Source organism: Dendrobates tinctorius, unplaced genomic scaffold (genome assembly GCF_039654945.1).
Source record: "Dendrobates tinctorius isolate UK_male_01 unplaced genomic scaffold, ASM3965494v1 ptg000035l, whole genome shotgun sequence".
NCBI lineage: Eukaryota > Metazoa > Chordata > Amphibia > Anura > Dendrobatidae > Dendrobates > Dendrobates tinctorius.
The window spans coordinates 13,377,295-13,449,383 of NW_027361703.1; the positions used below are offsets into that span (position 1 = coordinate 13,377,295).

The window sequence follows — 72,089 nt, forward strand, 5'->3', positions numbered from 1 at the left end:
TACAGAAACAGCTGCAGAGTACACAAAGGATTTTTTGAAAGGGGAGGTAACAGAGTACACACAGTCTTAAAGGCACAGTACTCCCACAGGCAGGGTTGAAGAGTACACACAGAAGCTTTTTGGCACAGTATCCCCATAGATTTAGTTGCAGAGTACACACAGCAGCTTATTGGCACACAGACATGGGTGCATAAGAGTAGGAAAATATATTTTGATGCACATGATTCCCACCAACATGGCTGCAGATTAAAAAAAAAAACTTTTGGGTACCCACAGCACTATCGCGGACACGGGTGCAAAGTACACAGAGAATGTTTTAGGAAAACTGCACACATATAAAACCTAATACTGTCCCTCAATACAGCTGCATCCTGTGCCAATGCTAAGCAGAGCAGAAATAAAAAATAATAATCTTGAACTGGGAGAAACAGGTCCGAGTGTAGGAGGAGGTGGACGTGACGGTAAAGGTAGAACAGGCAAGGGAAGAGTAATTCAACACTGTTTTATTTGTATTGTTTTTGATTCTTTTTTTCTGTTTTTTATGGAACAGTCTAGAATTAACAAAATTAAAAAGAGCAATCTAGAACCAGGAGGTGTGGATCCTGGTGGAGGAGGAGATGGGTGGGGTGGTATAGGTGGAAGAGGCAAGAGAGGAGTAATTCAACACTTTTTTTGCTTTCTTTTGCATTGTTTGTATTTTCTTTCTTTGTGTTTTTTTATTTTATTTTTTGTATATTCAGTTTTTTGTGAAATTGATTTAAAATAACCTAGAAATAACAAAACTAAAACTAGCAATCTAGAAGCAGGAGGCGTAGTACCAAATGGAGGTAGGGATGGACGTGGCGGTATAGCTGGAAGAAGAAAGGGAGGCGTAATTCAACACTTTTTTGTATTGTTTGTGTTTTCTTTTTTTCTTTTCATTGTTTTTTTTTTTTTTTTTTTTTTTTCTTATGGAATGGACATAAAAGAACCTAGAACTAATAGAAACTAGCTAAAAATCTAGTGTGAGGAGGTTGCCGGGTGCAGTGACAGGCAGGAGACAGAGCAAGGGTTAACTGGGTTTTAGTCAACAGTGGGATACTCCACGCAGGGAGGTAAAGGGTTAAACAGGGAATAAAACAATTCAATGGTGAAATTGTGGGTACGGTTAAAGAACAGTGAAGACAGTAGGGACAGTTCTTGTGACAGTTCTTATCCTATCTGCTGATCCTCTGGCCGTGGGTGTTGTGAAGCGGTGATGGAGCCAACAATGGATGACACGACACTTGTCCACGTAGGTCCTGGAAATAATGGTGGTCATTATTCTGGTGGCAGCGGTTCATCTCCGGTACCTTCCGCTAAGCCCCTAGTCCATGTACCAGTGTGGCTGGAAGGATGGAAGCCACCGCACGGTCTGGGCCCAACGTGGTCCGGCAAAAGTATACTGGGGAAGCAAAGTACTGATAGCAGTTCGACTCTTGATCTGTCTCAAGCGGATCCCACGCGGTACTCACGGGCATGGAGTGCTCAGTTTCTTGCCTACTCACGATCAGCGGGTGCACCGCACATCTTTTCTTACAAGTTCTGCGGGCAGTAGAGGGGATGCTCTGGCACGGGCCTGCGTCGTGCCGGTGCTTGGGGGAAGGAGAGCTCACCTCTGTCTGCTGCGCCCTGTCCCTTTCCACCAAGTTTCTCTGTTCCCAAGCATGCTGTTGCCTCAGAGCCTTAACCACGCCCCCTGCTGCTTAGTGCAAAGGTTGAGAGAAGTCTGCAAAGGCTAGTACGGGTGCTTCGGTGAGAGCCATCTTCAGGGATCAGAAAGCTTCTTCATGACTATCTCCCCACTATCTGGTCCAGTTTATCGCACCAGACGGCACTCCTTTCAACAACTCTAACAGCGGGTTAGCAATGCGGGTGAAGTTTTTCACGAACCGTCGATAATACCCGGTGAGTCCCAGGAAAGCCCAAACATCCTTCACAGTCTTCAGGGTGGGCCATTCCTGTACTGCTGTGATTTTCTCACATGGCAGTCTTACCCCTTCAGCAGAGACAACATGTCCCAGGTATTCAATCTGTGTGTGAAAGAGAAGACACTTCCGAGGCTTCACTTTCAGGCCATGCTTCTATAAATGACTTAAAACTTGCTACAGCCTTTGCAGGTGTTCCTCAAAAGTGGCTGCATAAACAATGATGTCATCCAAATAGATGAGAGTTGCCTCGAAGTTTAAGTCTCCCAGACATCTTTGCATCAGTCACTGGAAGGTCCCAGGTGCGTTAGACAGGCCAAAAGGCATCCTGTTGAACTCAACCCCATAGGCAGTATGAAGGCTGTCTTCGCCCGGTCATGCTCGGCACTTGCCAATATCCACTGGCCAGGTCCAATGACAAGAAGTACTTTGCTTTTCAAAGAGCAGACAGTGATTCTTCAGTCCCCGGCAGCGGGTATGAATCGCACACGGTGCAAGCATTCAGCTTCAGAGAGTCTACACAAAAGCCAGGGTTCCGTCTTTTTTTCAGACTAGGATAATGAGTGTGACCCAAGGACTTTGGCTCTCTCGGATGACTCCACTCTGCAGCATATATGCCAACATCTCTTTCACCTCCTGGTACATTTGTGGTGGGATCTCTCAATATCATTCCCTAATGGGTGCAGCATTTCCCATTGGAATCTCATGGGTGATAGCTGTGGTATGCCCAAAGTCATCATCATGTTGAGCAAAGACATCCTGACACCGCTCTAGCACCGCTTCTATTTGTTGCACCTGTTGTGGTAAGGGTTCTGTGAGTTCAGCCCGCATCTGCTCCAGGATTTGGCACCCCTCCTTTAGGTGATTAGATTCTGACTCTGAGGACACCGATATGGTCTCTGTCCAGGGATCTCCCTGCTTTACTGCCAACTGAATGGCCTCTGGAAATATCAGCTCTTCTGGCATTCCCATAACCTGTGCTACCTCACTCTTGAGTGGAAGCATGAGCGTGCTTTCTCCGAGGTTGACACTCCGAACTGGTACACTGCCGTCGTGAACAATGGCTAATGTTCGTGCAGCGAGAAGCCCTGGATGTAATTGACCCATGCAAGTGGGCTCTATCTGCACTTCAACTCCTTCAAGAGGGGTACAGGATCGGATAGGCAGGGTGAGCACAGTCTGACCTGGTGGTAAGACAAGGTTGGCAGCAGCCGGGATGATTACTTTGCCCAAGGTTTTCCCTTCACTCAATGTCTCTTGGGCCTAGGCTGCTCGTATCAGCTGTTGGAACATTTTTCTCTGAGGGGTGCGAGGGCTCCATCGATTCAAGAATGCATTTGCTGACTCATTAACCAGGATGCTCCCGAGTTCTTTTAGTACGTTCATTCCTAAAGTCACAGTGGGGCCATTGCCGGGATTCCCAGTGGTCAGCACGACTCCTTTCCAGCCCACATCTTTACGGCACACTGTGACTTGCATTCAGACCACCCCTGCGACTGGGATGGGCAAATGATTGACTTGTGTCAACTTGATCACTGGACCCCATTAAGGCCACATCGCTTCAGGGAAATGTCATCTGAAATAAGTCTCAGGCATAGCTGTCACTTTGGAGCCGTTATCAACTAAACAGCGGATAGCCTGACCATCCATTTTGGCCCATATGAGAGGACTCAGGGAAACTAAGCTTGTGGGACTTTTCTCTTTCCTTCTTGGCTGCTCAGGCTCTGGGCGGTGGTAGAGGGATCTCCCCCGATGCGGGCATCCTCGAGCATAATGTCCGGGGCTCCCACAGTTAAAACAGGTCGGCTGCTTTTCCATGCAGGCTGGCCTCTTTTCCTGTCTGGACCCAGGACTAGAGTTGAGCGACTTTTGTTTTTTTAGGGTCGAGTTTCGTTTCGTGAAACCCGACTTTTCCAAAAGTCGGGTCGAGCAAGATCGGCCGATTATAGGGAAAAGTCGGGGTCGTCCCGAAACACGAAACCCAATGTAAGTCAATGGGGAATAAAAGTCGGCAGTGAGAGGAGGACAGGAAACACACCTACAGTGCCCATTTGAATGCCAAAAGCATCAATTCTTCTTACTTAAGCTTGTCAACCTTAATTAACTTCATAATTAGTGTTGAGCGATACCGTTCGATACCCAAAAATATCGTATTGGATGGTATCGCCGAAAAAACGAAAAAAATATCGGGTATCGCCGATTCCGATACCAGAAGTCCCATTCAAGTCAATGGGACTTCCGGTATCGGAATTAAAAAAAGGCCTTTATTTCCTTGTTGGCTAATTCTACATAATTGAAAACAAATAAGAATCATGTAGAATGTATTGTGGGAGGTGGAGGAGACATTAAAAGCATAGTGGTTTATTCAAATCACATGGCATAGCATTAATTCCAATTTTTTTTTTCAAGACGTTCGGAGTTAAAAAGATATTGACTATGTTAACTTTTTTATATTTAGTCAGATATGTATGTTTCGCAACTTCCATGCTCTTCACCTTCTTTTGTACTTCTCCCACACTTTCTCCTTCATGATCCGCAGCAGTAGCATTTTTTTCATCAACTTTTTCTTCACCTTATTCATCTTCTTCTTCTTCACCTTCTTCCCATTAATTTTTTTTTTCCATTCTTCATATTCTTCTTATTCAGCTATTATTAATTTTCATATGCTATTTCTTCATCTTCTTCCTATTCTTCTTTTTTATCATTTTCATATGGTGACAGGCATTTCTGTAGTACTTATCTATAAAAGTTATAAGATTTCACCTTACGTTCTGCCTGTCACAAAAGATTTACAACAGGATTTGTCCGCGTTCAGTTTGGCCTGCAGCAGCAGGCATTTTCCAGGGGCACCACGAGGAGGAACGGACTCACCCCCATTTACTGCTTAGTCTTCTTCTGCTTATAATTTTGATTTCTTCTATGCTGATTTTTTGTCTTATGCTTAATGTTCTTCTGCTTTCTGTTCTTCTGCTTTTGCTTCTTCTGCTTCTTGTTCTTCTGTCTTTTGTTCTGTATCTTGGTGGTTGTCGTCATGTTCTTTGTCCTCTTGGTCTTATTATTTAGGGTCATATTTCTGGTCTTCTTTGGTGTGGTCTTCAGGGTCATCATCATCAGGGTCATCGTCATGGAGATCAATAAGGATTACCAAAGACAATTTCAAAAAGCTTGATCTTGGAAATGTAGCAGAAGGTACAAGAAGGCTGAGAAACTGGCGAGAACCAGCAGACAGTGCTGGCACCCGGATGGATAGCAGAAGGAACAAGAGCCAATGGCACTACCAAGGACCAACTGACGGTGCTGGACCACGGTTACTAAGCAGAAGGTACCTGTGCTAAAAAGCACTACCAAGGACCAGCTGACAGTGCTGGACCTCGGATACCGAGATGGAGGCACCTAGGCCAAAGGCTGTGGCGAGAACCAGTAGACAGTGCTGGCACCCGGATGGGTAGCAGAAGGAACAAGAGCCAATGGCACTACCGAGGACCAACTGACGGTGCTGGACCATGGTTACTAAGCAGAAAGTACCTGTGCTAAAAAGCACTACCAAGGACCAGCTGACGGTGCTGGACTTCGGATACCGAGATGGAGGCACCTAGGCCAAAGGCTCTGGCGAGAACCAGCAGACAGTGCTGGAAACCGGGTGGGTAGCAGAAGGTACCCATTGAAAGCAAAGTAGCCAGGCCGCAAGCCGGCCGCAGTTACCGAAACCCACAGTCCTACAGGGGGTCCAAGTCCCATTGGCACTACGGATCCAGCCTTCAGTGCCAGTTCCCACAGCCCACATAGGAGTCACCTAAACTGCAGGCAACGTAGAGTCGGCTAACTCGGCCGCAAGACGACAGGACAATGGATTGGTGGCATAGTGACCTTGACACTACCCGGAAACAGCAGGCGTGCTGGAACCAGGCTGGGCAACAGGGAGTCCCCGTGCCAAAGACACTGCCGAGAACCAGGTGACGGTGCTGGAACCCAGATGGGTAGCAAAAGCTACAAGAGCCAATGGCACTACCGAGGAACAGCTGACGGTGCTGGACCACGGATACTAGGCAGGAGGTACCTGTGCTAGAAAGCACTACCAAGGACCAGCTGACGGTGCTGGACCTCGGATAACGAGATGGAGGCACCTAGGCCAAAGGCTCTGGCGAGAACCAGCAGACAGTGCTGGAACCCGGGTGGGTAACAGAAGGTACCCATTGAAAGCAAAGTAGCCAGGCTGCAAGCCGGCCGCAGTTACCGAAACCCACAGTCCTACAGGGGGTCCATGTCCCATTGGCACTACGGATCCAGCCTTCAGTGCCAGTTCCCGCAGCCCACATAGGAGTCACCTAAACTGCAGGCACCGTAGAGTCGGCTAACCCGGCCGCCAAACGACAGGACAACGGATTGGTGGCATAGTGACCTTGACACTACACGGAAACAGCAGGCGTGCTGGAACCAGGCTGGGCAACAGGGAGTCCCCGTGCCAAAGACACTGCCGAGAACCAGGTGACGGTGCTGGAACCCAGATGGGTAGCAAAAGCTACAAGAGCCAATGGCACTACCGAGGAACCGCTGACGGTGCTGGACCACGGTTACTAGGCAGGAGGTACCTGTGCTAGAAAGCACTACCAAGGACCAGCTGACGGTGCTGGACCTCGGATAACGAGATGGAGGCACCTAGGCCAAAGGCTCTGGCGAGAACCAGCAGACAGTGCTGGAACCCGGGTGGGTAGCAGAAGGTACCCATTGAAAGCAAAGTAGCCAGGCCGCAAGCCGGCCGCAGTTACCGAAACCCACAGTCCTACAGGGGGTCCATGTCCCATTGGCACTACGGATCCAGCCTTCAGTGCCAGTTCCCGCAGCCCACATAGGAGTCACCTAAACTGCAGGCACCGTAGAGTCAGCTAACCCGGCCGCAAGACGACAGGACAACGGATTGGTGGCATAGTGACCTTGACACTACCCGGAAACAGCAGGCGTGCTGGAACCAGGCTGGGCAACAGGGAGTCCCCGTGCCAAAGACACTGCCGAGCACCAACTGGCGTTGTTGGAGCCCAGGGACAATCATGGTGTAGGCCAAGGCCTACTTGGTGGTAGTTTTAGATTGTTTGTAGGCTACAACAGACTGTCAACGTGCTCCAATTAGGCATCTGTCTCCACTCTGTTTCCAGGATTTCACGTGACCACCAACACCGCCAGTTTATGCATACAGCAGCCGTCTGCCCAATCCACACGTGTTGCTGTGTTACTGGGATTCTGTAATGTCAGCAGATCCCCTGATGTGTGTCTGCCACTGTCACCTGCTCTGTCCACATTCCCACCGCTTGCAGTGGGAAGGTGGACAGCACAGGAGACAGTGGCGGACACATATTGGGGGATCTGCTGACGTTACAGAACCCCAGTAACACAGGAACACGTGTGGAATGCGTGGACGGCAACTGTGAGCAGGAACTGGCGGTGTTGGAGGTCAGGGGAAATACTAGAGACAGAGTGGAGACAGAGGCCAAATCAGAGAATGTTTAAATCTGAAGTAGTTACAATTTGGAGGCAGCAGCAGTTTGCCCTCCACACAGCAGGGGATCAGCTGACGTTACTGAACCCCACTTTCACATGAACGAGTGTGTTTTTCTGTGTGGACAGCACTTCCAAGCACCAACTGGCGGTGTTGGAGCCCAGGGACAATCATGGTGCAGGCCGAGGCCTACTAGGAGCCAGGTGTAAAGCTGAGGTATTTTGACTTTGGAGGGAGCAGGACACTTTGCCCTCCACACAGCAGGGGATCAGCTGACGTTACTGACCCCCACTTTCACATGAACGAGTGTGTTTTTCTGTGTGGACAGCACTTCTGAGCACCAACTAGCGTTGTTGGAGCCCAGGGAGAACCAGGGTGCAGGCCGAGGCCTACTTGGTGGTAGTTTTAGATTGTTTGTAGGCTACAACAGACTGTCAACGTGCTCCAATTAGGCATCTGTCTCCACTCTGTTTCCAGGATTTCACGTGACTACCAACACCACCAGTTTATGCATACAGTAGCCGTCTGCCCAATCCACACGTGTTCCTGTGTTACTGGTGTTCTGTAATGTCAGCAGATCCCCTGATGTTTGTCTGCCAATGTCTCCTGCTCTGTCCACATTCCCACCACTTGCAGTGGGAAGGTGGACAGCGCAGGAGACAGTGCCGGACACACATTGGGGGATCAGCTCATGTTACAGAACTCCAGGAACACAGGAACAAGTGTGGAATGCGTGGACGGCAACTGTGAGCAGGAACTGGTGGTGTTGGAGGTCAGGGGAAATACTAGAGACAGAGTGGAGACAGAGGCCAAATCAGAGAATGTTTAAATCTGAAGTAGTTACAATTTGGAGGCAGCAGCAGTTTGCCCTCCACACAGCAGGGGATCAGCTGACGTTACTGATCCCCACTTTCACATGAACGAGTGTGTTTTTCTGTGTGGACAGCACTTCCGAGCACCAACTGGCGGTGTTGGAGGCCAGGGACAATCATGGTGCAGGCCGAGGCCTACTAGGAGCCAGGTGTAAAGCTGAGGTATTTTGACTTTGGAGGGAGCAGGACACTTTGCCCTCCACACAGCAGGGGATCAGCTGACGTTACCGAACCCCACTTTCACATGAACGAGTGTGTTTTTCTGTGTGGACAGCACTTCCGAGCAACAACTGGCGGTGTCGGAGCCCAGGGAAAATCAGGTAGTAGGCCGAGGCCTACTTGGAGCCAGGTGTAAATCTGAGGTTGTTTGACTGTGGAGGGAGCAGGACACTTTGCCATACACACAGCAGGGGATCAGCTGACGTTACCGAACCCCACTTACACATGAGCGAGTGTTTTGTCTGTGCGGACAGCACTTCTGAGCACCAACTGGCGGTGTCTGAGCCCAGGGAAAATCAGGTAGTAGGCCGAGGCCTACTTGGTGGCAGTTTGCGATTGTTTCTAGACTACTACTAACTGTCAACGTACTCCAATTAGGCCTCTGTCTTCACTCTGTTTCGAGTATTTCCTCTGGCTTCCAACCACGCCAGTTGCTGCTCTGAAATGCCGTCTGCACAACCCACACTTGTTCCTGTGTTACTGGGGTTCTGTAACAGCAGCTTCTCCCTAGAGGTGAGTCAGGCAATGTCTCCTGCTCTGTCCACATTTCCACTACAAGTAGTGGGAATGTAGACAAAGCAGGAGACATTGCCGTGCTCAACTCTGGAGATGAGCAGATGTTACAGGACCCAGGTACCACAGGAACAAGTGTGGATTGTGCAGACGGCACTTGAGAGCAGAAACAGGCAGTGTTGTAGGCCGGAGGAAATACTCAAAACAGAGTGGAGACAGAGGGCAAATCAGAGAACATATTAAATCAGAGGTAGTCAGAAGTTGTAGGCAGCAGGAGAGTTTGCCGTACACACAGCAGGGGATCAGCTGACGTTACCGAACCCCACTTACACATGAACGAGTGTTTTGTCTGTGCGAACAGCACTTCTGAGCAACAACTGGCATTGTCGGAGCCCAGGGAAAATCAGGTAGTAGGCCGAGGCCTACTTGGAGCCAGGTGTAAATCTGAGGTTGTTTGACTGTGGAGGGAGCAGGACACTTTGCCATACACACAGCAGGGGATCAGCTGACGTTACCGAACCCCACTTACACATGAGCGAGTGTTTTGTCTGTACGGACAGCACTTCTGAGCACCAACTGGCGGTGTCGGAGCCCAGGGAAAATCAGCTAGTAGGCCGAGGCCTACTTGGTGGCAGTTTGCGATTGTTTCTAGACTACTACTAACTGTCAACGTACTCCAATTAGGCCTCTGTCTTCACTCTGTTTCGAGTATTTCCTCTGGCTTCCAACCTCGCCAGTTGCTGCTCTGAAATGCCGTCTGCACAACCCACACTTGTTCCTGTGTTACTGGGGTTCTGTAACAGCAGCTTCTCCCTAGAGGTGAGTCAGGCAATGTCTCCTGCTCTGTCCACATTTCCACTACAAGTAGTGGGAATGTAAACAAAGCAGGAGACATTGCCGTGCTCAACTCTGGAGATGAGCAGATGTTACAGGACCCAGGTACCACAGGAACAAGTGTAGATTGTGCAGACGGCACTTGAGAGCAGAAACAGGCAGTGTTGTAGGCCGGAGGAAATACTCAAAACAGAGTGGAGACAGAGGGCAAATCAGAGAACATATTAAATCTGAGGTAGTCAGAAGTTGTAGGCAGCAGGAGAGTTTGCCGTACACACAGCAGGGGATCAGCTGACGTTACCGAACCTCACTTACACATGAGCGAGTGTTTTGTCTGTGTGGACAGCACTTCTGAGCAACAACGGGCGTTGCTGTAGCCCAGGAAATAAAGTTCAGGTCATAGAAACATGAACACAACAGGAGACCTGGATCCTGTTGCCAGCCAATTATTTATTCTGGAAGAGGACTGGCAAATTCAGGTGAGATCCAGGCCTTGTTCATTTTCACAAAAGTAAGCCGGTCAACATTATCGGCGGACAGTCGCGTGCGACGGTCTGTTACCACACCACCTGCAGCACTAAAGACACGTTCCGATAATACACTGGCAGCAGGGCAAGCCAGCACCTCCAATGCATACTGGCTAAGCTCTGGCCATGTATCCAGCTTAGAGACCCAATAGTTGAACGGGGAAGAGCCATCTGGGAGAACACTAACAGGGCACGAGAAGTAGTCTGTCACCATCTGACAGAAACGTTGCCTCCTGCTGACTGGAGCCGTCTGTGATGGTGTAGCCGTTTGTGGCGGTCCCACAAAACTTTTCCACATTTGGGCCATACTGGCCTTGCCTTGTCCTGTGGCACTGCCTCTGCTACCTCTTTGTGCAGAGCTTCCTCCACTGCCTCTACCCACATGGCTGCTTTGAAAAGCACTACCAGCAACACTTGTGGGGGGAATGGAGAACATGATGGCCTGCACAAGTGTTTCTTGGTACTCCCGCATTTTTCGCTCCCGGTTCAACTGTGGTATGAGGCTTTGTAAGTTGTCCCAGTAGCGAGGATCTAGGAGGGTGTACACCCAATAATCAGCCGTGTGGAGAATGTTGGCGATGCGGCGGTCATTTAACAAGCACTGCAGCATGAAATCAACCATGTGCTGCAGACTGCCAACTGGACCGGAAACGCTGTCCCCAGCTTGAGGCAGCATCTCTACCTGCTCAGCATCACCCCACCCTCGCTGTACACACTGACTACTAGAGCCTTGTGTACCTCCCTCCTCTGGAGAGATGTGTTCCTCTTCCTCCATTGACTCCTCGTCATCCTCCTCACTAAGTGTCCCCTGCCTGGGCCTTTGTGTGGAAGCACGTTGCGCAGACTTGCCAGAAGCAGATGGCATTTCTGACTCCTCATCCTCAACCTCTTCAAAAACCTCCTCACTTAGTGCTTGTAAGGTTTTTTGAAGCAGACAGATGAGGGGGACAGTCATGCTGATTAGTGCATCATCTGCACTGGCCATCCGCGTGGAGTCATCGAAGGCACGCAAAACTTGGCAGATGACCCTCATAGTGGCCCACTCAGTGGTGGTGAAGTGTGTCCGGCGCACAGTGCGACTTGTTTGCGCCTGATGCAGCTGGTACTCCATTACTGCTGCCTGCTGCTCACACAACCGCTCGAACATATGTAACGTTGAATTCCACCTGGTGGGGAGGTCACATATGATGCGATGTTCTGGCAGGCGGAATCGGCGTTGCAGAGATGCAATGCGCGATCTTGCCATGCTGGAACGCCGCAAGTGAGCACACTGTAGGCGAACCTTGTGCAGCAGTGCATCAAGATCCGGATAATCCCTCAGAAAGCTCTGCACGACCAAATTGAGCACGTGTGCCAGACATGGTATGTGAGTGAGGTTGCCTAGGCCCAGAGCTGCCACTAGATTTCGGCCATTGTCACTCATTACCAAACCTGGCTGGAGATTCGCTGGCACAAACCACACATCGCTCTCCTGCTTGATGGCATTCGAGAGCTCCTGTGCTGTGTGGCTCCGATTCCCCAAAGAAATTAATTTAAGGACGGCCTGTTGACGTTTGGCCACACCTGTGCTCATATCTGGCCTAACAGGCTCACGCAGTGCTGATTCCGAGGAACTAGAGTAGGAGGAGGACTCAATATGTACAGACTGCATTCCTGCAATCCTTGGAGTTGGCAGAATACGTACAGAGCCACTCTCCAGATCTGTACCCGGCTCCACAACATTGACCCAATGGGCAGTGAGGGAAAGGTATCATCCCTGTCCATGGCTACTGGTCCACGCATCGGTGGTCAGGTGGACCTTGCTACTGACGGCATTTAGTAGCGCATTTTTAATTTTTCCCTCCACATGCTTTTGCAGGGCAGGGACAGCTTGCCTGCTGAAATACAAGCGGCTGGGCACATTGTATTGTGGAACTGCCAATGACATAAAGTTCCGGAAGGTGTCAGTCTCCACCAGCCTGAATGACAGCATCTCAAGGGCCAGTAGTTTGGCAATGCCGGCATTCAGAGCCAGTGCTCGGGGATGGTTTGCCGAGTATGGCCGCTTTTTCTCCCATGCCTGTGCTACCGATTGCTGGTGAGTGGCCTGGGAGTGTGCTGATGACTGCGAACGTGGTTCAGTGGGTGGAATTTCACTGGGTCTCTGGACAACAGTGGCAGTGGTTCTTCCATGGCGTTCCAGTGAGGAAGCCGAACCAGCTGTGTGTGAGCTGGAGGAAGAGGCCCCAACACGAGCTGAAGAGGTGGTAGGTGCTGCTGAAGGTTGGCCTACATCTTCAGTGTGTCTGTGTAACTCCACCTCGTGCTTGGTACGCACATGTTTCCACATATTTGTGGTATTGAGGTTGGTCACATTTTTCCCTCGTTTCACTTTCTGATGACACAGCTTGCATTTGACAAAGCAAATGTCATCTGCAACTGTGTCAAAAAAAGACCACGCACTGCAAGTCCTGGGAGCGCCCGTTTTGTGTTTTGGAAGAGGATTGCTCCTCACGGGTGCCAAAGTGGAGGCTACAGGCAACCAAGTCTGCCCCCGCCCTCTCCCTCCTCTTTTGGCTGTTCGGGGAATCTTTTCCTCAGAGCTGCTCCCACCACCTTCCTGTGGCTGACGCCATGATGGGTCAAGGACCTCATCATCTTCACTCCCCTCTTCAAGCACCGGCTGGTCCTGGGTTGTCTCGCCAGCACCGTACGCACCAGAAATTGGCAACTGAGTCTCATCATCATCTGATGCATACTGAGGTGTGCTGACCATAGGCACTGGCCCACCCGCCTCTTCAGATTCAGAGGGACAAAGCAGTTGCGCATCATTGCATACTCCCTCTTCTTCACGCTCTAGAATGCTGCTTGGCTGGCCACCTCTTTCCAAGCCAACAGATTCTGAGAACAGAAGTAAAGATTGAGATGGCTCCTGTCCAGGGCTCTCAGACTGCCTGGGCAATTTGGCAGATGGTGAAGAGACAGATGGTTGCTCTTCAGTGCTCTGGCCTTGGGAGGATGCGGAAGTCATTGAAGTGGATGCGTTAGCTGCCATCCATCCGACAACGGCTTCAATTTGTTCGTCACGCAGCAGTGGGGTACGGCGAGGTCCTACAAAGCTGCGCATGAAGGACTGTTGCCTGGTAAAAGTGGGGGATGCCGGGTCACTGGTGGCCGCAGCAGATACCGAATCCCCACGTCCTCTCCCTGCTGAATCCCCCCGTCCTCTCCCTGCTGAAACTCCACGGCCACGACCACGTGCCTTACTCCCTGCCTTCTTCATCTTAGTAGACTGATAAAGATAGGCAGAAAAGTAAAAAAGGGGTGGCTTAGTGTTCTTATTCCTGAACACCTGCTAACCAGTATAAGAAACACTAATTTGGCTAAGAGTGTGTACTACACTTTAATATGATCTAATGTGGCCTAGACAACTGTAAAGTGGAGTGTTTGGTGAACTTTATTTCCTTTTTTTTGGGTGGGGGGAAAGGAAAGGATGTGACCAAAGTTTGAAAGCTATAGTATCACAAACTTTTTGGAGCGATTACCATGCAGGAAGCTAACTAGAGTTGAGCGACTTTTGGTTTTTTAGGGTCGCGTTTCGTTTCATGAAACCCAACTTTTCCAAAAGTCGGGTCGAGCAAGATCGTCCGATTATAGGGAAAAGTCGGGGTCGTCCCGAAACACGAAACCCAATGTAAGTCAATGGGGAATAAAAGTCGGCAGTGAGAGGAGGACAGGAAACACACCTACAGTGCCCATTTGAATGCCAAAAGCATCAATTCTTCTTACTTAAGCTTGTCAACCTTAATTAACTTCATAATACAAGTTACGCACTGAAAAATGGGGGTTATTTGGCTAAAGTTGTGGGGGGGGGGAGGGCTGGCTGCAGGTTTTCATGTGCCCTGGGTGAAAGAGCGCCCCTTTAACACATACCACAACTCATCATGCTCCGATACGGCAGAGAAATAGCGGTATAGTACAATGAAAAATACCTCACTTTTTACATCTCATGACGAGGCCCATCTATTTCTCCATACAGAATCATTGGTCCCATATAATGTTTGAAACAGTATATGATGAGCTCCACATAATGCTACAGTATAAGTTGGTCCCCATGGATGAAGCTCCACTGTCTTATGGGCCCAAATAATGCTCCAAACATAATGGGCCCCATTTCTAATGCTCTAGTGTATAATGGGCCCTGTAAATGCTGCTCCAGTGTCTGATGTCCACCTTGGGAATGTTCCAGTGTATGGTGGGCCCCATCTATCATTCTCCAGAGTATAGTGCTCCCCAAAAATTGCTGTCCCAACATTGAAAACAATCAAATAAGTCTCCTCTCTAGGGAATCCCTGTACTTGTCTGGACAGGTGCTGTAGCTTGCTTAACAGCTCGCCAGCCGTTCTCACGCCCAGTATGGATTGCACGTGATTGCACAAAGGTTAGAAAGGGTACCGTTTCCCTGGATAACATGTATGGATAGCGTACACATTCAAAATATATGTCTATACAGCATGAGGCAGGCTCAGACGGTGTTAGGCCCAGTATGGATTGCACGTCATTGCACAAAGGTTAGAAAGGGTACCGTATCCCCGGATAACATGTATGGATAGCGTACACATTCAAAATATATGTCTATACAGCATGAGGCAGGCTCAGACGGTGTTAGCCCCAGTATGGATTGCACGTGATTGCACAAAGGTTAGAAAGGGTACCGTATCCCTGGATAACATGTATGGATAGCGTACACATTCAAAATATATGTCTATACAGCATGAGGCAGGCTCAGACGGTGTTAGGCCCAGTATGGATTGCACGTCATTGCACAAAGGTTAGAAAGGGTACCGTATCCCTGGATAACATGTATGGATAGCATACACATTCAAAATATATGTCTATACAGCATGAGGCAGGCTCAGACGGTGTTAGGCCCAGTATGGATTGCACGTGATTGCACAAAGGTTAGAAAGGGTACCGTATCCCTGGATAACATTATGGATAGCGTACACATTAAAAAAATATATGTCTATACAGCATGAGGCAGGCTCAGATGGTGTTAGGCCCAGTATGGATTGCACGTCATTGCACAAAGGTTAGAAAGGGTACCGTATCCCTGGATAACATGTATGGATAGAGTACAAATTCAAAATATATGTCTATACAGCATGAGGCAGGCTCAGACGGTGTTAGGCCCAGTATGGATTGCACGTCATTGCACAAAGGTTAGAAAGGGTACCGTATCCCCGGATAACATGTATGGATAGCGTACACATTCAAAATATATGTCTATACAGCATGAGGCAGGCTCAGACGGTGTTAGGCCCAGTATGGATTGCACGTGATTGCACAAAGGTTAGAAAGGGTACCGTATCCCTGGATAACATGTATGGATAGCGTACACATTCAAAATATATGTCTATACAGCATGAGGCAGGCTCAGACGGTGTTAGGCCCAGTATGGATTGCACGTGATTGCACAAAGGTTAGAAAGGGTACCGTATCCCTGGATAACATGTATGGATAGCGTACACATTCAAAATATATGTCTATACAGCATGAGGCAGGCTCAGACGGTGTTAGGCCCAGTATGGATTGCACGTGATTGCACAAAGGTTAGAAAGGGTACTGTATCCCCGGATAACATGTATGGATAGCGTACACATTCAAAATATATGTCTATACAGCATGAGGCAGGCTCAGACGGTGTTAGGCCCAGTATGGATTGCACGTGATTGCACAAAGGTTAGAAAGGGTACCGTATCCCTGGATAACATGTATGGATAGCGTACACATTCAAAATATATGTCTATACAGCATGAGGCAGGCTCAGACGGTGTTAGGCCCAGTATGGATTGCACGTCATTGCACAAAGGTTAGAAAGGGTACCGTATCCCTGGATAACATGTATGGATAGCGTACACATTCAAAATATATGTCTATACAGCATGAGGCAGGCTCAGACGGTGTTAGGCCCAGTATGGATTGCACGTCATTGCACAAAGGTTAGAATGGGTACCGTATCCCTGGATAACATGTATGGATAGCGTACACATTCAAAATATATGTCTATACAGCATGAGGCAGGCTCAGACGGTGTTAGGCCCAGTATGGATTGCACGTGATTGCACAAAGGTTAGAAAGGGTACCGTATCCCCGGATAACATGTATGGATAGCGTACACATTCAAAATATATGTCTATACAGCATGAGGCAGGCTCAGACGGTGTTAGGCCCAGTATGGATTGCACGTCATTGCACAAAGGTTAGAAAGGGTACCGTATCCCTGGATAACATGTATGGATAGCGTACACATTCAAAATATATGTCTATACAGCATGAGGCAGGCTCAGACGGTGTTAGGCCCAGTATGGATTGCACGTCATTGCACAAAGGTTAGAAAGGGTACCATATCCCTGGATAACATGTATGGATAGCGTACACATTCAAAATATATGTCTATACAGCATGAGGCAGGCTCAGACGGTGTTAGGCCCAGTATAGATTGCACGTGATTGCACAAAGGTTAGAAAGGGTACCGTATCCCCGGATAACATGTATGGATAGCGTACACATTCAAAATATATGTCTATACAGCATGAGGCAGGCTCAGACGGTGTTAGGCCCAGTATGGATTGCACGTGATTGCACAAAGGTTAGAAAGGGTACCGTATCCCTGGATAACATGTATGGATAGCGTACACATTCAAAATATATGTCTATACAGCATGAGGCAGGCTCAGACGGTGTTAGGACCAGTATGGATTGCACGTGATTGCACAAAGGTTAGAAAGGGTACCGTATCCCTGGATAACATGTATGAATAGCGTACACATTCAAAATATATGTCTATACAGCATGAGGCAGGCTCAGACGGTGTTAGGCCCAGTATGGATTGCACGTCATTGCACAAAGGTTAGAAAGGGTACCGTATCCCTGGATAACATGTATGGATAGCGTACACATTCAAAATATATGTCTATACAGCATGAGGCAGGCTCAGACGGTGTTAGGCCCAGTATGGATTGCACGTCATTGCACAAAGGTTAGAAAGGGTACCGTATCCCTGGATAACATGTATGGATAGCGTACACATTCAAAATATATGTCTATACAGCATGAGGCAGGCTCAGACGGTGTTAGGCCCATTATGGATTGCACGTCATTGCACAAAGGTTAGAAAGGGTACCGTATCCCTGGATAACATGTATGGATAGCGTACACATTCAAAATATATGTCTATACAGCATGAGGCAGGCTCAGACGGTGTTAGGCCCAGTATGGATTGCACGTGATTGCACAAAGGTTAGAAAGGGTACCGTATCCCTGGATAACATGTATGGATAGCGTACACATTCAAAATATATGTCTATACAGCATGAGGCAGGCTCAGACGGTGTTAGGACCAGTATGGATTGCACATGATTGCACAAAGGTTAGAAAGGGTACCGTATCCCTTGTTAACATGTATGGATAGCGTACACATTCAAAATATATGTCTATACAGTTGAGGCAGGCTCAGACGGTGTTAGGCCCAGTATGGATTGAACGTCATTGCACAAAGGTTAGAAAGGGTACCGTATCCCTGGATAACATGTATGGATAGCGTACACATTCAAAATATATGTCTATACAGCATGAGGCAGGCTCAGACGGTGTTAGGCCCAGTATGGATTGCATGTCATTGCACAAAGGTTAGAAAGGGTACCGTATCCCTGGATAACATGTATGGATAGCGTACACATTCAAAATATATGTCTATACAGCATGAGGCAGGCTCAGACGGTGTTAGGCCCAGTATGGATTGCACGTCATTGCACAAAGGTTAGAAAGGGTACCGTATCCCTGGATAACATGTATGGATAGCGTACACATTCAAAATATATGTCTCAGGAGGCAGCCTCAGACGGTGTCAGGCACAGTATGGATTTGATGGCCCAGATTACACAGCGGAGGAGCAGGGAGAGGTAAAGATTGCAAATGCTGGGGCCCTGCCCAAGCAAGGGGGGCCCACTCGTGGGCGTCGGTACTGGCACTGGGCCCCTCATAGTACAGCGGTGTGTCTGACGGCGGGTGTGCACCACCACCGTCAGAGACACTTGATTGCACTATGAGGGACCCTGTGCCAGTGCCCGCGCCCAAGAGTCGGTCTACCCACCTGTCCAGGGCAACGGCACTCGCACGGTGTCGTGCGCTAGGTGGTTACCCCGGCCATGGGGGGGAGGCAGCACAGTTAGAGAGTTTTAGAAAGTGGCATATGTTGATGTTGGACATTCAGCTGATGCAAAAGGCGAAATAGGTGAAGTACCAGGAAGAGGTGGACCAAAGCAAGCCATTTTTCTGTCACCCTATGTGTCATCAGAGGAAGGTGGGACAAAATCCTTGGAAACCCATGCGTGGTTCATTTTAATGAAGGTTAGATCATCCACATTTTGGTTTGACAGACGTGTCCTTTTTTCTGTCAGGATTGATCCAGCTGCACTGAAGACTCTTTCCGATAGCACACTTGCAGCTGGGCAAGCGAGCTCCTGTAAGGCATATTGGGCCAATTCAGGCCAGGTGTCCAGTTTAGCGGCCCAATAGTCAAAGGGGAATGACCTGTGTGGGAGAACATCGATATGGGAGGAAAAGTAGTTTGTAACCATAGTTGACAACTGCTGTCTCCTGTCACTTTCCATCGATGCAGTATTACCAGTTGTGTGAGCGGTATTTGAAAAATCAGTCCACAACATTGTCATGAAACCCCTGTCTCCAACGCCACTTCTGCTGTGTGCACCACGAACACCTCTGCCAAGCTGCCCCCGGCCCGTACGGCTCGTGTGAGAACCATCACCGCTGCTGTGTGCTGGGAATGCCTCAAGCAACCGATTTACCAGAGTTGCTTGTTTATTAGCCAATATTAGGTCAAGGTTCTCCTGTGGCATGATGTTTTGTAATTTGCCTTTATAGCGTGGATCCAGGATGCTGGCCAACCAGTAGTCGTCATCGTTCATCATTTTGGCAATGCGGGGGTCCCTTTTTAGGATCCGCAAGGCATAATCTGACATGTGGGCCAATGTTCCCGGTGTCAATGATGCACTGCGAGTGCTGGGTGGAGGAGCACTTTCTGGCAAATCCACATCCCTCCAGTCACGCACAAACCCTGTACCAGAACTTGCCACGCCAACATTTTCACTTGCCCCACGAGATGCATCCTCCTCCCCTAAGTAATCATCCCCATCATCCTCCTCCTCCTCCTCTTCTTCCTCCACCTCGTCCAGTAGAGGTCCCTGAGCAGACAATGGCTGAATGTCATCAAGGATTCCCTCCTCCTCTTCCTCCTCATCAACATTGGCTGCAGACGCCTGCTCCTTAAGGTGCGTCAAAGTTTGCATGAGCAGACGCATAAGTGGGATGCTCATGCTTAGGATGGCGTCGTCTGCGCTTACCAGCCGTGTGCATTCCTCAAAACACTGAAGGACTTTACAAAGGTCTTTCAGCTTCGACCACTGCACGCCTGTCAACTCCCTGTCTGCTCTCAAAGTACCTGGCCGTGTATCCTCCCACAAATGCATTATGGCCTGCCTCTGCTCGCACAGCCGCTCCACCATGTGCAGGGTGGAGTTCCACCTTGTTGCAATGTCGATAATGAGGCGGTGGTTGGGAAGGTGGAGCAATCGCTGCAGCTTCTGCATACGAACGGAGTGTACAGGCGACCGGCGGATGTGCGCGCACAGTCTTCGCACCTTCTGGAGCAGGGCTGTTAACTCCGGATAATTTTTGAGGAAGCACTGCACCACCAGGTTCAAGGTGTGAGCCAAGCAAGGTATGTGGCTGAGTTTAGAAAGGGCTATGGCTGCCACAAAATTACGGCCGTTATCACTAACTACCTTGCCTGCCTCAAGATGTACACTGCCCAGCTATGACTCAGTTTGTCGCTTCAAGTACTCGGCCAGCACCTCGGCGGTGTGTCTGTCGCCCAAACACATCATCTGCAACACAGCCTGCTGACGCTTTCCACTAGCTGCTCGATAGGGGGACACATCGTGTGCAACAGTGGCAGCTGCAGATGGAGTGCTCGTACGACTGCGCTCTGTGGACGAGCTTTCGCTTCTGGAGGAGGAGGAGGGTCGAACGCCTACAGCCAACTGTTTCCTATACCGTGGGCTAGGCAGCACTGTCCCACCACCGCTGTCCCCTGTGGACCCTGCATCCACCACATTAACCCAGTGCACAGTGATGGACACGTAACGGCCCTGGCCATGCCGACTGGACCATGCATCAGTTGTGAGGTGCACCTTTCCGCTCACTGACTGCTTGAGTGCATGGACAATGCGGTCTTTCACATGATGGTGGAGGGCTGGGATGGCTTTGCGAGAGAAGAAGTGGCGACTGGGTAGGTCATAGCGTGGTACTGCATAGGCCATGAGTTCGCGGAAAGCTGTGCTTTCCACCAACCGAAAGGGCATCATCTCAAACGAGATTAGTTTGGCAATGTGGGCATTCAAACCCAGTGTACGCGGATGAGAGACTGAGTACTTTCTTGACCTACTCATAGTGTCTGGGAGGGTGAGCTGGACTTGAGAGCTGCATATGGTGGAAGTAGCGGTGGACAGGGCGGACTGAGAGAGGGTTGATGATGGTGATGGAGTTGGTGTTCTTTCTGATGGCCTAGAATCAGTCTTTCGTTGATATAACAGTGGGATTCCCTGACTGCTGTGGCCTTGCAACGACACCTCAACATTTGCTGCTGTGCTAACCGGTGGGCTTACAGTGGGGGAAACAATGTAGCGTTGCTGACTACCTTCTTTGTGATCAGTTGCACATGTGGCACTTGAGGTTTGGTGTTGTGTCCACGCTTGCAAGTGCATGCTGGTTAAATGTCTAAGCATGCAACTGGTATTCAAATTTTTCAGATTTTTCCCTCGGCTAAAGGTCTTTGCGCACTTCTTACAGATAACCTTGGCCTGATCATGAGGATTTTGTTCAAAAAAGTGCCACACTGCACTCTTCCTACTTTGGCAGACATTTTGCGGCCTAGCACGCTGTGATCTTTTGACCCTCTGGACAAGCTGTCCAGCAACTCTTTTGATGTTTGGAACCTGTCTTTGGAGTGCTCCGGGCCTGCCAGATAACAGCTGTTGCGATGTCGATGCCTGCTGTGGATGCTCCTCATCTGAGCTATTGGAAGCAGCACCCTCTTCCCCCAATGGATGCCAATCTGGGTCAACAACTGGGTCATCCATCACCTCCTCTTCTATGTCATGTGCACCTTTCTCTGTGTCACCGTGTATGGTGGTATAGTGTGCGGGAAGGGGCACCTGAGTCTCATCAGGGTCAAAATCTGGCTCTGTACACTGCGAGGACAATGTAGTGCTCTGAGTGAATGTACCAGCAGAATCATCCATCAGCGGCTGTGCATCAGTGCACTCCATGTCAGATTCATCTTGGCCTGGGTAATTCACCATTTGACTTGATAATCCAGGCATGGTATGTGAAAACAGCTCCATGGAGTAATCAGTAGTATGGCCTGCGTCATCCTTCAATCTTGGTTGGGGTGAAGGACACAAGGAAAGGTGTGGTTCATGAACATGAGCCTCCAATGACGACTCAGTGCTTTTACTTTTTACAACTGAAGAAGAGGAGGCGATAGAGCTGGAGGCTGAGTCAGCAATGTAAGACAAAACTTTTTCCTGATGCTCTGCCTTTAAAAGCGGTTTGCCAACTCCTAGAAAACTAAGCGTTCGAGGCCTTATGTAGCCAGACGATGACGCAGGGTCAGCACCTCCTGCATTCGGTCCTATTTTGCTCTTGCCACTACCATCAGATCCACCACCAACACCATCATTACCAGCTGCCAACCCCCTCCCAATTCCACGGCCTCTTCCACCAGCCTTCCTCATTTTTGGTAGAAATGTAGACAAAATCCAACAAACTATATAGTAATGTAAAACAAGGTACAAGGTGTCTATAGGACAGGGGAGATTTAGAATTTCTGCACACACTTGTGGACAGTGGACACTTTTGGATTGTGTGAGGCCCACTGATATCTGAGCGCTATGTGACACGCTCGATGGCATAGCTGCCTGTGACCAAAGTGACGAGAGGATAATGGAGATTTTGAATCTCTGCGTACACTTTTGGACACTGGACACTTGTGGATTGTGTGAGGCCCACTGATATCTGAGCGCTATGTGACACGCTCGATGGCACAGCTGCCTGTGACCAAAGTGACGAGAGGATAATGGAGATTTTGAATCTCTGCGTACACTTTTGGACACTGGACACTTGTGGATTGTGTGAGGCCCACTGATATCTGAGCGCTATGTGACACGCTCGATGGCACAGCTGCCTGTGACCAAAGTGACAAGAGGATAATGGAGAATTTGAATCTCTGCGTACACTTTTGGACACTGGACACTTGTGGATTGTATGAGGCCCACTGATATCTGAGCGCTATGTGACACGCTCGATGGCACAGCTGCCTGTGACCAAAGTGACGAGAGGATAATGGAGATTTTGAATCTCTGCGTACACTTTTGGACACTGGACACTTGTGGATTGTGTGAGGCCCACTGATATCTGAGCACTATGTGACACGCTCGATGGCACAGCTGCCTGTGACCAAAGTGACGAGAGGATAATGGAGATTTTGAATCTCTGCGTACACTTTTGGACACTGGACACTTGTGGATTGTGTGAGGCCCACTGATATCTGAGCGCTATGTGACACGCTCGATGGCACAGCTGTGACAAAAGTGACTAGAGGATAAGGGAGATTGGATTGCTTTTAAAAAAGCAGTTTGCGGAGCAGTGGGTAAACAGCAATGCCAGCGTGTCAGGAAGCCTTAAAAGGCAGCCCAACAACCAACACCACTGATACACCACAATATAGCCTCCCCTTGCACTGCACACACAGTGACTTGTGTGTTGTGCAGGCCAAATCGCTAGCAGCAGAAGCAGTTTTTTTGTCTTCTTCCCTGCCTAACGCTCTCCCTACAGAATCAGCAGCAACCTCTCCCTATACTAAGATCGGCAGAAGTAAGATGGCGGTCGGCGTGCACGCCCTTTTATACCCCCTGTGATGCCCACCAAAGCAAGCCAATCACTTGCATGCCCTTCTGAAAGATGGTGGTGACCCGTGCCTAGGTCATCACGTTGCCCACAGTGTCCGTGGATCCTGATTGGCTGAAAAAGAGCGCAAAACAAACTTTTGAAACGCGACTTTGGCGCGTAAGTCGCCGACCTCGTGGCCGACCTCATCCTAGGGTCGGGTTTCGTTTCATGAAACCCGACTTTGCCAAAAGTCGGCGACTTTTGAATTTTTTCGACCCGTTTCGCTCAACTCTAAAGCTAACCTACAATGCAATTGATGAGGCTCCAAAAAATAGGGTGATACTAGCCTGGCTGGCCCTGAAGGGCACAAGCCAGCAAAAAGGCTCCTCTATCTAATCCTATATAGTGTTTGCGACCAACCAATGACAATGGATGCGGTTGGAAGCACACAAATATAGGAGCAAAAATCTGGCTAAATTAGCTGCAAAAAAAGGACTATGTATGAGGCAGTGACGCACGCTGAGCGGACTACAGCTAGTTGTGGCTGTAGAACACACTGCAACGTGAGCTGCACTCACACACAGAGAGACCTATCAGACAGCCAAAAACAGTGCAGAGAAATGGGCTATAGCACTGAAAGGCTGCTGAAAGGCTCCGCTGTCCACTCCTTTAGTGTTTGCAACCAACGTATATGGATACGTATGGAAGCACACTATACAGGAGAAAAAAAAAGCAGCAATAAAAGAAAAATGTGTATGAGGCAGAGACACACGCTGGCCGGCTTACAAGCAGACGTGCCTGCAGGACACACTACACAGCGTGGGTCTGCACTCACACAGCCCTTGCAGACAGCTGTGAAAACAGCGCTGCTAGGGAAAAGCAAGCTACAGTGGTGGTTTATGTAGCCTGGGTTAAGCACTATATGTTTTGTGGAATCGCTATTTCTAACTGTCCCTCACAGTCTTAAACAGCAGCCTGTCCCTAACTGAATTTACAGCAGAGTGACCAGAAATGGCGGCTGCAGCGCTTTTTATAGTGCATCATGATGTCATTTCAGCAGCCAATCACAGCCATGCCAGTAGTTAACATGCCTACATGCCTAACAGGATATGCCCACACTTCTGAGGATCCCCATTGGCTGAATCAAATCGAGCGGGCTCCTAGCATTATGGGAACTTCCGATTCCGGTATTCGATATGAAAAAAGTATCGGAACTAAGTATCGGAATTCCGATACAGCTAATATCAGCCGATACCCGATACTTGCGGTATCGGAATGCTCAACACTATTCATAATACAAGTTACGCACTGAAAAATGGGGGTTATTTGGCTAAAGTTGTGGGGGGGTAGGGCTGGCTCCAGGTTTTCATGTGCCCTGGGCGAAAGAGCGCCCATTTAACACATACCACAACTCATCATGCTCCGATACGGCAGAGAAATAGCGGTATAGTACAATGAAAAATACTTCACTTTTTACATCTCATGACGAGGCCCATCTATTTCTCCATACAGAATCATTGGTCCCATATAATGTTTGAAACAGTATATGATGAGCTCCACATAATGCTACAGTATATGTTGGTCCCCATGGATGAAGCTCCACTGTCTTATGGGCCCAAATAATGCTCCAAACATAATAGGCCCCATTTCTAATGCTCTAGGGTATAATGGGCCCTGTAAATGCTGCTCCAGTGTCTGATGTCCACCTTTGGAATGTTCCAGTGTATGGGGGGCCCCATCTATTATTCTCCAGAGTATAGTGCTCCCCAAAAATTGCTGTCCCAACATTGAAAACAATCAAATAAGTCTCCTCGCTAGGGAATCCCTGTACTAGTCTGGACTCCTCGTCGTCTCCATCTTCCATCTCACTGCACAGTATTTCAACCTTGCAAGTGCTGTGATCCTGAGCAAGCAGGGGGGGCCCACTCGTTGGCGACGGCACTGGCACAGGGCCCCTGATAGTACAGTGGTGTGTCTGATGGCGGGTGGGCCGAACCTGCACTTTCATCTGCAGCTTCCTCTTTGTCACCGTGTAAGATGGAACTGTATATGGGAAGGGTAACCTGAGTTTCATCAGGGTCAGATTCAGGCCGTGTAGCGTGCGAGGGGAATGTAGTGGTCTGGGTCAATGTACCAGCAGATTCATCGAGCAGTGGCTGGGCATCAGTGCACTTGTGTCGCCCCCAGGAGTACGGTCGCCACAGTGGCATTACCTTCCTCCTAGGGAGTGTGATGTCATGCTTGGGAGCAACGAAGGATCTCTCTAGCAGGTTAACTGATTGGGCGGCGTTATTCCCACGAGTTATGACCCTCCAAACAGCATTCATGAAGGCAAAGTGTTTGTTTTACGTGGGCAGTATGGTTGCAAAGCTGAACCTTAAAGGAATGTCCAGAAGGGCACCACCAGGAGTGGAGCCTACGGTTAAATTCGACTCCACCTGGGAAACCTCAACCATGCCAGCTACAGAAAAGATGCACACATTGCAAGCTTAATTCCGTTAACGAACGAGACTCCGTCATGCCCCGCGGTCCGAGTCTGGCTTACTAGAGGGACACGTGAGGCTCTGGCACATGAGATTGGCCAATAACTGGTGTGTCATGCCCTTACATGTCCGTGGCTGCCTGTGCGCTACACTGAAAAGGCCAGCGTTTGTCGCTTACAGGTGCAGATAAACCGCTGAACAACGTTAGTGATGGGGATCACTGATTACAATTATTACCCGCGAACGATGATTTCCCAGTAAGTGCAGGTCAACCGCAGTTCCGGAATTAGGCCTAACCGTCATTCCTGAAAAAATGAAAAACTTACGTGTGCAAACCACAGGTGCTGTAGCTTGCTTAACAGCTCGCCAGCCGTTCTCACGCCCAGTATGGATTACACATGATTGCACAAAGGTGAAAAAGGGTACCGTATCCTCGGATAACATGTATGGATAGCGTACACATTCAAAATATATGTCAATACGTCAGGAGGCAGGCTCAGATGGTGTTAGGCCCAGTATGGCTTGCACGTGATTGCACAAAGGTGAGAAAGGGTACCGTATCCCCGGATAACATGTATGGATAGCGTACACATTCAAAATATATGTCTATACATCAGGAGGCAGGCTCAGACGGTGTTAGGCCCAGTATGGATTGCACGTGATTGCACAAAGGTGAGAAAGGGTACCGTATCCCCGGATAACATGTATGGATAGCGTACACATTCAAAATATATGTCTATACATCAGGAGGCAGGCTCAGACGGTGTTAGGCCCAGTATGGATTGCACGTGATTGCACAAAGGTGAGAAAGGGTACCGTATCCCCGGATAACATGTATGGATAGCGTACACATTCAAAATATATGTCTATACATCAGGAGGCAGGCTCAGACGGTGTTAGGCCCAGTATGGATTGCACGTGATTGCACAAAGGTGAGAAAGGGTACCGTATCCCCGGATAACATGTATGGATAGCGTACACATTCAAAATATATGTCTATACATCAGGAGGCAGGCTCAGATGGTGTTAGGCCCAGTATGGATTGCACGTGATTGCACAAAGGTTAGAAAGGGTACCGTATCCCTGGATAACATGTATGGATAGCGTACACATTCAAAATATATGTCTCAGGAGGCAGGCTCAGACGGTGTTAGGCCCAGTATGGATTGCACGTGATTGCACAAAGGTGAGAAAGGGTACCGTATCCCCGGATAACATGTATGGATAGCGTACACATTCAAAATATATGTCTATACATCAGGAGGCAGGCTCAGACGGTGTCAGGCACAGTATGGATTTGACGGCCCAGACTACATAGTGGAGGAGCAGGGAGAGGTAAAGATTGCAAATGCTGGGGCCCTGCCCAAGCAAGGGGGGCCCACTCGTGGGCGTCGGTACTGGCACTGGGCCCCACATAGTACGGCGGTGTGTCTGATGGCGGGTGTGCACCACCACCGTCAGAGACACTTGATTGCACTATAAGGGACCCTGTGCCAGTGCCCGCGCCCAAGAGTCGGCCTACCCACCTGTCCAGGGCAACGGCACTCGCAGGGTGTCGTGCACTAGGTGGTGACCACGGCCATGGGGGGGGGAGGCAGCACAGTTAGGGAGCTTTAGAAAGTGGCATATGTTGATGTTGGACATTCAGCTGATGCAAAAAGCGAAATAGGTCAAGTCCCAGGAAGAGGTGGACCAAAGCAAGCCATTTTTCTGTCACCCTATGTGTCATCAGGGGAAGGTGGGACAAAATCCTTGGAAACCCATGCATGGTTCATTTTAATGAAGGTTAGATCATCCACATTTTGGGTTGACAGACGGGTCCTTTTTTCTGTCAGGATTGATCCAGCTGCACTGAAGACTCTTTCCGATAGCACACTTGCAGCTGGGCAAGCGAGCTCCTGTAAGGCATATTGTGCCAATTCAGGCCAGGTGTCCAGTTTAGCGGCCCAATAGTCAAAGGGGAATGACCTGTGTGGGAGAACATCAATATGGGAGGAAAAGTAGTTTGTAACCATAGTTGACAACTGCTGTCTCCTGTCACTTTCCATCGATGCAGTATTACCAGTTGTGTGAGCGGTACTTGAAAAATCAGTCCACAACATTGTCATGAAACCCCTGTCTCCAACGCCACTTCTGCTGTGTGCACCACGAACACCTCTGCCAAGCTGCCCCCGGCCCGTACGGCTCGTGTGAGAACCATCACCGCTGCTTGTTTGTGCTGGGAATGCCTCAAGCAACCGATTTACCAGAGTTGCTTGTTTGTTAGCCAATATTAGGTCAAGGTTCTCCTGTGGCATGATGTTTTGTAATTTGCCTTTATAGCGTGGACCCAGGATGCTGGCCAACCAGTAGTCGTCATCGTTCATCATTTTGGCAATGCGGGGGTCCCTTTTTAGGATCTGCAAGGCATAATCTGACATGTGGGCCAATGTTCCCGGTGTCAATGATGCACTGCGAGTGCTGGTTGGAGGAGCACTTTCTGGCAAATCCACATCCCTCCAGTCACGCACAAACCCTGTACCAGACCTTGCCACGCCAACATTTTCACTTGCCCCACGAGATGCATCCTCCTCCCCTAAGTAATCATCCCCATCATCATCCTCCTCCTCCTCTTCTTCCTCCACCTCGTCCAGGAGAGGTCCCTGAGCAGACAATGGCTGAATGTCACCAAGGATTCCCTCCTCCTCTTCCTCCTCATCAACATTGGCTGCAGACGCCTGCTCCTTAAGGTGCGTCAAAGTTTGCATGAGCAGACGCATAAGTGGGATGCTCATGCTTAGGATGGCGTCATAATAATAATAATAATAATAAATTTTATTTTTATAGCGCCGACATATTCCGCAGCACTTTACAATTCAGAGGGGATTTGTACAGACAATAGACATTACAGCATAACAATAATCACATACAGTAGATTATAACAAATACCAAGAGGAAAGAGGGCCCTGCTCGCAAGCTTACAGTCTATGAGGAAAGAGGGAGACACGAAAGGTGGGTGGTAACAGTTACCCTGATTGTATGGACCAGTCATAATATTAAGTGTGTAACAGTACAGACACAGAGGGCTAATGGAGGCATAAAGCATGTGGGAACATGATGCGGGGAACCTGGTTATGGTAAAACTTTTGGCTCTGCCACACAGGGATAGATTAGGTTAATGTGTTGGGGTGGTAGGCCAGTCTGAATAAATGCGTTTTCAGGACACGCTTAAAATTGTGGGGATTGGGGACTAATCGTATTGACCTGGGAAGTGCATTCCAAAGAATTGGCGCGGCACGTGTAAAGTCTTGGAGACGGGAGTGGGAGGTTCTGACTATTGAGGATGCTAATCTCAGGTCATCAGCAGAACGGAGGGCGCGGGTAGGGTGGTATACTGAAACAAGGGAGGAGATGTAGGGTGGTGCTGAGCCATGGAGGGCTTTGTGAGTGAGGGTAATAAGTTTATACTGAATTCTGGAGTGGATGGGTAGCCAGTGTAATGACTGGCACAAGGTAGAGGCATCGGTGTAACGATTGGTGAGGAATATGATCCTGGCTGCAGCATTCAAGACAGATTGGAGGGGGGAGAGTTTGGTAAGAGGGAGAACGATTAGAAGAGAGTTACAATAGTCGAGACGAGAATGAATAAGAGAAACAGTAAGAGTTTTTGCAGAGTCAAAGGTAAGAAAAGGTCGAATTCTAGAAATGTTTTTGAGGTGCAGATGACAAGAGCGAGCCAGTGATCGAATGTGGGGGGCAAAGGAAAGCTCGGAATCAAGTATGACCCCAAGACAGCGGGCCTGTTGCTGGGGAGTAATAGTGGAACCACACACAGAAATGGCAATGTCGGGTATAGGTACATTAGTAGAGGGAGGAAACACCAGGAGTTCAGTCTTTGACAGGTTCAGTTTCAGATATAGTGAGGACATGATATTAGACACAGCGTTTAGACAATCGCCGGTGTTTTCTAGAAAGGCTGGCGTGATGTCAGGAGAAGAAGCGTATAATTGGGTGTCATCAGCATAGAGATGGTACTGGAAATCAAATCTACTGATTGTTTGACCAATAGGGGCAGTGTACAAGGAGAAGAGGAGGGGACCTAGAACCGATCCTTGGGGGACCCCAACAGTAAGGGGAAGATGAGAGGAGGAGGAACTGGCAAAAGATACAGTAAAGGAGCGGTCGGAGAGATAGGAGGAGAACCAGGAGAGAACGGTATCCTTGAGGCCAATGGAACGGAGCATAGTGAGGAGGAGCTGATGATCCACAGTGTCGAATGCTGCAGAGAGATCCAAGAGAATTAGCATGGAGTAGTGACCATTTGATTTAGCTGTTAGCAGATCATTAGAGACTTTAGTGAGGGCAGTTTCAGTGGAGTGTAAAGAGCGGAAACCGGATTGGAGAGGGTTGAGAAGAGAGTTTTCTGAGAGATAGCGGATAAGACGGGAGTGGACCAGGCGTTCCAGGAGTTTAGAGATGAAGGGAAGATTAGAGACAGGTCTATAGTTAGCGGCACAGTTTTGGTCGAGGGATGGTTTTTTAAGTAGTGGATGTATGATGGCATGCTTAAATGAGAAGGGAAAAATACCAGAAGAGAGAGAAAGGTTAAATATTTTAGTTAGGTGAGGGGTGACAGCAGGGGAAAGGGACTGAAGGAGCTGTGACGGAAATGGGTCACTGGTGCAAGTAGTTGGGCGAGAAGATGCAAGGAGCCTGCTTACTTCTTCTTCTGTGACTGGTTCAAAATCAGAGAGTGAGTTCGATGCAGTGGGGGAGGGAGGACAGTGCATGGTATGAGGTGATTGGGAGATAATTTCCTGTCGGATCTGGTCAATTTTTTCTTTGAAGTAATTGGCCAGATCGTCAGCTCAGAGCTCCGTGGTTGGGGCCTGTACTCTTGGATTGAGTAGAGAATGAAAAGTGTCAAAGAGACGTTTCGGGTTATTGGACAGTGAGGTGATGAGGGTGTTGAAATAGGTTTGTTTGGAGAGGTGAAGGGCAGTGTTGTATGTTCTAAGCATAAACTTAAAATGGATGAAATCTTCGGGTAGATTGGATTTTCTCCACAGACGTTCGGCGCACCTGGAGCACCGCTGCAGGAAACGTGTTTGCACCGTGTGCCAGGGTTGTCGCCGTCTGCGTTGTGGTGTTCTATTTATAGGGGGTGCAAATTCATCCAGGGCACTTTGAAGTGTTTCATTGTAATGCTTCAATGCAGAATCAGGACAGGAGAGGGAGGAGATAGGGGCCAATGAAGACTGCAAGTTCTTCATAAGTTTCTGGGTGTTAATGGCCTGTATGTTTCTATAAGTATGGACAGTGGGGGTGACCTGAGCAGCATGGCAGTTCTTGATAGAGAATGAAAGAAGATTGTGGTCAGAGAGCGGGAGAGGGGAGTTTGCAAAATCATCCACTGCACAAAGCCGAGAGAAGACCAAGTCGAGGGAGTTTCCGTCTTCATGCGTTGGAGAATTAGTAAGCTGCGAAAGGCCAAATGAGGAGGTTAGAGATAAAAGGTGAGTAGCAGATGGTGAGAGGGGAAGAGCAATGGGGATGTTGAAATCACCCATGATGAGGGTAGGGATGTCACAGGAGAGAAAATGTGGAAGCCAAGTGGCAAAATGATCCAGGAACTGATGGGAGGGGCCGGGAGGACGATACACCACCGCCACTCGCATGGAGAAGGGGGTGTAGAGTCTGATGGCATGGACCTCAAAAGAAGGGAAGACAAGTGAGGGTACTTGAGGGATAACCTGAAAGGTACATTTTGGTGATAGGAGCAGACCAACGCCTCCACCAGCTCTATTGTCTGATCTTGGGGAATGAGAGAAGTGAAGCCCCCCGTATGAAAGAGCAGCAGCAGCGGTAGTGTCTGACTGCTGGATCCAGGTTTCAGTAAGAGCCAGGAGGTTAAGAGAATTAGAAAGGAAAAAGTCATGAATGAAGGAGAGTTTGTTACACACTGAGCGAGAATTCCAAAGTGCACAATTAAGAGAGACAGATGGCATGCAGGGAATATTAATAAGATTAGAGGGGTTTCTGAGTGTAGCAGTCGGGAGGTTTGACTTTCTATAACATGGGGGACCAGGGTTTGGAGCAATGTCTCCTGCGACTAGGAGAAGGAGGATAGAAAGAGTGAGCAGATGGTTAAGTGATTTGTGAGAGCGTCTCTGATGTTGAATGGTGGGACTGACTGGATCTGTGCAGTTTAACAACGTGAAAAGAGCATGAGTGCTATACATAGGAGAGGAAAGAAGCGAGGGGCCAATGTGGATGGAGTGTAGAGAGTTAATGCCAGGGCGGTGGATGTGTGTGAATGCAGCGGCCAGGATTAAAATTACACAAATGCATATGGTATATATTTGTTGTACTCCAAATGTACAGGGAGTAAATGTATATAAATGTCTTACCTGTCTCCTGCCCTGTCTAACTGCCATGTTATAACTGCCAGTACTTTGATAAACTGTACTTGGATAAAGTGTGCATAAATGCCCCCTGCATAAATGCTATCCCCAAGCTATGTCTGAATATATAGGAGGATAAGACTTAGAACTTTTTTTTTTTTTTTTTTTGGGCTCTCTCTCTTCTCGTTAATCAATCACACTAAATTGAGACACCAGGACCCAATAAAATGTTGTGGTCAAATAAACACATGTCCAGCACTACATGGATCATAAAGCACTTTGAAAAGTTTCTTGACCTCACAACATAAGGGGACAAGCAGAGTAAGTTGAAAAAACTATATACCATATAGAAGCTTGCAGAGTTGAAAACACAGAGATAGCATTCAGGATTAACTGCTTGCTGACATTGAATGGAGACACAGGAGTGGATTCAGAGCAGAGATTGGAAAAGCTGGTTACCTGTATGAAGAGAATAGCGTCATCTGCGCTTACCAGCCGTGTGCATTCCTCAAAACACTGAAGGACTTTACAGAGGTCTTTCAGCTTCGACCACTGCACACCTGTCAACTCCATGTCTGCTCTCAAAGTGCCTGGCCGTGTATCCTCCCATAAATGCATTATGGCCTGCCTCTGCTCGCACAGCTGCTCCACCATGTGCAGGGTGGAGTTTCACCTTGTTGCAATGTCGATAATGAGGTGGTGGTTGGGAAGGTGGAGCAATCGCTGCAGCTTCTGCATATGAACGGAGTGTACAGGCGACCGGCGGATGTGCGCGCACAGTCTTCGCACCTTCTGGAGCAGGGCTGTTAACTCCGGATAATTTTTGAGGAAGCACTGCACCACCAGGTTCAAGGTAGACAAAATCCAACAAACTATATAGTAATGTAAAACAAGGTACAAGGTGTCTATAGGACAGCGGAGATTTTGAATTTCTGCACAGACTTGTGGACACTGGACAGTTATGGATTGTGTGAAGCCCACTGAATATCAGAGCGCTATGTCACAGGCTCGATGGCACAGGTGTGAAAAAAGTGACTACAGGATAAGGGAGATTTTGAATTTCTGCACACACTAGTGGACACTGGACACTTTTGGATTGTGTGAGGCCCACTGAATATCAGAGCGCTATGTCACAGGCTCGATGGCACAGGTGTGAAAAAAGTGACTACAGGATCACAGAGATTTTGAATTTCTGCACACACTAGTGGACACTGGACACTTTTGGATTGTGTGAGGCCCACTGAATATCAGAGCGCTATGTCACAGGCTCAATGGCACAGGTGTGAAAAAAGTGACTACAGGATCACAGAGATTTTGAATTTCTGCACACACTAGTGGACACTGGACACTTTTGGATTGTGTGAGGCCCACTGAATATCAGAGCGCTATGTCACAGGCTCGATGGCACAGGTGTGAAAAAAGTGACTACAGGATAAGGGAGATTTTGAATTTCTGCACACACTAGTGGACACTGGACACTTTTGGATTGTGTGAGGCCCACTGAATATCAGAGTGCTATGTCACAGGCTCGATGGCACAGGTGTGAAAAAAGTGACTACAGGATAAGGGAGATTTTGAATTTCTGCACACACTAGTGGACACTGGACACTTTTGGATTGTGTGAGGCCCACTGAATATCAGAGTGCTATGTCACAGGCTCAATGGCACAGGTGTGAAAAAAGTGACTACAGGATAAGGGAGATTTTGAATTTCTGCACACACTAGTGGACACTGGACACTTTTGGATTGTGTGAGGCCCACTGAATATCAGAGCGCTATGTCACAGGCTCGATGGCACAGGTGTGAAAAAAGTGACTACAGGATCACAGAGATTTTGAATTTCTGCACACACTTGTGGACACTGGACACTTATGGATTGTGTGAGGCCCACTGAATATCACAGCGCTATGTCACAGGCTCGATGGCACAGGTGTGAAAAAAGTGACTACAGGATAAGGGAGATTTTGAATTTCTGCACACACTAGTGGACACTGGACACTTTTGGATTGTGTGAGGCCCACTGAATATCAGAGTGCTATGTCACAGGCTCGATGGCACAGGTGTGAAAAAAGTGACTACAGGATCACAGAGATTTTGAATTTCTGCACACACTTGTGGACACTGGACACTTATGGATTGTGTGAGGCCCACTGAATATCACAGCGCTATGTCACAGGATCGATGGCACAGGTGTGAAAAAAGTGACTACAGGATAAGGGAGATTTTGAATTTCTGCACACACTAGTGGACACTGGACACTTTTGGATTGTGTGAGGCCCACTGAATATCAGAGCGCTATGTCACAGGCTCGATGGCACAGGTGTGAAAAAAGTGATTACAGGATCACAGAGATTTTGAATTTCTGCACACACTTGTGGACACTGGACACTTATGGATTGTGTGAGGCCCACTGAATATCACAGCGCTATGTCACAGGCTCGATGGCACAGGTGTGAAAAAAGTGACTACAGGATAAGGGAGATTTTGAATTTCTGCACACACTAGTGGACAGTGGACACTTTTGGATTGTGTGAGGCCCACTGAATATCAGAGCGATATGTCACAGGCAGAAATTGGCTAGTGTATCACAAACTACAATGTGTATGTAGAATTGGGCAGAATAGGAATCTCCCTAGAGTTTAGGTCTGTAAGAACGGAACAAGTCCTCCACTTTTCCTTCCACAGTGACACACAGATAGCTTCACTGTGGCCGTGATAACAGCCGTTACACGGTAATGAGAGGAGCGTGCACGTACACGGCTGTCCGGTGTACGTAAAATTGTCAAGCTCCGTGTTTTTTAAGTATACGGACTGACACACGCTGTCTCTCTATAGTTTTGAATGTGATCAAACAGCAAATATATTTAACTGTTTGAAAGCTAGACAAAACTAGTAGGTGCAGGTCTGTAAGAACGGAACATGTCCTCGACTTATTCTCACAGAGTGACACACAGATAGCTTCACTGTGGCCGTGATAAAAGCCGTTACACGGTACTGAGAGGAGCGTGCAAGTACACGGCTGTCCGGTGTACGTAAAATTGTCAAGCTCCGTGTTTTTTAAGTATACGGACTGACACACGCTGTCTCTCTATAGTTTTGAATGTGATCAAACAGCAAATATATTTTACTGTTTGAAAGCCAGCCAAAACTAGTAGGTGCAGGTCTGTAAGAACGGAACATGTCCTCGACTTATTCTCACAGAGTGACACACAGATAGCTTCACTGTGGCTGTGATAACAGCCGTTACACGGTACTGTGTGAGGAGCGTACACCGCTGTATGGTGTGAAAAAATGCACGCTCAGTACCTCAGCAGGACAAAAAAAAAATTGGGATTGCTTTTAAAAAAGCAGTTTGCAGAGCAGTGGGTAAACAGCAATGCAGCTGTCAGGAAGCCTTAGAAGGCAGCCTAACAACCAACACCGCTGATCCACCACAATATAGCCTCCCCTTGCACTGCACAGTGACTGGTGTGTTGTACAGGCAAAATCGCTAGCAGCAGAAGCAGTTTTTTTTTCTTCTTCCCTGCCTAACGCTCTCCCTACAGAATCAGCAGCAGCAACCTCTCCCTATGCTAAGATCGGCAGAAGTAAGATGGCGGTCGGCGTGCACGCCCTTTTATAACCCCTGTGACGCCCACCAAAGCAAGCCAATCACTTGCATGCCCTTCTGAAAGATGGTGGTGACCCCTGCCTATGTCATCACATTGCCCACAGTGTCCGTGGATCCTGATTGGCTGAAAAAGAGCGCAAAACAAACTTTTGAAACGCGACTTTGGCGCGTAAGTCGCCGACCTCGTGGCCGACCTCATCCTAGGGTCGGGTTTCGTTTCATGAAACCCGACTTTGCCAAAAGTCAGCGACTTTTGAAATTTTTCGACCCGTTTCGCTCAACTCTACCCAGGACCAGTTTGGCTTCTGGGGGAATCTAATGATACGGAAGGCTTCTTCTTCAGGTCAGCCCATTCCTCCCGCATGTCCTGGTTTCCTTCCGAAGCTCTCTCACCCAACTTGGTTCAGTTGCCAACGAAGTGGCTACCTCTCTGCTCTGGACCTTCCATGTCGGGACTGTCACCCTCTGCTCTTGCTCACATGCACGCGCTTTGTCGCCAACCTCTAAAAACAATATGCGCGGATTTACTCACAAGCATTCTCTCAAGGCTTGTTTAAGCAAGCTGTCCCTAATGCCTGTCACTAGCTGGTCTTTCAGGACTTTGTCAGGGGGTCCTAAGCCTATGCCATCTCACTTAGCAATCACAGCGTGAATCTCCTGCAGTGTGTTCATGTATTGGGTCACGGACTCCCCCTAACTTTGGACACGGCTAAACAAGCACATGTGCAATTCTCTGACGTCTGTGGGGTCTCCGTGCATTTCTTCTAGGATTTGCAGCACTTTGGTGAAGGTATCTTGCTCATAGGGGGGCTGGAACATGACAGAGCTCCTTGCCTCTCCGTCTAGAGCCGTCATGGCAAACTCCGCCTCCATCACAGGGGTCATGGGGTGCATCCTCAACATATACCTGACCCCCTCAGTTCAGTCCCGTAGCAGAATGTAGCTCGCTTTAAACTTAGTGAGGTTGCTCAACATGGCCCCTAGCGGTACACTGGCCCTTGGGGCTCCCACAACAGCATGATCCACATCTCCAGTGCCTGAGGTGGGCCTTTATAAGTAAAGTACTAAACCCTGCTAAACGTCATAGGGAACTAGCACGTGGGTTAGACTTGCTCTGTAACTCAACTGTGCTAACCGCACACAAGAAGGAGACAGATGCTAAGCCAAGTGAAGACATGGGATGCTAGACGACACCACATCACAGACATGCGCAGTAAGGTGATCTATGGACTTAGACTCCAGAGTACAAGGCTGCACCTGTATAACACTGGTTACCATAGACTTGGCTGGAGAGGCAGCTGTAACCAAGTGTATACCACAAGCTTTATCAAGACACTGGGACTGACGTCTGTGCTGAGCAGCAATCACAGAGGCCGGACTTGAATGGGAGACTGCAGTACCAGATAATTCTTAGACGCTGGATTGACCCACTGCGTGGGATAGATCCTAACAGTGTGTCCCTGAAAGTGTGCTTCCTGGATTGTAATAAAGGCAAGCCATTTTTTTAAAGACAAATTATGATGTTCAGAATTCAGAAATTTAAACACAACTGTCTACCTCACAAATTGTAAGTGTAGTAAACAAAAAATTCTTTTAGCACACTTTCTTGTTGTAAAAATCCAATACTAGGCTCATACAGACCAACCGGACTACTTTAAGTGCTTGCTTTTGGGATGTGAACCTAAAGGCCTCGTCACACACGCTAGCGAGATCACTGAATTTGTGACGCCTCATCGATCTCACCAGCGAGATCGCTGTGTGTGATGGGGATCAGTGACCGGCTCCCCGGCTGGGTATCGCTGATCATGCTCGATCGGCCTGGGCCATTTTTTGATCGCTGGTATCCCGCTGGCCAGCACGCATCGCTGCGTGTGGCAGCAAAAGACCAGCGATCAGCGATGCTGGACGCTGATTTCTAATGTAATCTCCTCTTCTGCAGACCGTGGGTACCATTCGCAAATGTTCTGCTTACTTTTCACATGGTGGGCACAGCCACATGCGGAAAGTAAGCAGATCAATGCATTCCAATGTGTGTGGATTTTCCCGCGATTCCGCACAAAGAATGAGCATGCAGCGTATTTTTTCGCGATGCAATTCCGCCACGGAAAAATCCACAGCATTAGCACAGCATGTGCAGAATGCCATAGGATTGCATGGGATGCTTTTTTTGCGTTTTCGCGGCAAAATCGCACGTTTAAAATCACCGTGAAAACCAAAAAAAAAAGACACTACGTTTGAACACAGCCTTAATCTGCAGATTAATAGAGTTACGGAGGTGCTTCGTCGACATGAAAGTGCAGCACCCAGGCAAAAATTCTGTTTTTTTGTTCCAGGAGCCACTGGTTTTCAGTCATGCAGTTGTGTCCAGAGCAATTACAGTACTCACAGTACTGTGAGTGTCAGCTGTATGCGTGCACTGGCATTGCCTGTCAGCTGGCTTTGCAGTGCATCATGATTGAAAGCCTGCGGCTCCTAGGAGAAATAAACTTCATTTTCTTTCAGTTACAATGATTTTAGTATGTTGGCCAGACACTTCCATAACATTTATAGCCTGCAGATTAATCCTAAATACAGGTTAATAGCGGTGTCCGACCTGACAGGTTCCCTTCACTAAGTCGTTTTGCTACAGTTTTTTTCTTATATCAAGAGAGCAGTATACAGTAAACTTTCCTGGGATCTAAAACTGCACAAATAAATGACTCTTATTGTTTCCTCTATAAATACCCACACTTTGCCCTTAGCTAGATACACCTCCTGATCGAGCTTGGCTGAAATGTGCATTGGGGCTTGGGAATCAGGCTATACACAACTCCATTTGGGTGCATCACTTGATGTAAGTATTATGCCTGCTCTGTGGTCTTTTACCTAGTGCATATCATTCTATTTGTAAAAACTGAGAGTTCAGGCTGACACATTCTTCCTGTGTTTCTTGGACATTTTTTACACATTTATGTGCAGTTGTAATCCCAATTTTGGAGACTCTGCATTTATTTGAATCTTTATTTACTTTGTATTGTTTAAATATTTTCAATAAAATGTATATTTTATGAGACTTGCTAAAACTTTTGTTGCTTTTTGTTGTAATAAATAAATAACTTTGCTGTTTTTGAACATTTAGGACCCGATTCACCAGGTAGAACGCCATAAGTTGTAAAGCCTTGCACTGCACCAAAATTCAGCAACTTTACAATGCTTTTTACACTAGAATTCTGGCATAAAAGTTTTGCTGAATGGCACCAACACTGAACGTTTAGAATTGGAGGGATATAAAAAGACTGACTTTTCTCATCATAAATAGAGGGGAATTAAGACATTTAGAAAACTGCGCTGTTTGAACGCAAAAAAAAAATCAAATGTACAACAACTATAAACGACTAGTTTTTGGCATATATTATTTTTATTTATGTATTTTTATTGGTTCTGCCTTTTTTTTAAGTCCTACATAGTTTTTAGAAAATTGTCATCACAAAGAGGGAAAAGTCTCAAATTTTGTGACTTTTTGTTGCAAAAAAAACTGGCATGCAGGGGATTGTGAATTCCTTTTATGGCCTTTGGGTCCTTTTTTAAGCTTGCTAAATGTCATGAATTTCATATTTTTAATTTTTATGACTTCTTAGATTTTTTTACTTGAATTTTATTAGAGGTTGTTCAAAGTCTGTAGAGATTAATATGGAATATGCCTAAATAAAGGACCACATTATTCATATTACACTATATTTCATTATTGGTTTTCAGCTGATTTTTTTAGGGGGGTTTGCCCCCAAAGCAGCCATGTCGAGCTCTAAAAGGGAAGGTCTGTAGAAAAACCTAAGTCCAAGATAAGCATGGATATGAATGCATAATGTCACGCTCGCGCCTTGGCTGAATGGCGCGAGCCGGGGGGTTGTGGCCCCACTGTGCCACAAACCAGACTACCCTGGAAGTGGCGTGACTATGACAGCTACCTCGGTCTTCACTGGAGCCTCTGATGGTGAGGTCAGGCTTGTGCGGCAGGTAGCTGTCGGGTGCCACTCCAGGGTGGTGTCTGGCTGTGGCTGCTGATCCCACTCAGGGACAAGTCACTTGGACAGGTGTGACTACCAGGCAGGCTGAGACACTGGGCAGGCAGGCAGGCATGGCTTGGAGGCATGGCTTGGAGACACTGGGCAAGATGGCACGGCTTGGAGACACTGGGCAAGCGGGCCCAGCTTGGAGACACTGGGCAAGTGGGCACGGCTTGGAGACACTGGGCAAGTGGGCACGGCTTGGAGACACAGGACAGGCAGGCATGGCTTGGAGACACAGGACAGGCGGGCACGGCTTGGAGACACAGGACAGGCGGGCACGGCTTGGAGACACAGGACAGGCGGGCACGGCTTGGAGACACAGGACAGGCGGGCACTGCTTGGAGACACAGGACAGACTGGCATGGTATGAGAAGGGGCAGGTAGGGACCTGTTCACACAGCAGGTGCAGGCAGGAGGGAGTGGTGTATGTTGGAACAGGATTTGGACCTGTTCACACAGGAGGTGCAGGTATGGATATAGGCAGGACTGTGGAGTAGGCAGAGCCGCAGGAGTGCGGAGTAGGCTGGACGGCAAAGGAGCCGGGCAGGCAGAGTGGCTAGAGAACCATGCAGGCAGAGCGGCTAAAGAACCGTGCAGGCAGAGTGGCTAGAGAGCCGTGCAGGCAGAGCGGCTAGAGAGCCGTGCAGGCAGAGCGGCTAGAGAGCCGTGCAGGTAGAGGGGCTAGAGAGCCGTGCAGGTAGGTTCACAGATAGAGCTGCAAGGGTGCAGATTCACAGATAGAGCTGCAAGGGTGCAGATGCACAGATAGAGCTGCAAGGGTGCAGATGCAAAGATAAAGCTACAAGGGTGCAGATGCACAGATAAAGCTGCAAGGGTGCAGATGCACAGACAGGGAGGACACAAGGAAAGACACGGCAGAGAAGGAACCACAAACAAGGAGACTGACAGACAGAGGTAAGACTGAGTTCAGACAGAGACACAGGGACAAAGATGCAAGGACCAGGATATTCTGCCTCCTGGCAGGCGGACAGAGAACAGACAAGGCACTGGGAACAAGACTCAAGGGCCAGGATATTCTGCCTCCTGGCAGGCGGACAGAGAAATGCTAGGCAAAGTACCAAGACACAGGAATACGCAATAAGAGCCTTCAGAGAAGGCAAGAAATAGGACAGGGCCTGGCTGGCTCAGCAGCAAGGAGCTAACTGAGTTTAGACATTGCACAGGCAAAGGTCAGTGGGTGTGGCGAAACTAAAGTCAAGGGCTCTAGGTGATTGGTCAGGGACATATTATGCAGGTGCACCCTGACTGCATAAGAACCAGAGAGTTCAGGCGCTGCCCCCCTATACACACAGACAGGAAACATGGAGAGCAGAGGCACAGAGCTGGCAACAGACAGAATTCACAGCATGGCTTGAAGCAGAAAGTAAGTTGGTGTGCGGGGGATGGGAGGCCATGCAGTGATGCCAGCAGGGTTGTTACAGTACCCCCCCTTTACGGCCCCTCTTCCTCAAGCCTGGCAGAATGACCAGAATAAGGAGTATGGGACCACACACAGTCCTGGTTGACATGACATCCTTCAGGTAGAGTGGAATATATGTGCCATCAGGAATCCCAGAGTGCCAAGCTTCTTGGTGCCTGATGGAGTCATCTTCCAACACAGAGGGTACAAAGACTTCTTCCTCCAGATTGGCAAAAAGTGGGGCCCTGGCAGCTTCCGACATCGCTCCTACATCAGCTGGCCAGCTAGAAGCTGAAGACACCTGCACAGAGTCCCTTTTTAGCCCATTATCCAAAGAAAATTGGATCTCCTTCAGGTGAGTGAACAACGGAGATACGTAGGCCACAGTTCTCACCTCTGCATCCACCTGCCATATGGAAGCTGGAGGCATACATACAGGGAGCCATTTCAACCTGTTACTCAGAAAAAACTGGGCCCCCTTTTTCAGGTTAGAGGATGAGTAATGCTCCATCTTGGGACCTTCACCCACTGGCCATAGAGGAGTCGAGGGCATCCACTCAGGATCCATCTTCAGCCCTTTATCCTGGGGAAGACAATCAGGAGGCAGGGATGCTCTAGGGAGCAGATCACTGGCATCATTGCTGGAGATGTGTGACGAGGAGACCTCCGCTTCACCCTCTTCGGAGGCGTCATCACCCCTAGACTCGATGACCAGCAGACTGGATAAAGACGACGACTTGGCTGACTGAATCTGACGCAAGGGAACCAGACACCTCTTGTCACTTGGTTGTCTCAGGCGCGGTACCTTGCTGGGTCTCCAAACATAAATGGGCACCAGGATCTCTGGTTCAGAATGACCCATGGGCATACCAGACAGCCAATGGAAGACAAACTTCTTTGTATACAAAGCTCCGACCTGGAGCTGTAGTTGTCCTTTCAGGACTAGACTGTTCTCAAGTAGGGCTCGGCCACCACGAGACAACGCCCACGCTGGCTTCGGGAGCTGTATGACAGAGACCACACACTGACTCCGTATGGCTGGCGGTTTATACACACCAAAGGTCCCTGAAGGCAGAGAAACAGTCATTGGCTTCACAGGACAGAGACCAGATTCCGGCTGCAACTTTGCCCGCTTCTTATTTTTAGACCTCTTGGATCTTGCACGGGAGGCTGCATCAGCAGACTGTGGAACAGGTGATGGCTGGATGGTCATAGGTGGTTGAGACGTTTCACCCACAGGTTCCTCTTGTCTGGTCTGTCTCTGGAAGCTTGGAGGGGAAGACTTTTCAGAAGCAGCTGGACGAGGCATGTCGAACACTTTACGGAAGGCCACCAGAAAGGCCCCCAGGCTCATGATGACAGGGTCCCCTGCTTCCCAAAGGGGACAGATCCACATCAAGGCATCACCAGCTAGGTAGGACATGATGTATCCCACCTTGACCCGGTCAGAGGGGAAACAAGCTGCATTCTGCAGGATGTAGTGCAGGCACTTTTTCAGGAACCCTTGGCACTCTTTAGGGTCCCCATAGAACCTAGGCGGGTCATCTGGGTTGTGCTCCTCATAGGCCAGAAGTTGCTCATACATAGCCCTGGAGACAATGAGTGGTTCAGACGTCTCAACAATTGGAACCATGCAAGGCGGAACAAATTCTTCCGGTGGCTCACACTGGCAGGAAGAGAGTTCACCATGTTCTGCGAGCGGAAGGACATGGGACTCAGCGGGGACCATGGCCTGTGCAAACTGTCACGCTCGTGCCTTGGCTGAATGGCGTGAGCCGGGGGGTTGTGGCCCCACTGTGCCACAAACCAGACTACCCTGGAAGGGGCGTGACTACGACAGCTACCTCGGTCTTCACTGGAGCCTCTGATGGTGAGGTCAGGCTTGTGCGGCAGGTAGCTGTTGGGTGCCACTCCAGGGTGGTGTCTGGCTGTGGCTGCTGATCCCACTCAGGGACAAGTCACTTGGACAGGTGTGACTACCAGGCAGGCTGAGACACTGGGCAAGCAGGCACGGCTTGGTACACTGGCAGGCAGGTACGGCTTGGAGGCATGGCTTGGAGACACTGGGCAAGCGGACACGGCTTGGAGACACTGGGCAAGCAGGCACGGCTTGGAGACACTGGGCAAGCAGGCACGGCTTGGAGACACTGGGCAAGCGGGCAAGGCTTGGAGACACAGGACAGGCGGGCATGGCTTGGAGACACAGGACAGACTGGCGTGGTATGAAAATGGGCAGGTAGGGACCTGTTCACACAGCAGGTGCAGGCAGGAGGGAGTGGTGTATGTTGGAACAGGATTTGGACCTGTTCACACAGGAGGAGCAGGTATGGATATAGGCAGGAGTGTGGAGTAGGCAGAGCCGCAGGAGTGCGGAGTAGGCTGGACGGCAAAGGAGCTGGGCAGGCAGAGCGGCTAGAGAACCGTGCAGGCAGAGCGGCTAGAGAACCGTGCAGGCAGAGCGGCTAGAGAGCCGTGCAGGCAGGTTCACAGATAGAGCTGCAAGGGTGCAGATTCACAGATAGAGCTGCAAGGGTGCAGATTCACAGATAGAGCTGCAAGAGAGCAGATTCACAGATAGAGCTGCAAGGGTGCAGATTCACAGATAGAGCTGCAAGGGCGCAGATTCACAGATAGAGCTGCAAGGGTGCAGATTCACAGATAGAGCTGCAAGGGTGCAGATGCACAGATAGAGCTGCAAGGGTGCAGATGCACAGATAGAGCTGCAAGGGTGCAGATGCACAGATAAAGCTGCAAGGGTGCAGATGCACAGATAAAGCTGCAAAGGTGCAGATGCACAGATAGAGCTGCAAGGGTGCAGATGCACAGATAGAGCTGCAAGGGTGCAGATGCACAGATAAAGCTGCAAGGGTGCAGATGCACAGATAAAGCTGCAAGGGTGCAGATGCACAGACAGGGAGGACACAAGGAAAGACACGGCAGAGAAGGAACCACAAACAAGGAGACTGACAGACAGAGGTAAGACTGAGTTCAGACAGAGACACAGGGACCAAGACGCAAGGACCAGGATATTCTGCCTCCTGGCAGGCGGACAGAGAAGAGACAAGGCACTGGGAACAAGACTCAAGGGCCAGGATATTCTGCCTCCTGGCAGGCGGACAGAGAAATGCTAGGCAAGGTACCAAGATACAGGAAAACGCAGTAAGAGCCTTCAGAGAAGGCAAGACATAGGACAGGGCCTGGCTGGCTCAGCTGCAAGGAGCTAACTGAGTTTAGACATTGCACAGGCAAAGGTCAGTGGGTGTGGCGAAACTAAATAGTCAAGGGCTCTAGGTGATTGGTCAGGGACATATTACACAGGTGCACCCTGACTGCATAAGAACCAGAGAGTTCAGGCGCCGCCCCCCCCTATACACACAGACAGGAAACATGGAGAGGAGAGGCACAGAGCTGGCAACAGACAGAATTCACAGCATGGCTTGAAGCAGAAAGTAAGTTGGTGTGCGTGGGATGGGAGGCCATGCAGTGATGCCAGCAGGGTTGTTACACATAACCTGTATATACTAGCTATACTGAATCTTTTCCAACAATCCAATATAATAATCTGTTCATTTTCTTCTAACAATCTCTCCTTAGATTGCACATTTCTTAGTTTTCAGGTTTTCCATAAATCGTCTTAACAATCAGACATATTTACTACTAATGACATCACTTCTTACTTCTCTAATTCAAATTTGACACAAATGTTAATAACAGCAAAATGTTTTTACAATTGTCATCTTGATATCCAATATGCAAGTTTCAAAGACGGCTTCTACATACATTATGAGCTAGATCCATAAAAAATCTGAATCATTTCCTTTTAACAGTCTATACCCATGGCTGAAGTTCATTCAATTCCCTCAATTTCTTTCAAAAGTAAACACTATATAGGTCAAGGCCCGGTCATGAACATGCAAACCACCCTTGGGGGTGAAGGGGTTAAATACCATTAAGCAGAATAATGTATATTCAGATTCAAATAATGGTTTCACTCAGTTTGTTTAATATATGAGCAGTATGAAACGGAGTTAGTCTAAGCCATTAGAGTACATTTTTGCATAATTGCTTTTAGAAGACTTGAATATTTGTATTTCCTTAAAATACAATATTGCAGCATTTAATTTCTACAAGATTTTTAAAGCACTGCTACCTTCAACAATAATTAAAACCTGGTGTTGTTATGAATTTTATAATTAGTCTTATTATGGCTCAATGATTTTGAATTTCCTTTTTTGAACTTAATCCAAATATAAAACAACCAACTGCAGAAACATACTTGAAATATTTCTGTAGATATGTTGCCGAAAGTTGTTCAACTAGAAATGCATTTCATATATTTGAATAATTTTATTTTTGAAGCATGTTGATGGATTTCTGCATAACTTATTCAGAAAGGAAAGTCAAAGAAAATGTTTGCAACAAATTTGACTCCTATGAACACTTCTATTGAAGTTTCGAGCAAAGGTCCATCCGCATCCGTTTTACAGTCAGATACTACAAATGCATGTCATTTAATTATGAGCATCTAATGTAGCTTTACAATGTATATTTTTGTCTGAAAAAGTCACACAACAAATAAACACATTGCAAAACCACATTGTCTCACAGTTAAAACACATAGAGGTACATTTTCTTAACCCCTCTCTGACAATAGATGTACTATCCCTTCCATGTGCCCTGGGACTTACTGCCCATGGATGGGATAGTACATCATAGGCGATCAGCTGCACTCACGGTGGGATTCTCACAGCTGACACCCGGCACTAAGTGCCTGGAGCAGTCACAGACCACTCCCGACTTTAACCCCGGAACACTGTGATCAAACATTGTTGCAGCATTACGGAGCTGGCAGAGGGGCTGACAGGCCCTGTGTCTTGGGATCGGACACGAGGTCCCGATCGCTGCCATGGAGACCTGATGTCATCATGACAACATCCGAGTCTCCATACCTGAGAGACTTTCTGTCATGCGCAGTTATGACTAGGAAATCTCTCAGGTTAGTGTATAGAAGCTGCAACACTGACAGCTTCTATAGCATGCACAAAATAAGTGTTCCATAGTGGGACAAAGTGTAAAAGTAAGAATTAAAAAAAAAAGTTTAAGTAATTGTAAAAATATTTAAAAAAAAAAATAATAATAAAAATCAATATTTATTGCATCAATAAATAAATATTTGAATTAAAAAAATCTAAACAATAAAAGTACACATATGTAGTATCACCGCATCCGTAACGACCCGACCTATAAAACTGTCCCACTTGTTAACCCCTGTAGTAAACACCATTAAAAAAAAAACAAGGCAAACAAATAATGCTTTATCATCATACTGCTGAACAAAAAGTGGAATAACACGTGATCAAAAAAACAGATATAAATAAACGTGGTACCGCTGAAAAAGTCATCTTGTCCTGCAAAAATCAAGCTGCCATATAAATCAATCATCAGTAAAATAAAAAAGTTATAGCTCTCAGAATAAAGCCATGCAAAAATAATTATTTTTTATATAAAATAGTTTTTATTGTATAAAAGCGCCAAAACATAAAAAAATATAAATGAGGTATCGCTGTCATCATACTGACCCGAAGAATAAAACTGCTATATCAATTTTACCACACACGGAACAGTATAAATGCCCCCCCCCAAAAAAAGAAATTCATGAATTGCTGGTTTTTGTCCATTCTACCTCCCAAAAATCAGAATAAAAAGCAATTAAAAAATGTCATGTGCTCAAAAATGGAACCAATAAAAATATCAACTCGTCCAGCAAAAAACAAGACCTCACTTGACTCTGTGGGCCAAAATATGGAAAAATTATAGCTCTCAAAATGTGGTGATTGAAAAGATATTTTTTGCAATAAAAAGTGTCTTTTTGTGTGTGACAGCTGCCACACATAAATACACACTTTAAAAACCTGCTATAAATAGTAAATCAAATCCACCTTTATCACCCCGTTAGGCTGGTTTCACATTAGCGCTTTTTAAGCGCACGCACGGCCGGGGGTAGCTCCGCCCCCGAGCCGGCTCTCTGCCCGGCGTGCCCGCCCCTTGCTTGTAGCGCCGCCTCCTAGCGCACAGCGGCGCCTGCGATCGGCGCACCCTATCTTTAGCATAGGGTGCGCAGATCGTGCGCAGGCCGTGCGCTAGTTGCGCTTTGACCTGCGCTGCGCACTTTTGACGGTGCGCCGAGCACGCCGAAATCCAAAAAGTTTGATTTTGGCGCGCACGGCGCACCGTCAAAAGTGCGCAGCGCAGGTCAAAGCGCAACTAGCGCACGGCCTGCGCACGATCTGCGCACCCTATGCTAAAGATAGGGTGCGCCGATCGCAGGCGCCGCTGTGCGCTAGGAGGCGGCGCTACAAGCAAGGGGCGGGCACGCCGGGCAGAGAGCCGGCTCGGGGGCGGAGCTACCCCCGGCCGTGCGTGCGCTTAAAAAGCGCTAATGTGAAACCAGCCTTAGTTAGTGAAAAACAAAAAAAGGATTTATTTCCATTTTCCCATTAGGGTCAGGGTTGAGGTTGGGGTTAGGGATGGGGCTAAAGTTAGGATTTGGGCATGGAGCTAAAGTTAGGGTTAGGGTTGGGGCTAAAGTTAGGATTAGGGTTGGGAATAGGGTTATGGTTGGGATTAGGGTTAGGTTTCTGGCTAGGGTTATGGTTAGGGTTGGGATTAGGGTTAGGGGTGTGTTGGGGTTAGGGATGGAGTTAGAATTGGGAGGTTTCCACTGTTTAGGCACATCAGGGGCTCTCCAATCGCGACATGTGTCTGATATCAATTCCAGCCAATACTGCGTTGAAAAAGTCAAACGGTGCTCCTTCCATTCTGAGTTCTGCCATGCGCCCAAATAGTGGTTTACCCCCACATATGGGGTATCAGCATACTCAGGACAAATTGCACAACAAATTTTGGGGTCCAATTTCTCCTGTTACTCTTGGGAAAATAAAAAATTGTGGGCCAAATATAATTTTTGTATAAAAAATATGATTTTTTATTTTTCTTGCTCTACATTATGAACTTCTGTGAAGCACTTGGGGGTTCTAAGTGCTCACCACACATCTAGATAAGTTCCTTAGGAGGTCTACTTTCCAAAGTGGTGTCACTTGTGGGGGGTTTCCACTGTTTAGGAACATCGGGGGCTCTCCAAACGTGACATGGCATCCAATCTCAATTCCAGCCAATTTTGCACTGAAAAGCAAAAGGCGCTCCTTCCCTTCTGAGCTCTGCCATGCACCCAAACAGTGGTTTACCTGCATATATGGGGTATCAGCGTACTCAGGACAAATTGTACAATAAATGTTGAGGTCCAATTTCTCCTGTTATCCTTGGTAAAATAAAACAAATTGGATCTGAAGTAAATTTTTTTGTGAAAAAAGTTAAATGTTCATTTTTTTAAACATTCCAAAAATTCGTGTGAAGCACCTGAAGGGTTAATAAACTTCTTGAATGTGGTTTTGAGCACCTTGAGGGATTCAGTTTTTAGAATGGTGTCACTTTTGGGTATTTTCTATCATATAGACCCCTCAAAGTGACTTTTAGTGCGATGTGGTCCCTAAAAAAAATGGTGTTGTAAAAATGAGAAATTGCTGTTTAACGTTTAACCCTTATAACTTCCTAACAAAAAAATTGGTTTCAAAATTATGCTGATGTAAAGTAGACATATGGAAAATATTTTTTATTAACTATTTTGCGTGACATATTTCTCCATTTTAAGGGCATGAAAATTCAAAGTTGGAAAATTGAAAAATTTTCTCCAAATTTCCATTTTTTTCACAAATAAACGCAAGTCATATCAAATAAATTTTACCACTTTCATGAAGTACAATATGTCATGAGAAAACCATGTCAGAATCACCAGGATCCATGGAAGTATTCAAAAGTTATTACCTCATAAAGGGACAGTGGTCAGAATTGTAAAAATTGGCCTGGTCATTAATATGCAAACCACCCTTGGGGGTAAAGGGGTTAAAGGGGTTGTCCCCTACTAGGACAACCTCTTCTCATTCCCCACACTTGGCCCCCATAAAATAAAAAAGCCTATGCTTCCCTCATATGCCAGCGCTGTTCATGCGGTGTCTGCACTCGCAGTCTTGGGGCTCTCGTGCAGTTGTATGACATGTGATGCCCGTCACCCAATCAAGGCTGGCGCCAATGTCCCTGCCTTCAAACAAATTGAACATGAAGAGGAAGTCTTGGCTGCAGCTTATCTCTGACTTCCTCTTTATGTTCAATTTGTCTAAAGGCGGGGGCATTGACGCCAGCGCTGATTGGGCACCAGGCACCACATGTCACAACACCGCACAGGAGCCCCAACAGCGCAGGAATGGTGCCAGCAAGGGAGGTGAATATAAGCTTCTTTATTTTTTCAGGGCCAAGTGAGGGGAGTAAGAAGGAATTGTCCTAGTAGTGGGCAACCTCTTTAAAATTGGCAATTCATACTCTGGATTTAATCACCAGACTGCCAGTTAAAATATGTCAAATTTATTAAGAGGCACTTGCTTAGGTATGTCACATTTGGACAGCTGTGTGAGGGATTCTCAGGCACCTACAAGATAGCTTACACTTCCTTTAAAATTTACGCCAGTTGGTGCCATACATAGTGATCAGCGAGCATATTCGCCATTACTCGGTACTTGCCCAATCATCTCACTGCTCGAGATGCGCAGAGCTCGCAGAGTATTTCCGGGGTTGCTCGGAGGGAGCTCGGGTCCCCGCTCTGCATGTTTGGCACTATTTAGAGAGCCAATGAACATGTAGGGATTGTTTGCCACACACTGTAATGCCGCAGCCATGTTGATTGAGGCATTACAGTGATTGGCTGGCCGCACAGTGTTATTAGGTCTGTATCAGACCTGGCGCCGCCATGCTTGTCACAGTCTACTCCGGAATCAAGCAGAGTAAGGAGAGTTTCTGTCCAGCTAGGGAGAGATTTTTGCTTGTATCTTAGTCAGTGTAGGTATACCACAATATATTAGACACATTTCCATCTCAACTAACAGTCCTTCTGAGGACTAATCCAGCTGAATACATGTTAGTGCTAGGCAGGCAGTGTATGTGGCAGGGTGCAGTGCATATAGCAAGAGGGTCCATTCCAGTTCTGTCTGTTGCTGCTACTTTTACAGATATTTCTAGACAAAGCCCCAGGTATCAGGGGCCAGGAATAATTTTTTTTGGATCTTAATCCTGATTATTTGCTTATAAAGCAATCCAGAGAACACCGTTTTTCTGCTCTATTTGCTTGTTGGCACTGAAGAATACAGCCAGATCCTTTCCATATTACAGCGCTAAAAATCCATCTATTTAAAACTATGGTTTGTCTGTCCCAAGGATCACAGATAAAAAGTGCACTCAAAATTCTGCCATTTCTGGCTTCCATTTAAATTTTATTGTAGTGTGTTAGCAAAGTTATTGACACCAGTTTGTGGGTAAAAATAGTTACCTACAGGCCAGCTATTTAAAACTGTGGTTTGTCCATCACACGGATCACAGATAAATAGCGCACTCAAAATTCTGCCATTTCTAGCCTCCATTTAAATTTTGTTGCAGTGTGTTAGTGAAGTTATAAACACCAGTTTGCTGGTAAAAATAGTTACCTACAGGCCAGCTATTTGAAACTGTGATTCTCTGTCACACATTTCACATATAAGTTCGTTCCAAATTCAGCCATTTGTAGTGAATGTGGAAAATATTTTCCTCCATTTAAAATAGGAAAGGTGCATGGCAAGGGACGGGGAACTGGACGTGATGGTGATGGTGCATGCAAAGGCCAAGGCCATGGGCAAGCAGAAATTGTGCCACAACAAACACCCACATCTTCTCTCCTGACCTTCCTGTCCCAATTACTAGGGGACCGCAGCACACCACTATTGAACCTAAAGCAGTGTCAAAAGGCAGCTGGTTGGATAGCGGATAATGCTTCCAGTCACTTTGCCACCACCACCCTGCCTCTCACATAGTAAAGTCTCAGCAGCCATAAGTCTGGATCGCATATTCCTCACCCTGATCCTCCTTCCTCCCAACATGTCGAGTGCCCGGCGACAACTGATCCCATACTTGGATACTCTGAAGAGCTGTTCACTTTTCCATTTACAAATTCGGGCAAGAACTTGAAGCGGGACATGCAGCGATGCCCAAATATTTGAGCAGCCACAGTGACATGAAGGCAATGGTGGGAAAATGTCACAAGAAGTGGACGATGATGAGACACAATTGTCAGAAAATCAGGAGGAGGACCAGAATGTGGAAGTGGAAGATGAGGTGGAGGATGATATAGTAACTGACCCAACGTGGCTGGAGGACATGCAGAGCGAGGACAGCAGCACACAGGGGGATGGAGGAGTAGCACCCAAATAGGCAGGAAGAAGCAGTGTGGTGGCCGTAGACAGAAGGCGGGCAACCGTTCCTCATAACACCAACACGACGGAAGTTGCAAGTCCAACTGGTAGGTCTTCCCGAGTCTGGTTGTATTTTAAAGACTTCTGATAACCTCAAAAGGCCATTTGCACCACCTGCCAGGCCAGCATCAGCAGGGGTAGCAATCTACCAGCCTGACCACCACCAGCATGATCAGGCACATGGCAGCAAAGCACCCGACTTTAAGGGCCAAACCCCATGGTCCAGGAACAGTGTCTGCTGGTGACACCACTGCTTCTTCCTCTGTTCTGCATGCAAGCCAATCCCCTGTCAATGGTGCATGTGAAGATGCCTCCTGCCCTGCAGCTGTCGATGCACACACTCAACTAGCACCATCACCAAGCACGTCCTTGTCACAGTGCAGCGTTCAGTTCTCCATACTCCAGTCCTGGGAACGCAAGCGCAAATATGCAACCAATGCCCCACAGGCCACACTACTAAATTCCCACATTTTGCGCCTGCTTGCACTCAAAATGTTGCCTTGTAGGCTGGTGGAGATGGAAGCTTTCCGCAACCTGATGGCAGCGGGCGTCCCTCTGTACTACGTCCCCAGCCACCACTATTTCTCCCAGTGTGCCGTCCCCGCATTACACAAGCACGTGTCCCACAACATTAGCTGTCCCCTCAACAATGCAGTTACTGGGAAAATCCCCCTAACCACAGACACTTGGACATGTGCTTGTGGGCAGGGATGGTACATCTCGCTGACGGCACACTGGGCTAACATAGTGGAAGTCAGGACCCAGTTGGACCTTGGGATGGAATACATCCTCCCGACACCAAGGTTTGTGGGCCCTAGGTCAATCAGGGTTGCCCCCACAGTCTACAGCTCCTGCACCTTATCCTCCTCCTCTTCAGCCTCAATCTCTGAAATGACTACATCAGTCACAAGTTGGAAGCACTGCAGCACTGTCTCAGCCAATCGGCAACAGGCTCTGCTGAAGCTAATATGCTTAGGTGACAAACCGCACAATCCTCAAGAGTTGTGGACAGCTCTGAAAGAGCAGGCAGATCTGTGGCTGACACCGCTGAACCTACAGTCAGGCATGGTCATGTGTGACAATGGCAGGAACCTGGTGGCGTGTTGTGAGTTCATTCTCCGGTTCACCAGTTGTGAGTTCCCCTTCTGGACTCCCTCTGGTGGTGACAGGAGGTGGTGCGGCTGGTTTGATCGGTGGAGATCTGCCACCTGTGAATGAGGATGACGATTGGATCTCAGGATTCTCAGATTGGATTTAAGACAGCCGACGCCTTATTCACTTGCTTGTGATTCCTTCTGGCTTGTCAGCTCTTGGTTTTCAGCTCTGTTCCAGTCATCTAAAGCTAAGTTTTTCTGCTAATATTCACACTTGATTTTGTTGGTCTATTCAGTTTTTTGTGTGATCTGCCAGCCCCAGCCGGGGGGCTGAGCTGAATTTCCACTCTTATTTATCAGTATTTTGCCAATTGGCTTTTTGTCCCTTACTAGTTCGGTCTCTTTTTGCTCTGTCTCAGAATATTTCAGAGTGCTGATATAGTGGGGGAAGTCTAGTGACTTCAGAGTTAATTTTGCTATCAGTGTTGGACATTATTTTTGTAGGGTTTTTTGCAGGTTGCAGACAGTGTCTTCCCTTTCCTTTCCTGTCTAGTTAGTTTGGGCCCCATCATTTGCTCAGCCTAGTTTCCTGCCTGTGTTTGTGCCTTCATCTTGTTTCACCGTCAATACATGTGTAGGGGCTATCTATTCCTTTGGGGTCTGCCCTGGGGCAGTTAGTTTTCCCTTTTCTTGCTTTAGGCTTATGTAGTCCTCCGGCCGTGATGAGGCGTCTAGGTTCATCGTAGGCACGCTCCACGGCTACTGCTAGTTGTGTGGTAAGATCAGGGATCTGCAATCTGCATAGTTACCAACCACTCTGGTTTTCTGTGGCTTAGCTTGTTTTGCTTTTTTCTCCTCGGTGACCCATTCATAACAGAATCACCAGCCATACCGCAGATTCTAGGGTACTCAAAAGCAGGAAAGAATTGTAAAGAAAAAAAAAAAGTGTCAGAATTTTTTTTTATATGTATATTTTTTCCTCTTTTTCTTTGGGACCGTAGGAGGATTTTTTTTTTTTTAATGGAGATTAAGCAATTGTCTGAATGTGTGGAGCAGCTCACTGCTGAAGTGCGGGGAATTTCCGCCTATCTCACTCATTCACATGCTGCTTAACCAAGGATCCCTACTCCTGATGTGTTTTTTGGGGATCAGTCTAAATTTTTGAATTTTAAGAATAATTGAAAATTATTTCTTGCCTTGAAGCCTAATTCATCAGGGAACTCTTCGCAGCAGGTTAAAATTGTCATCTCTTTGCTGTGCGGTGATCCCCAGGATTGGGCGTTTTCTTTGATACCTGAAGATCCTATTCTGACTAATGTGGATGCATTTTTTCAAGTCTTGGGGTTGTTGTATGATGAACCTAATGCTATTAATTAAGCTGAGAAATCCCTATTGGCATTGAACCAGTGTCAGGATACTGCAGAGTTATACTGTCATAAATTCCGAATGTGGGCGGTCCTTACTACCTGGAAAGATGGTGCCTTGTAAGCTCTCTTTCGGAAGGGTTTGTCAGAAACCGTAAAAGATACTATGGTGGGATTTCCTGTTCCCTCTGGTCTTGAACATTCTATGTCATTAGCCATTCAAATTGATCGGCGTTTACGTGAACGCAAAACTACGCGAGAGGAGTTGCCACCTTTTGGACAAATGTCTGAACCTATGCAATGTGATAGAGTTTTGTCTAGGGCGCAACGTCAGGAGTTTAGAAGGTGTAATACGCTGTGTTTTTTCTGTGGAGACGTCTCTCATATTATTTCTGTCTGCCCAAAACGAGAGAAACGTTTTGCACACACATTTGCTGTGGGCAGCATACAACCTAAGTTTCTTTTTGCAATTACTCTGATCTGCTCCTTATCCACATTTTCCACGAAGGCTTCTGTGGATTCAGGAGCAGCGTTGAATCTGATGGATTTGTTCTTTGCTAAACGTTGTGGTTTTTCCATGACGCCTCTGCGTACTTCTATTCCTTTGAGGGGTATTGATACTACTCCTTTGGCGGAGAATAAACCTCAGTTTTGGACCCAGGTGACGATGCAGGTTGCCCCTGACCACCAAGAAAATTGTAAATTTTTGGTGCTGCATAATTTGCATGATACTATTGTTCTGGGTTTTCCTTGGTTGCAAACTCATAATCCAGTTTTGGATTGGAAATCTGGGCCTGTGGTGAGTTAGGGTTGTCAGTGTGTTCTTAGGGACGCTCCTGTTTTCTCCACCTCTCCTCAATCTCATGATATTCCTGATTATCTAGCCGATTTTTCTGATGTATTTAGTGAGAGCAAGTCTGCGTCTTTGCCTCCTCATAGGAGTTATGATGCAATTGAGTTGATGCCTGGGTGTAAATTTCCCAAGGGTCGGCTTTTCAACTTATCAGTACCCGAACATGATGCTATGCGATCCTATATTAAGGAGTCATTGGAGAAGGGTCATATTAGACTATCCCCGGCACCTTTAGGTGCGGGTTTTTTTTTGTGACCAAGAAAGATGGTTCATTAAGACCGTGTACTGATTATCGTTCCCTTAACAAGATGATGGTTAAATATCAGTACCCGTTACCTCTGATGTCTGATTTATTCTACAGAGTTAAGCGTACCTGCTGGTTTACTAAGCTTGACCCCAGGGGGCGTATAATCTTATTCGCATCAAGCACGGGGATGAATGGAAGACGGCGTTTAATACTCCGGAGGGACATTTTGAGTACCTGGTGATGCCTTTTGGGCTCACTAATGCCCCTTCTGTCTACCAGTCCTTTATGAATGATATTTTCCGTGACTTTGTGGATAAGTTTTTGATCATCTATCTGGATGATATTTTGATCTTTTCTAGTGAATGGGATTCTCATGTGGAACACGTCCGGACTGTGTTCCGGATTTTGAGGGAGAATTCCCTGTTTGTTAAGGGATCGAAATGCCTCTTTGTGTACAGAGGATTTCATTTTTGGGATTTATCTTATCTCCATCGACTATTGAAATGGACCCGGTCAAGGTACAGGCCATTTATGATTGGGTTCAGCCTACTTCTTTGAAGGCCCTCCAGAAGTTTTTGGGTTTTGCTAATTTCTATCGTAAATTTATAGGTAATTTTTCTGGTATTGTCAAACCATTGACTGATCCGACCAAGAAGGGCGCTGATGTGCTGAATTGGTCTCCTGAGGCTATCTCAGCATTTCAGGAGCTTAAGCAGAGATTTACTTCAGCTCCAGTTTTACGGCAGCCTGATGTCTCACTTCCATTTCAGGTGGAGGTAGATGCTTCTGAGATTGGTGCAGGAGCTGTGTTGTCCCACAAAGACCCTGTGACTTCTAAGATGAATCCCTGTGCCTTCTTTTCTCGAAAGTTCTCCCCATCTGAATGCAACTATGAAGTGGGGAATCGGGAATTGTTGACCATGAAGTGGGCATTTGAGGAGTGGAGACATTGGTTGGAGGGAGCTAGACATCAAGTTGTGGTCCTCACCGATCACAAGAATTTGATTTACCTGGAGTTGGCCAAATGCTTGAATCCTAGACAGGCTAGATGGGCCTTGTTTTTCACGCGTTTTAATTTTGTGGTCTCTTTTCTTCCGGGCACTAAGAATGTTAAGGCAGATGCCCTTTCTAGGAGTTTCTTTGCCGATTCTCTTAGTGTGACTGAGCCTACTACCATCCTAGGTGAGGGGGTAGTTCTTTCTGCCATTTCACCCGATTTGAGACACGCCCCGGAGGAATTTCAGGAGGATAAACCTGAGCGTTGCCCTATGGGAAAATTGTATGTTCCTGACCAGTGGAGAAAGAGAGTGATGTCTGAAATTCATTGCTCCGCATTGGCTGGTCATCCAGGTATTTTTGGTATCAGAGATTTGGTGAGTCAGTCCTTTTGGTGGCCTGCCTTATCTCGTGACGCCAGGAACTTTGTACAGTCATGTGGGACTTGTTCTCGGTCTAAACACTGTTCTCGTTCTAGTGGGTTGCTGATGCCCTTGCCAGTGCCCAAGAGGCCATGGACCAATATCTCAATGGATTTTTATTTCTGATCTTCCTGTCTCTCAGAGAATGACTGTTATCTGGGTGATTTGTGATAGATTTTCGAAGATGGTCCATCTTGTATCACTCCCAAAGTTGCCATCTTCTGCTGAGTTGGTGCCCTTGTTTTTACAACAGGTGGTTCGGTTACATGGGATTCCTGAGAACATTGTGTCCGACAGAGGAGTCCAGTTTGTTTCCAGATTCTGGAAAGCCTTTTGTTCCAATCTGGGAATTCAGTTATCCTTCTCCTCTGCGTTTCATCCCCAGACCAATGGATAGACTGAGAGAACAAACCAGACCTTGGAGTCTTACTTGAGATGTTTTATATCTGCTGATCAGGATGATTGGGTCTCATTTTTGCCCTTGGCCGAATTCGCACTGAACAATAGAGCTAGTTCTGCCACTTTGATGTCACCCTTTTTCTGTAATTTTGGGTTTCATCCTCGATTCTCTTCAGGGCAAGTGGAATCTTCATCCTGCCCTGGTGTTGACACTGTGGTTAAGAGAATGCAGCAGATATGGGACCAAGTGGTGGATAAGTTGTCTCTCTCTCAGGAAAAGGCCTAGCGATTTTCCAACCGGCATAGGACCATTGGTCTCCGGTTTAAAGTGGGTGATATGGTTTGGTTGTCGTCTAAGAATATTCCTATGAAGGTTGCATCTCCTAAATTTAAGCCAAGATTTATTGGTCCTTATAAGATTTTGGAAATTCTTAATCCTGTTTTGTTTCGATTGGCTCTTCCAGTTACGTTCAAGATCCATAACGTATTTCACAAATCTCTGTTGAAGAGGTTTGTTGAGCCAGTGGTTCCTATGGCAGCACCTCCTGACCCTGTGTTGGTCGAAGGCAATGTGGAATATGAGGTAGAGAAAATATTGGATACTCGTTTGGTTAGACGGAGACTCCAGTATTTGGTCAAATGGAAGGGTTATGGTCAGGAGGATAATTCTTGGGTCTCTGCCTCCGATATTCATGCCAATAGATTGGTTCGTGCTTTTCACCGAGCCCATCCTGATCGACCTGGTGGCGTGGATGAGGGTTCGGTGACCCCTCCTCAAGGGTGGTACTGTTGTGAGTTCATTCTCGGGTTCACCAGTTGTGAGTTCCCCTTCTGGACTCCCTCTGGTGGTGACGGGAGGTGGTGCGGCTGGTTTGATCGGTGGAGATCTGCCACCTGAGAATGAGGATGACGATTGGATCTCAGGATTCTCAGATTGGATTTAAGAAAGCTGACGCCCTATTCAGTTGCTGGTGATTCCTTCTGGCTTGTCAGCTCTTGGTTTTCAGCTCTGTTCCAGTCATCTAAAGCTAAGTTTTTCTGCTAATATTCACACTTGATTTTGTTGGTCTATTCAGTTTTTTGTGTGGTCTGCCAGCCCCGGCCGGGGGGCTGAGCTGAATTTCCACTCTTATTTATCAGTATTTTGCCAATTGGCTTTTTGTCCCTGACTAGTTTGGTCTCTTTTTGCTCTGTCTCAGAATATTTCAGAGTGCTGATACAGTGGGAGAAGTCTAGTGACTTCAGGGTTAATTTTACTATCAAAAGTGATGGACATTATTTTTGTAGGGTTTTTTGCAGGTTGCAGACAGTGTCTTCCCTTTCCTTTCCTGTCTAGTTAGTTTGGGCCCCATCATCAGCCTATTTTCCTGCCTGTGTTTGTGCCTTCATCTTGTTTCACCGTCAATACATGTGTGGGGGCTATCTATTCCTTTGGGGTCTGCTCTGGGGCAGTTAGTTTTCCCTTTTCTTGCTTTAGGCTTATGTAGTACTCCGGCCGTGACAAGGCATCTAGGTTCATTGTAGACACGCTCCACGGCTACTGCTAGTTGTGTGGTAAGATCAGGGATCTGCAATCTGCATAGTTACCAACCACTCTGGTTTTCTGTGGCTTAGCTTGTTTTGCTTTTTTTCTCCTCGGTGACCCATTCATAACAGTGGTGGCTCTGAGGTGAGGCAAGCTCACAAACGTACCTTTCCTGGCCCATGTGCTTAACCTCATGGTTCAGTGATTTCTCAAAACCTGCCCAGAGCTGCCAGATCTGCTTGTCGAAGTACACTACCTGTGTGCCCATTTTAGAAAGTCAGCTACAGATTTCGCCACCCTTGCATGCTTCAGCAGTGTTTGCAGTTTCCGGCTCACCGACTGTTGTGTGATGTACCCATGCATTGGAACTCTACACTGCAGATGTTGGAAAGGATTTATGAGAAGATGGCAGTTGTTGACTACCAGCATCAATAAGACCATTGGTATTCAGTTCAGACTCCTCACATAAGACCTCAGGAGTGGACATGGATGTCAGACATACGTACTATCTTCCAAGACTTTGAGGACTCCACCAAGATGGTGAGCGGCAATGATGCCATAATTAGCGTCACCATCCCGCTTCTCTGTGTTATGAAATGCTATCTGCTCACAATCAAAGAGGATGCATTGCAGGCGGAGCAAAATGAGATGGAGCAAGGAATGATATGGTGCATACAGGGTGATTACACACAGCCCAGCCTCATCTCATCCCAATGTGGATTGGCTGACAGTGAGGAAGAGGAGGAGAAAGAACAGGAGCTAGTTTCATGCGCTATAGATGGTAATACCTGTACAACTGTCATACCGTCTGTTCAGCGTGGATGGCCTGAGGACAGGAAGGAGGAATAGGAGGAGAGCATGGTCAGTCGTCCTCCTGGTGAGGACATGGAACTCTTGCCTGTTAGCAAACTGGCATGCATGGCTGAGTTTGTTATGCTGCCTTTCCCATGACTATCGTGTTCTCAAAATTTTGGGTGAGAGTTATGACTGGTTGGTGACACTTCTAGTCTCACGCTACAAGGAGAACTTTCTATCTCTTGTTCCCAAGGCAGACAGGTCTACTGAAATTGGCCAGTACCAGAAGGCCCTTGTTGCGGAAATATTAAAAAAACCCATCTGAAAACGCCGATGGCAGAGATCACAGTTCATTGAACAACCAAGGAGTACAGGTGGGAGGGACACAACTCTAATCCAGCAGAGGCAGGGGAACATTGGCAAAGTTCTTGGATAGTATTCTCAGACCCCCCATCGCACAGGCCCTGAGGCATGGGGTACTATCTCAAGGAGTGCAAAGTTTGGGAAGATGCTAAGGAAGTACTTTGCTGACCATACTAATGTCCTCTGTGATTCCTCTGTGCCTTATAATTATTGGTATCCAAGCTGGTCATGTGGCATGAACTGTCTCTCTTTGCCTTGGAGGTCCTGACCTGCCCTGCCACTAGCAATTTTGCAGAGAGGGTTTTTAGTGCCGCTGGTAGAATTATAAGCGCATCTGCCTGTCAACTGAAAATGCTGACAGGCTGACTCTTATAAAAATGAATGAGGGCTGGATTGGGCCAGACTTCTCAGCACCACCAAATGATAGCAGCGTAACATAAACTCAAATCCAGTGTCTTTTTTTGGAGGTCTATTCCTACATACCTCTTTCCAAACACACATGGGTATATGCTTCCTGATTTTGACTACTTGCTGTTGTCCTGCTCCTTCTCCTCATCCTCATCCTCCACCACCATATCACCAGCGTGACCGTGGTTCGTGATGCAACATCCACATAATTTTTTTAAAGGGTGTTTATGATGCCCGTTAAAATAAATGGTTATACAGTATGCTCATGTATACCCCAAGGGGTAAATGGGTATTACAAGTATAGGAGACCCACTACTTTCTAGTGGGAACATTTTTTTTATGAGGCCTTCCTCCACATCTCTTACAAGGGGCATTGGAGTACCTCCAAATTTTTGGCAGCTCGTGCATTCACTGCATAGGCAAACAGTATGGGACACCCACTTCCTAATAATGGGAACATTTTTTCATGAAGCCCTCCTCTACATCTCTTCAAAGGGTAACCACCAAAAAATTGGAGCAAATAACACCATAATAACAGCAATTCTCAATATTAAAGAAGTCTTTAATTCAATCATATAAATATTAAAATGCAGACATAGCATATACCAAACAGTATATAATATAGTATGAAACATTGAAATATTTTTTCTGGGCTGGGAATGCCAGATTATAAACAGACATTGCACAGTGGGACAAATATTAAAAGGGTAGGAGGTGTATAGTACACTCAAACTCCCAAAATCACATCTCTTAATTTAGGAAATAGTGCCATAGAGAAGTCACTTAAGGTCTCCTAATGATAGTCCCCACTGTAGTAAATCCTGGTAACCAACACTGATGTTCTCCTATCCCTAGGTCTTATGATAGGATATAATAGTGACCCAGGGAAAGGTATAGTTAGGAGTTTTCCTTACCCATGTCTGTATTCACGTGCAGGAACGAGCTGTTTGGTATAGTCTAAGTCTGCATTTTAATATTTTTACATGATTGAATTAAAGACTTTTTTAATATTGAGAATTGCTGTTATTATGGTGTTATTGGTGCCAATTTTTGGTGGTTATTATTTGTTAGGAGCTCCATAGGGTATTTTCCCAAATCATCCTGGTTGTGATGAATGTGACACTACTGTAGATTATGCATTATGCATTCTGTACTTGGGATTTTGTTGTTCAATCTCTTCAAAGGGGCATTGGGAGTGCCTCCAAATTTTGGCAGGCCTTGCATTCACTTCATAGGCAAACAGTATGGGAGACCCACTTCCTAATAATGGGAACATTGTTTTCAGGAGGCCCTCCTGTAAGTATCTTAAAAGGGGTATTGGGGTGGGCCCAAATTTTGGGCAGCCCTGCATACACAATAGCAGTATAAGAAACCCACTGTTTAATAATGGGAATAACAAAGCATAGCTGGCTGATGGCTCTCTAAGAATAGTGAGGGCCGACTGCTGGCCCTTTAAGAATAGTAAAGACCGCCTGATGGCCTTATAAAAACAGGCTTGGTGACTTTCAGAGTCGCTCCTTCATAAATAAAACAGGATGAGTCTGATGATGTGTCACACACCACATGGCCATATAAGGTTATAAAATGTTAAAATGACAGTTCCGAGTGAATGCATTTGTATTGATTGAAAGCAATGCTAAAGCTCAAAAACGCTATGTGTGAACATAGCCCAAGGTGTGGAGGAGCATTTTTGTTTTTGGCTATTTATTTTGCCTTTTATACAAATCATTACCCTGGAAAGGATGTTCCTTATCATATTTCCCAGGAAAATCCATTTTGGTTACGTTTTTGCATGTTTTATTATGAGTCTGTAAAAGTGGAGTAAGACTCTGACAACATTGTTCACAGCAGTGGCCTGGGAGTTAGAAATGCTTCCAGGGGTGTTCCCCAGGTTGTTTCCATGTCATTTGAACACTGTTTTCATCGATTTCTACAATTTCTAGTCCCTTTGCAGACCACTGTGGGGGAAGCCGTCGGGAAAATGCTTGTGTTTCCCATAGACTTACATTGGGCTCGTTGCTCAGGTCGAGTATCCGAGCATTCCCATTTGCTCGACCTGAGCAACAAGCACCTGAGCATTTTAGTGCTCGCATACCACTAGCCATATATTAAAACATATCCTTCTGACTATGGGCTTCATCACCCAACTAAGTCTTTCTTACATTTTAAAAGGAGCCTCTTGTGCCATGTAATTTGAGAGCAACTTATTGCAGGAGAAGTGAGGCTGATTCCAGTAATTTGTCCCTTACTGAGCTGTGTTTTCCTGTTTCAATCAGTGTTTTATCAGCAGGAGATTATCACAAGAGGACAACTAGCCTTCTGCCTACCAGTCAAACCAGACCCTTATGACTGATTAAGCACCTCTATGTCACTATGCAATGTACACAGAGAGCGGTGGTGTAGGCAGGGTTTCACAGGGCTCCAGGTAAATCAATTTATCTGTGATAAATAAAAGTGGGTCAAGGGATATCTTTAATGAATGCCCCTCTTAACTAGGACTGATTGACTACAAAAGATGTATTTTTTCCATTTGTGGTACTGCCACAAGGTTATTTTACAGTGTGGAGCCTGAAGACCGCAGCATCTGATTGTTCCTTCTCTGGCGCTGAGAAGAAGCATTTCTTCATTTTAATGGTGTTTATTCCTTCTGGAAGAACAGGGGTTAATCGGCCATGTTGGTAATCTCTGTGCTCGCAGCTGAGCTCAGTTAGCCACTCCTTTCCCATTTCATAATATGTGTGGTAATTTCCTATCCTTCTTTACTTTGGATCATTCCCCTACCTGCCTGCCCCGATGCATTCCGCTGCTATATGTGAGTGAATGTTTTATGCCTGGTGTTTTCTGTTAACCCTTGTTTGTTTTGCCTTGTTTGTTGGGTTGGTGTACTATGGTACACAGTAGCTCCCCTCTTCCCTCGGTGGGGGAAGAGAACAGACAGAGGACTAACTCAGGAGATAAGGCAAGGGTGGAGGCCCTGGCATCTTTACCTTCATAAGTATCATGGGGAGTAGGGCGAGCTAGGGCACCCCCTAGTGTTAATGACAGGGAAGGAGCCCCTGGTCCCGGGACACCTAACAGCTGTGTCATGGCAGGTACATTGCACAGATGCAGTAATGTACAGCTAGAAATAATCAACTCATTCTCACACCTAGGAATATATGAAAGAAGAGCTCAAATATTTTGTCATACAATTTTGGGTAAAAGAAAGGTATCATGTAAAATGTTTTTTGTATCATAAACATTTGCAAAAAAAAAGTGTAGCGCTTTAATACAATTTTGTTTTTGTCCATTGTATATTTTAGAATCTTTTAAATTCCCTGTCAATGTATTACTTTTTATACTCTTTGCTACCAATATGTTTATAAGAGACATGACCTTTTGCAGTGTTATCAAACACAAGTGATAGCTTGATGAGAAGGAGCTTATGAAGCTAAAGCAGTCTATGTATTTAATTGATCTACCTTTCAAGGTCTCTGGTGCCTTGGAGAATTACCAGCTTAGGTCACCTACAGCTTCTGTTCTGTTAATCATTTGTGCTTTATTTGACAAGTGCAGCAAGCAAAGTATGTGTGACCTATGTTGTCAGGATAGTTTCAAGTATACAACAATACAGACTACTTTAGATGTGCTTTTCATTCACTTATTTTTGTTGCAGAAAGTAAATTACAATTCTATTAAGAGCACCTTTCACAAAGCAGAACAATATTGATCAAACACATGAAGAGGTGAATTACCTTATTTTATGCTGCCCTTTGTAATTTGCAGTCTTGTATTCTGCATTATTTCAAACAGAGCAAAACACTTAAATCATTAGTTTAGTATTATAAAAACAATTAAATACATGTAATCAACACTTACATGATGTACAGTTCACCCCTTCATGCCTGAGAGATTTTTATTTATTTTTTTAATACAAAACTGAGAATTTTTTGTATCTAAATAAAAAAATATGCAAGTTTAGTATTGCCGCAATCGTACTGACCCGGAGAATCATGTTTCAGTCATTTTACCACAGAATAAATGACACAACTATAAAAATTTGACAATTTGTTCCAATTTGGAATTTTCCCTGTTTTCCAGTACATTGACTGTAAGGGGATGTGCACACGAAATCTTAAAGACACCAGCCGAAACACAGAGTTTTCAATTGTGAAAACGCTTTATGTCTTTTCAGTTTTTTTATCAAGCAACCCCTTCACTGGGGTCTTTTGCGCTCTAATTTCAAGCATATAGAGAGTGAAGCTTCCACAAAAAGCCACACAAAGGATTCACTAGTTACTTCTTTAAACTGATTCAAGCTTTCCAATCCCTGAAGAGGTTAACAGAGATTACATAAGATGGAACATGTAAGCAGGAGCATTATTGTTTTAACATTGTTGTGTATTATATTCATTTTTTGCTGCACTTTTTTCAGGCAGATTCTTTAGTGTTGTAATAAAAATTAGTTTCTCTCCATTGTTTATGTTAGATTGTAGCATCGTTTATTGAGAGCACAGTTGTGACACAAGTCACTACTCATGGACAAGCCGTGAGACAGGATAGTCAAATGTTACAGAGTCAAATACCAAGAGAGCAAGTAATCTAAAGTGGAAAAGCAAAGGTGAAGTCTGGTCAAGGTCCGTAGCCAGAATACCAGGATGAGCGAAGATCATAGCAAAGGGGCTAGGCAAGCGGATGATCAGAATGAGTTCCAAAGCCAGGCTGCAATAGATCAATAAATAGAGCACAGAAATACAAGGCAAACCACTGAGCAAATGCTATGTTTGACAGAGATCTGGGACCGACAGCTCAGCTAAGTAGCTGGGTAATCACCTGGAAGAGGGAACACCCGTAAGAAGCTCATCACCTCCCACACTCAGATTGGATGGCTGAGCTGTCCATAAAAACACTGACAGCTCAGCATGCCCGTGCCTCAGATTTGACGACTGAGCTGTCAGTCACTGGGTCCAAAACACATTGAACGAAGTAATCATGACAACAGTTTTAGATAGTAACTTACAGTTGGTATTCTTCTGATAGGATCTTCATTTTTTTCCATCTTTCACATCTGGCCCAGCTCCCCTATGCACATAATGTCCTCCAAAACCCACGATAAAGTATGATGTCCCCCAAAGCCTTCTATAAACAATATGATGCCCCCACTGCTACTTTATAAATAGTGTGATGGCCCACAGCTTCCTTATACATGGTATGATATCCCTCAACGGCCCCACAAATAATGATGCTCTCATTTCTCCCCTATATAACAGTATGAAGCTGTCATAATTCCACTATACACAGTATAATGCCTCGCACAATGAATGATGGCCCCCGCAATAGTCCTTACACAGTATAATGCCCAAAAGCCCCATATACATAGTAATTCCTCTCTATACAGAATATGATGCCTCCTTGGTTCCATTATACATAGTATATTGCCACCCACACTGTATGATGGCCTCACATTTCCTCTTCAAGTGCTATTAAAATAAAAAATAAATATTACATACTCACATAAATTCAGATGCTGGCGCTTCAACTGGCAGACATCAGCAAGGCATGGGCGAACCAATATAAATAGAAAAAAGTGGGCTATATGCCCAAGCCAGCTCACCGACAGCCTGAAGGTGCCTGGGACTCTGTCTAGACTGATGTATATAATCAAAGAAGGGAAAAAAAAAGGGAGGCGTCCTACTTAAAACTTGAAAAAATTCTTTATTAAAAATCCATTACAAATAATTGACAAATGGCTATTCCTCAGCAGTGACAGTGCACATGAAGCATACAGGAATGCAGTGATGCGGTTCGATCACTAGGATCTTTACCACAGCTGACTAAATCATATACCATACATAATTATATAGTCCAAACTAACCAATAGGATTTTAGAGCCAAATCACATGATCCAAATATTCAGGTCCTTTAACTCTTAGAATACAACCTTGCACACAATATACTGATTAAAATAAAAAATAAAAAACATTAGAGAAACATTAAAAAACATATATATGTATGCATGTATATGTATACAGATAATCAGGATGGCACCCAAATTCATAATATTAATAACTTCATCAATTGCAATTCAAAAAATATTGTTTACAAAATTGAATGCACTGAATGCAATTTAATGTATATAGGGTGCATCACTAGGAAATTAAAAATCTCATATCTCTGAACATGTCAAAGACATAATTAGCAATAATATTAGTAACCGTAATATTTCCATGACCTCTAAGCCTGGAAACAAGATATCCATCAGGTTTAAATAAAAGAAACAAAATCTCCATTACTGAGGATTTGCAATGTTTTCTTTATATATATATATATATATATATATATATATATATATATATATATATATATACAGTGGGGCAAAAAAGTATTTAGTCAGTCAGCAATAGTGCAAGTTCCACCACTTAAAATGATGAAAGGCGTCTGTAATTTACATCATAGGTAGACCTCAACTATGGGAGACAAACTGAGAAAAAAAAATCCAGAAAATCACATTGTCTGTTTTTTTTTCATTTTATTTGCATATTATGGTGGAAAATAAGTATTTGGTCAGAAACAAGCAATCAAGATTTCTGGCTCTCACAGACCTGTAACTTCTTCTTTAAGAGTCTCCTCTTTCCTCCACTCATTACCTGTAGTAATGGCACCTGTTTAAACTTGTTATCAGTATAAAAAGACACCTGTGCACACCCTCAAACAGTCTGACTCCAAACTCCACTATGGTGAAGACCAAAGAGCTGTCAAAGGACACCAGAAACAAAATTGTAGCCCTGCACCAGGCTGGGAAGACTGAATCTGCAATAGCCAACCAGCTTGGAGTGAAGAAATCAACTGTGGGAGCAATAATTAGAAAATGGAAGACATACAAGACCACTGATAATCTCCCTCGATCTGGTGCTCCACGCAAAATCCCACCCCGAGGGGTCAGAATGATCACAAGAACGGTGAGCAAAAATCCCAGAACCACGCGGGGGGACCTAGTGAATGACCTGCAGAGAGCTGGGACCAATGTACCAAGGCCTACCATAAGTAACACACTACGCCACCATGGACTCAGATCCTGCAGTGCCAGACGTGTCCCACTGCTTAAGCCTGTACATGTCCGGGCCCGTCTGAAGTTTTCTAGAGAGCATTTGGATGATCCAGAGGAGTTTTGGGAGAATGTCCTATGGTCTGATGAAACCAAACTGGAACTGTTTGGTAGAAACACAACTTGTCGTGTTTGGAGGAAAAAGAATACTGAGTTGCATCCATCAAACACCATACCTACTGTAAAGCATGGTGGTGGAAACATCATGCTTTGGGGTTGTTTCTCTGCAAAGGGGCCAGGACGACTGATCCGGGTACATGAAAGAATGAATGGGGCCATGTATCGTGAGATTTTGAGTGCAAACCTCCTTCCATCAGCAAGGGCATTGAAGATGAAACGTGGCTGGGTCTTTCAACATGACAATGATCCAAAGCACACCGCCAGGGCAACGAAGGAGTGGCTTCGTAAGAAGCATTTCAAGGTCCTGGAGTGGCCTAGCCAGTCTCCAGATCTCAACCCTATAGAAAACCTTTGGAGGGAGTTGAAAGTCCGTGTTGCCAAGCAAAAAGCCAAAAACATCACTGCTCTAGAGGAGATCTGCATGGAGGAATGGGCCAACATACCAACAACAGTGTGTGGCAACCTTGTGAAGACTTACAGAAATCGTTTGACCTCTGTCATTGCCAACAAAGGATATATCACAAAGTATTGAGATGAAATTTTGTTTCTGAGCAAATACTTATTTTCCACCATAATATGCAAATAAAATGAAAAAAAAACAGACAATGTGATTTTCTGGATTTTTTTTTCTCAGTTTGTCTCCCATAGTTGAGGTCTACCTATGACGTAAATTACAGACGCCTCTCATCTTTTTAAGTGGTGGAACTTGCACTATTGCTGACTGACTAAATACTTTTTTTCCCCACTGTATATATATATACGAGGGGCGATCCAAAAGTAATGACAATCAATAATAAACACAATGAATATAGTAAAAAATTTTTTTTATTTTTCTACATAGTCTCCTAACAAGTCTATACATTTAGTCCATCTCTTTTCTAAACTTAGAATTCCCTTCGAAAAAAATTCTTGATCTTGACCCTCAAAAAACTCCCCAACAGCGGTTATCACGTCGCTATTGTCGTCAAATTTCTTGCCCTGGAGGTGTTCCTTGAGCCGAGGAAAGAGAAAGAAGTCACTGGGGGCTAGATCTGGTGAATAGGGGGGGTGCTCCACCAGTTCAAAGCCCGCTTCATGAATGGTAGCCATGGCAACTGCAGCTTTGTGAGCCGGTTCGTTATCTTGGTGAAACAGCACTCCAGCCCGCAGTTTGCCGCGCCTTTTCACCTTGATAGCCTCCCGCAATCTTCTTATTTGTTCTGCATAGTAGGAGCCCGTAATAGTGGCTCCCTTCTCCAAATAGTCCACCATAATAATTCCTTCAGCGTCCCAAAAAATGGACGCCATAACCTTCCCTGCTGAGCTTGACACTTTGAATTTCTCGGCGTCGGTTCGTCGGCTCATTTCCATGTCATCGATTGTTGATTAGTTTCGGGATCAAAGTGGTGGATCCAGGTCTCATCCATGGTCAAAAAACGTGACAATAACTTTTCCTTGTCTGCTGGTAACTTTTCGAGATTTGCTATTGAAATGTCAACTCGTTTCTTCTTTTGCTCGTCGGTTAACATTTTTGGCACCCAACGCGCGGAGACCTTTCTCATATGCAATTCTTTTGCAAGGATTCTTTGAATACTGCCAAATGAGATCCCTGTGACCTCAGCTACATGCCTGATAGTCACTCTTCGATCTGCCAACACAACTTCTTCAACTTTTTTCACGTTTTCTTCATTGAGGGACGTGGATGGGCGTCCTTCGTGATGTTTATCTTCCGTCGATGTTCTTCCCAGCTTAAATTCCTTGGCCCAGCATGCAAATGTGGAATATGGAGGAGAAGAGTCCCCCAATGTTTCCACCAAGTCGCTGTGTATGTCTTTGGTAGACATTTTTTTCAAGCAGAGGTATTTGATGACAGCTCTGAGCTCGTTTTTTTCCATTTTGATGTTCACTCCTTGGCAGTTCATATTCAAATGAATGTAGCTCCCGGGAATCATGGCCTATTTAAGTGATTTTTTTTTTCCTGGACTAGTGGGTACCTAAGAGAGAAGAAAACATTTTATTTTAATTTCTGTGTGCAATAGAAATAACCGATTATCATTACTTTTGGATAGCCCCTCGTATATATATATATATATATATATATATATTTTAATGTTTTTCTAATGTTTTTTTATTTTTTATTGTAATCAGTATATTGTGTGCAAGGTTGTATTCTAAGGGTTAAAGTACCTGAAAATTTGAATTATGTGATTTGGCTCTAAGATACTATTGGTTAGTTTGGACTATATAATTATGTAAAGTATATGACTTAGTCAGCGGTGATAAAGATCCTAGTGATCGAAACGAGTCGCTGCATTCCTGCTGAGGAGTAGCCATTTGTCAATTATTTTTAATGGATTTGTGATAAAGAATTTTTTTCAAGTTTTAAGGGGCTGGGGCGCCTCCCTTTTTTTCCCTTTATGGGCAAACCAATGTTGTCATTGATGAGCTGAGGTACACACACAACATCAGAGTCTCACATCAATGACTTCATTAAATCACTTTGCCCAATTCCAGTCCAGTGCATCATCTGCCTTTTTTTGGCCTGCTACTAAAACTAGATGACAGGTTCTCATTAACAATTTTCATTTTGCAAGTTTCAACATGTAATAGTATTTCTTACAGTAAGCTTTATTATGGTTTAACTACGTACAGTTGAAATATCAAACAGTTATTTCATACGCTATATTTACCAGCAGATGTCATTGTGTCTAAAATGATATCCCTATATAATTAGAGGAAAATCTAAACAACACAGGCCAAATTACTATTTTTTCCTGCATCTTTTAAATGTAAATATACAAAAATGATTATGTGGACTGTACTCCTCCTTTCATTTACTATTTTTACCACTACACATCTGTTGTATTGTGTATGTGATGACTCGTTGATCACTGACAATAAAAAATTGGCTCAAGCTTTAGCATTTTTATACTAAATTATACCTGTCAAGCAAAGTCACTGAGAGGCCAACTATAATAGCTTTTCTTTTTTTCAATGAGCCTGCAATATTAAAGCTGTAAAATCAGCACAGATGTTGCCCTAGAAATTTTGAGTTTTTAAAGTGTCACTATATTTTTAGATTCTCAATCGAGCAAGACCATAGGTATAAAATTAGAGAAATATTTTCACAAAATATTTAGCTTATATGTTATAAGTCATCAAATAACCCATAATGTTCCAAAGCAATATTTTGTGCCAAATCCTATATAATTCAAAAGCCGTGAAGAAGATGAATATTCATAAAATGTACTTTGCCCTCCACAGTTTTCAAAGACTGGAAATGAACGCAGGTCTGCTGAGCTTGAATCTTTTTAGATAGAGAAATAATGAGACAGATAACAATTTATTTGCTATTAACTTTAATTCAGGTTGACGTGTAACTCCTCAAAAACTGAATTAGACTTCCTGAGTGGTAAAAGAATACAATCAATGATCCTGGAAGGAGACTGGTAGGTTTACCTAACATAAAGACATTTACCCCTTGTATTTAGATTCAAAAAGATCAACTTTCTGACTGGAAGTATACTTTATGCGTGTGACTAAGGCTAGTTTCACACTAGCGCATTTTACATGCAGCTCACGGCGCCGCTAAGCCCCGCCCCGTCCGGTCATCTCCTCCTAGTATCGCACACGGCCGCATGCGATCTGCGCACCCTATCTTTAGCATAGGGTGCGCAGACCGTGCACTGGCCATGCGCTAGTAGGATTTTTGCATGCACTGCGCACTTTTGAAGGTGCGCCGAGCGCACCAAAATGCAACATGCTGCGTTCGGTGCACACCGGCGCACCTTCAAAAGTGTGCAGCGCACGCAAAAACACTACTAACACGCGGCCAGCGCACGGTCTGTGCACCCTATGCTAAAGATAGGGTGCGCAGATCGCATGCGGCCGTGTGCGATACTAGGAGGAGATGACCGGACGGTGTGGGCAGGGGGCGGGGCTGAGCGGCGCCGTGTGCTGCATGTAAAATACGCTAGTGTGAAACTAGCCTAATATGCATGTTTGTAGTAACTTTAATCACTTTAATCACTTTTTACGAGTGACAAGTTATCGCCCGAATTCCCAGAAAAGTATACATAAAAATGGGTTGTTAGCGAAATATGTTATGCCACATAACAAAATGACGTGTAACTTTTTGACTACGTTTTTTTTTTAAACAATCACAACAAAATACAATTTTAGAAGGTCCCCATAAAGGCTACTAGCCCAAAAAATCTTAGTCTTATCAGGTCAGGATTGAAATATGTTTGTATGAACAAAACATTGTGTGTTGTGGCATGTCAACTGTATGTAAAAATGTGAAATTGAGATCAATCTTGGTCTCTCAGTATTGGTTTGCATTCCAGAGGTAACAGGGACTTTAGTTTTTGCCATCGGCTGGGAGGCCACAGTATATGCGTTGCGTGTGCATGAAGAAGTCCAAGAGAAATCTGTTGAAACAATTAAAATTATGTTAGTTTCATTGTCTTCAATTTTACTCAGATGAATGGTTATATCATAAAAATGTATACTAGAAATAGCTTTCAAGTATTCCAACATTTTTAACAAAATACCAAAATAATTAACTTTATTAATAAATTCATTTTTTTCTTTAACAAGTTTAAAGGCAACCTGTGCAGAATGACATATTGGTTTGTAGGTAAATATTCAGGACACCTTATTCATTGAGATCGCTGGTTTTTGTATGTGTATGAGAC

General features: G+C 46.2%; 1 protein-coding gene across 1 annotated transcript in view; it reads right to left on the reverse strand.

Moving 5' to 3' along the window:
• Positions 1–71,311: 71,311 nt before the first annotated feature.
• The window catches only part of IMMP2L (inner mitochondrial membrane peptidase subunit 2), a 1,728,396-nt gene continuing 1,727,618 nt past the window's right edge, over positions 71,312–72,089 (reverse strand). Inside the window, exon 6 of the mRNA XM_073573288.1 lies at positions 71,312–71,822. Within this exon, the coding sequence (XP_073429389.1) occupies positions 71,703–71,822 (120 nt within the window). The 3' untranslated portion in view covers positions 71,312–71,702. The remainder of the gene's footprint in view (positions 71,823–72,089) is intronic.